Source organism: Paramisgurnus dabryanus, chromosome 5, assembly GCF_030506205.2.
Source record: "Paramisgurnus dabryanus chromosome 5, PD_genome_1.1, whole genome shotgun sequence".
In the NCBI taxonomy this organism is placed as follows: domain Eukaryota; kingdom Metazoa; phylum Chordata; class Actinopteri; order Cypriniformes; family Cobitidae; genus Paramisgurnus; species Paramisgurnus dabryanus.
In genome coordinates, this window is record NC_133341.1 from 33,242,401 (window position 1) to 33,302,038 (window position 59,638).

At 36.1% G+C, this 59,638-nt stretch overlaps 2 protein-coding genes across 4 annotated transcripts; both read right to left on the minus strand.

Moving 5' to 3' along the window:
• Positions 1 to 1,487: 1,487 nt before the first annotated feature.
• Positions 1,488 to 35,553, minus strand: lmx1ba (LIM homeobox transcription factor 1, beta a). Its single transcript, XM_065250072.1, has 8 exons — positions 35,154 to 35,553; positions 33,949 to 34,135; positions 4,153 to 4,385; positions 3,880 to 4,058; positions 3,527 to 3,604; positions 3,344 to 3,410; positions 3,046 to 3,210; positions 1,488 to 2,339 (listed from the first exon to the last, which is right to left on the minus strand). The coding sequence occupies exons 1-8, from the start codon at positions 35,224 to 35,226 to the stop codon at positions 2,182 to 2,184; spliced, it is 1,140 nt and encodes a 379-aa protein (XP_065106144.1). The 5' UTR covers positions 35,227 to 35,553; the 3' UTR covers positions 1,488 to 2,181.
• Positions 35,554 to 41,306: 5,753 nt separating this feature from the next.
• On the minus strand, positions 41,307 to 59,437 carry mvb12ba (multivesicular body subunit 12Ba). Of its 3 annotated transcripts, none has more exons than XM_065251179.2 (10): positions 59,022 to 59,437; positions 54,032 to 54,154; positions 50,536 to 50,643; positions 49,226 to 49,322; positions 48,351 to 48,480; positions 46,841 to 46,996; positions 45,818 to 45,909; positions 44,146 to 44,201; positions 43,964 to 44,023; positions 41,307 to 43,165 (listed from the first exon to the last, which is right to left on the minus strand). In XM_065251179.2, exons 1-10 carry the CDS (start codon positions 59,070 to 59,072, stop codon positions 43,079 to 43,081), a joined length of 960 nt encoding a protein of 319 aa, XP_065107251.1. In that variant the 5' UTR covers positions 59,073 to 59,437; the 3' UTR covers positions 41,307 to 43,078. The 3 variants fall into 3 exon arrangements, with proteins under 3 accessions (XP_065107251.1, XP_065107252.1, XP_065107253.1); XM_065251180.1 differs by having other exon boundaries at positions 59,216 to 59,436; XM_065251181.2 differs by lacking the exon at positions 59,022 to 59,437 and adding an exon at positions 54,676 to 56,102.
• Positions 59,438 to 59,638: the final 201 nt, after the last annotated feature.

Sequence of the window (59,638 nt, forward strand, 5' to 3'; positions counted from 1 at the left end):
CAATCTTTTTATTAGAATTTGATGATTTTAGGACAAATTTAAGTTTTGGTTGATTCTATAATTCTCAATTTTTATTTAAAGTCTTTAATGAATGGAGAAATTTCAATCAATGTATAAATGACACTTGTTCAGTGAATTCTTTTAAATTATACCACGGGTCTGTTGAATGCTGTATTCTGATTGGTTGAGAAATGTTCCCTGTGTATGCATTAATTTCTGATAACCACACCTAACTTGTCAAATGTCTTAAAAATAGACACCAGAGCAATGTTTGTGGTAACCGTGGTATAAGAGGAATAATTGACTCCGGTCCTTTAAATTATTTGAAAATAATGCACACTCCGCTTTGCGTCGTGCCGCATTGCACCTTGGGTGTGCATTATTTTCTTATAATTCAATGGCCCGTTGTCAATTATTTTTTACGTAAACAAAATTAAATAAAATCATAGAAGAAATCTGGAAATGTCCACTTAACTTAAAGCCTAATATAATTTATTTCATTTATTCATATAACTTAGCTCCAAATTTTAATTAAATTCAGAAAAATGAATACGTCAAATGCTACGTACACACCAAATGCAAAGCATTGCATTCCTCACTGTAAATTAGTTGCGGGATTTAACTTTTTCGCAGCAATCGTGCTGGCCAATTTGCGTAATTCGCATTGCATGTGCAAGTTTAGGTCTATTCGCATCTTTGCTTTGACTTTGTATGTAATCTCCTTGTGCAAATCGTTGAATTGGCGTTTGATGTGTATGCCCATAATGCTGCGTACACACCAAACATGCAGCATCGAGTTCCTCGCTGTAGATTACTTGCAGGTTTGAACTTTTAGTTAAATATTTTCAACTTGCACGAAGACGCGTTTGAGGCGAATGGTGCGTGTTTTTGAGGCAATTGTGCCGCCCAATTCACGTCATTTGCATTACCCGTGCGAGTTCACATCTATTTGTGTCTTTACATTGACTTTGTATGTAATCTAAATCATTGGTATTCGCGTTTGGTGCGTACGCCCCATTAGACATGAAGGTCTGAAAGGTTAAACCCACCAAGACAAAGTGTTCACAACTTCACAGGCAGAACTCACAGATCTGTATGAGATCTCTCTCAAAGGTTTAAATGTGAACAGGACAACTGTGGTGCTAAAGGTCCACAGAGGGGTTCAGGGGTCAAAGTTCAACCAATGTTGTTTATTAAAGTCTCTTTGTAACGGCGATCTCTTGAGACGTGTTAGCCTGCTGAAGTCGAAATCAACACCACACTTACATAATGTTTAAGAGAAGAGAAGAGAAATATCTTCCTTTAGTAAAACATTTATGATTGGAAATTTTTCTAAACAACTGAAATGTAAATCATACCATGTTATGATGTGAAAATGAACCTCATGAATATTTCTCATTTTAATTTCTGTAACTTGAAATCAAGTTGAAAAAATTAAGTTTTTTTCTTTTAGGTCTTTATTTGCAGTACCAACAAACTTTGGTCATTTTAGCACATTTGAGACAGAAATGCATTCATGTCAAAGAATGCAAACAAATAAATAGCACAGAGAAAACAAACATATAAAGCTTTAACATCAACAGTAATACTACACTTGGTTTTCCAGGGTCATGAAGATGTTTAAGGTACTTAACTCGAACGCAATTTGTTTTAAATAAAGCTTTACTTGGCACAGGTATGTACTTCAATAAATAACTTGTCATCTTTATCAACATGCAGCGGTTTCAGGTTTTTATTTCCACAAATCCATATTCTGTCCTCGGATTAATAAAACAACTTAAACATTTATTCGCACAGCGCAGTCTTCACATAAACACTTGTAGTTGTGTGTTTTCTGTTTACTGTAGTCTCATCCAGTGGTTCGGCTGTACATCTGCTGTGAAAATATTTGTCTGACTGTCTACCGTACACTTTTTTCTAAGAAGTCTGAAACATCTTCAGTGTCACACATATATTTGGCCAGCACTGCTTTGAACCTGGTTAGATTCAAGAGTCACTCAGCACGACTCCTACAGCAACACCAAAGATCTGCTTTCATTCGCAGTGTTTTTGTTTTTCTTGTCCGTCTGCCTCCAGATTCTTCTACTGGAAGTTCGCTGGCATCCATGAAACTGTCAATGCAGGCTGGCCGTGGTCGTTTGACGGTTTTCGTGGGTTTGTAGTCTCGCTCCAGATTCGCTTTCAGGATGCAAAGTAGGAGCTCTGCATGGAATATAAACGATCGATGGGGTTTCCCACACGGGTCTGAAGGGAGCCGATCTCTGATCCCGTCATGAAGCAATCGCTGAGGCTGGTCAGAGAAGTGTCACTGTCAATGTCATGGAAAATAGAGTCGTTCCCTGTAAAACATAAATTATAATAACAAATTGTAATGTAAGGTCTTGAAAGGTCATGGGTACCATACCATAAACCAGAGAAATATGATGAACCCAAACAAGAACTGAGATGATATACGGCAGTAATCGCATATCAAATGTTATATAAACAGCCCAGTCTCATGAAATTTCGTTATGTAATCACGTTATTTTTTGATTCTTTTTTCGTGATATTTTCACAAACGTCCATGTTTTTTCGTGATCGTATAACGAATTCCTGTTTTCGTGTGTTTATCACGTATTGGTTACTCAACTGTTTTGTCCTATTTTCTTACCATTGTCGCTTACGTTTAGGGTTTGATTTGCATAAAATGACATCCCTACCCAAACCCAACTCTAACCCTAACGCCAGGCAACATATAAAAAAATTAATCCGTAAAAATAGTCTAAACCAATACATAAAGTGACATTCTATTGCATGCACCAAATCTAAAAACCCTAAACCGAAGCGACAATGGTTTAAAAATAGGAAAAAGCAGTTGAGTAACCAATACGTGATAATCACACGAAAACAGAAATTCGTTATACAATCACCAAAAAAAAAAATGCCGAAATTCGTGATAATATCACGAAAAAAAAAAGAATCAAAAAATATGACGTGACTATATCACGAAACCTTGTGAGACTGGTTAGCAAGCATATAAAACAAGTGTTTAGTGCTCATACACACCGTATGGATTCATGTGATCTCCAGGCATCTGTGGAGGGGTCAGACCCTGCTGAAACAGATCTGTGCTGTATCCGTTCGTTTCCATGGAGACTAACTGATGCTGTGGAGGCGGAGCCAAGGGCGTGTAAGAGTTCATCAGATTCTCCATTCTGCTGGATATCACATCTGCACAAACACATCACAATCAAGAACAGTTCATAAAAACCACAACACCCAAGAAACACACAAACACCAACATGATGTCTTCTACACATCATATAAATATAACTAAAGCTTCGTGTATCTTTAAGAGACGCACCTTGTCCGAGCCTCTGAGTGTTCTGTTGGTCTTGTTGTTGCTGTTGTCTGCGTGCCAATTTCTTCATCTGTTCAGACCAAAAGAGAGACAAAAACACACTGAATCCTTCTTAAAATCAATGACGATTTCTCAAACATTTGATCATGTCATGCACAGATTTAGTTCATCTCAGATCATTCTCACCTTTGCTCTTTGGTTCTGAAACCAAACTTGGACGACTCTCACGCTCAGGCCGGTCTCAGCAGCCAGCGTCTCTCTAACCTGAATACAACATCAAACATTATGTTGGCAAGATGAGAAATTGCTTTGCATTGACTTGATTATAATAAATATCTTCTACAAAACTTATTTCTCTAAAATGTTTCTACAAATCCAAAGAATCAGACTGAAGGTTTGTGATATTGAGCATTTGATATTTTGGACACATGCATCAGGTGGCCTATGAAACTAGTTTTTAAGTATCTAACGTTAACTACAGGTAGATCAGTATATCGCATTTAAAATAAAGTTAACACAAACCTAAATGAAGTTCTTACCTTTCGGCAGGGTTTGGATGAAACCTCAAAGGAAGCCTTGAACGCTCGACGCTGTTGGGTGGTAAGAATGGTGCGGGGTCTCTTGGGTCTCCGGGGATCTTTGCCATCATCACTGCCTTTTCCCGCACCTCCTGCACCTTTCTCCATCTTTACATCCAGATCTTCATCTTCACTTTTGTCTGTAAACACAAAATTTTGTTTTAACAAGATTAGATAAGGAGAAGATGAAAGAGGATAAATGAAAAGAGAAGGAGATTAGAGTTGAGTTTTCACCTGAATCCGACATCTCAGGACTGATGGAGTGCAGTAAATCTTTCTCTTTCTCGTAGTCATTTTTGCAGAGCAGTTGTCCATCCTTCAGAACAAACTCGTCTCCTTTACACAGCTGTCTGTCGCACACACAACAGCAGAAACAGGCCAGATGATAGACGCTCTCTAGTGCACGCATCACAAACTCGGTGGCTTCGATCTTCTCCAGACATCCACTGCATTTGGTGGCAAATAACCTGAAGAGAAAAGAAAAAATAATCATGCATGTTAATCCAAATAGAAATGTAAAGAATAAAAAGTTTCCATCTCTGATTTAACCACTGCAAAAAGGTGGATATAAAAAACTGACTAAAGGATCTTAATGTATGTGCAATGGCAGTGCAGAACATACAGTACAAGTGAATCCTCAAACTGCTGATGTTAAATAATCCTAAAGCATTAAACAGAACTCAGACGTGAATCCATAAATATTACAGCACTGATACTGGACACCAGCGCTTTTACCTTATGGCTGCTTAAAGATTTTATTAAGTCACAACATATAAAGGTTTCATGAGGTGAGACAATACAAAAGACACTGACAATTCATTCAAAATACAAAGACTGAAGATAAAACTACTAATACACTGCAAAAAAAAATTTTCAAGAAAAAAAATTCTTAGTATTTTTGTCTTGTTTTCAGTAAAAATATCAAAAAATTCTTAAATTAAGATGCTTTTTCTTGATTAGCAAAACGACCCAAGAAAATAAGTCTAGTTTTGAGACCAAAAATATCAAATTTAAGTGATTTTATGCATTAAACAAGCAAAAAAAAAAAAAAAAAAACGGCAATAGGGTAAGCAAAGTTTTCTTGAATTTTTCTTGAATTTAGTGTTTAAGAAAAATGTTTTGCTCACCCCATTTGCAGATTTTTTGCTTGTTTTATGCACAAAATCACTTAAATTTGATAATTTTGGTCTAAAATCTAGATTTATTTTCTTGGGTCATTTTGCTCATCAAGAAAAAACATCTTAATTTAAGAATTTTTTTGATATTACTGACAACAAGACAAAAATACTAAGAAAATGTTTTCTTGAAAATAATTTTTTGCAGTGATAGTAATTAGATTAAAGACTTCTTTGTACCCTTGAACTCCAACACTTCTCAAAACTAAATGATCTGGACTCTGCTATTCACATTCATACACTGAACAGAAACAATTGTCACCATTTTTTAATGCATTATAAAGACATTTTATATGAGATTTATTGATTCCAGAGATTTAAAGGTAGTGATAAACTGTGAAACCCTTTAAAGTCTCTTTAGCTTTGAAAGAGAAACTTCTAAGCAAACTTTAATCATTTAGACAACAAGACGCAGTTAAAATGGAGACTGAAATTAAAACAAAATGATAATGTAAGTAAGACAAAACAAATAAATCCCTCTTTCTTTCTTTCTGTCTGAGTGAAATGGTTAAATTCAGGCCCTTCATCAAATTCCTAATAAAGTTTAGGATAAACATCTGAGGGAAATCTGATGCTTTGTTAAACTTCAAGTCTGATAAACTATAAATGCGTAAACTTTGAGCTGTAGTCGTTCTATGACACAAAGAATGTGAATCCTCTTAGCCCCGCCCCTCTTCTGCATCGCATCACTTCCTTTCATTCCTCTTTCTTTTATTTTGGATGATCTGTGATAATCACATGCGCTAAAGTTTGTCTGTTTCCTCTGACTGTCACTTCACATTATACTGCCGTCTGTAATTCCCATGAATCTTTGCAGATAATCCTCTCTTCTATTGTGCCAGAGTTTTAATCTCTTCTTCTTCCTCCCGCTCTTTGTTGACGGGACCTCAGCGCCGTCTTTGTTCTCAGTCTGTTAGAACAGCCACGCGTGACTCTTTCATTCTTGTATCAGCGCTATGAGATCCGTGCTAAAGTCACAGTCGTGATGCTGTGGTGATGCAGGAGGTTGCTCTGTGGTTGCTACGGTGATTTTTGTGTGAGGGTCTTCTGATTTGGTTATGATTAATATTCATAGCACAAACGATGCAGGATGACTTACGTGTACTTGAGATCTTTTACTAAAATAAAATATTTAAGAAAGTACATTTCTTTTGCATTATTTTGCAGTAGTGATTTGTTTCTGTTACTTCTATTGTGTGATGTGTAATGTGTTTTGATTGACATTTGAAGAGTGCAGTGGATGAAACTAATCCCTCTTTAAGAGTATTAAGAGGACAGAAAGTCTTCACGCTCAGTCAGTCATGCTCAGAAAAGCTTTGCCGTGTGATCTTCAGTGTGTGGGATATTCTTCTCCGTCTCTTTGTGTTTGTTTGCTAGAGATCTGATATGTAACAAACACAAACAATAATTTATCCTCGGTTTGCTGCCACCAGCGATGTTCTGTGTGACGGGTCTGAGGTGATCTGACAAAACCCCAAACCCCCAGCCTGAGCGATGAGAAAGATTAGTTAACCAAACATCTCTTCATTTCCTTCAGAGAAACATAAAGACAACATATGAGGGGAGAAAATATACATTGATTCCTACAGAATAAATATTATTGCTCAGAAATGACTTTTTTAAGTTTCCTTTTCAGATTCTCATTCGAAACAAATTGTTTCATATATAAGTAAAAGTAAAATCATATAAAAGCTGTAAAATTAATAAAGTCAAAAAAAATTTCAATGCAGCATTAGGTCAAATAAAGGATGAATCTAGCCCGTTGGGTTGTAATTTAACCTATGAGTTAAAAACAACCCAGCATTTTTTAGAGAGTATGTTGGCAAGTCTGAGCACAGTTTATGACATTTCATCGTGAAAGTCTCAGTCTGCTCACTTTATTTTCATGGATATTTGAAATGTACACGCAAAAAAAATCTGGGTTATTTTTTGCACAACATTGGGTTAAAATGGACAAATCCAGCTGGTTAAATTAACCAAGAAAAATCGAAACAACCCATAGCTTAAATTACAAACCAACAGGCTAGATTCATCTTTTTTGGGTTGAAAATAACCCAGCATTTTTAGAAATGAGTCGTCTGTGCAAGCAGATGGATTTAATTGTAGTGGGTACTTCAAAATTTAAGTGTGTGTGCATTCGTGTGTGCGGTGTGTGTGTGTGTGTGTGTGTGTCATCATTCGATCTTTCCAACCGCCCTTCCACATCTCCATACAGCAGATGCATGTGCACTACAAAAGAAGTAAAGATGTTTTCAAACACTGAACTCAGGGCAGAGCGTGGAAAAACCCTGCGGTCCACACACACACACACACACGAGCGGCAGAGTTTACCACATTTAACTACATTCTGACCCTATCAAAGGACAGAAGCCAGATCCATCCACCTCAATAAAACTATAATATGAGCTCTGTGATATATCAGATGCCGGACGTAAGAATCTTGGTTCAGTAGTAACTTTATATGAATTCATCTGACTTTATCACTATTGCTTAAAGTGATAGTAAGAGAAAGATCTCAATATCTTTAATCTTGTAGCATAATAACCAGGCTTGAATTTTATTATAGTAACTCTCTGAATAAGACTGAGGTTAAACAGAAGCGGAGCGGCTGGATGATGTTGAAGCGTGTGTTTACCCAGAGTAAACTTCTGCTGAAAAACAACACATCACTCCCCGTTTAACACATATTACCAGCCCAGATCACCCATAGAGATGCTAAAGTCAAGATTAAGATCAACACGTCATCAGAAAAATAAAAAAAATAATATATTAGTGGACCTTAAGCTCTGGTGAAGGATGACGTATTATAGAAAAAGACTTTCTGTCATCGTAACATAGTACAGTATAATGTTTCAATCCAGAATCAAATCAAAAAGTAAGATAGTTTAATAATAGATTTACTTTACTAGTTGATATTTGACTCAGTCATGTTATTGTGAGAGTCATTTACAGAGATGCTGGAAAATGGTCAAAACAACATGAATGAAACCAAAGTGTGAAATATTTTCCCCTTAAAATAAATAGTAGTTAAGAATTAGAAAATGAGAGACATCTAATCAAAGATGAAAAAGGGGAGAGAGCGCTGTAAAAATGATTATATGCCTTAGTAGATTTAACGAGATAAAATGAGTTAACTATAGTAAAAAATTAGAATTCTTGTTTTTTAAACCAAAATTTAGCCATAAGTAAAAACAAATTGGAGTAATTTGAGTAATTCTAAATGAACACATTATTGAGTAAATTCAATTTAATTGTATCAAGTACACTGAAAAAAATAAAGGCTGGATTTACTTAAAAATATACTGCATTATTTTTGCATCAATTTTTTAAATTATTACATGGAATTTTAAGTAATTTATGCAATTGCTTATAATTTAAAGTAAGACTTAAAAAAAGTGGATGCAAAAATGATGCACTGTATTTTTAAGTAAATCCAGAGTATTATTTTTACAGTGTATAATTCACTTAAAATTGTAATTAATTTAATAATCTTGTGTTGAAATGAAATGAATGATTTTAGTAGATATAAATAACTGGGCAGTGTCCTTGTAGCTTCCAGCATGCTTTACATGGGACTGCATTTGGAGAGTAAAAGCTGAAATTAAACACTGTTTTATGTGTTTTCAACTTAAAGGAAAGACTTGTTAGTGTTTAATGTTCATTTATCTTTGAGATTTAGAAGAGTTTCAGTTTTTTTCTTTGAGTTATCAATGTTCAGAAGAGTAATGCTGTTTAGACTGTAAGTGACAGAATGAAAATCATGATAATGTCAGTACTGAGATCAGTCTCTTCTTACTTGCTCATAATGTGGTATATAATAATAAATATGTAAAGAAAAGAGGGGAATTTACATGATAATGATCCATTAATCCATAAAAATATGATGTAAAATATTATTACCAAAGATATGATTTTTTACAGTGTAATTTTACCTAACTTAGTAAAGTAGATTTACTTAACATATGTGTAAAATTATTTAAAAAAATGTTAATGCAAAAACTTGCAAAATAAAAATTAAGTACATTTTACTTATTGTTCTTTTCAGGTACACAATGTGTGTGTGTGTGTGTGTGTGTGTGTGTGTGTGTGTGTGTGTGTGTTTGAACAGCTGCTATTCCTGACTTTGGCAGCTCTATTCAGTATAGAGTTTACTCAGCTACACCACAACAGCAAACAGAACACACACAAAAGACAACACACACACACACACACACACACACACACACACACACACACACACACACACACACACACACACACACACACACACACACACACACACACACACACACACACACACACACACACACACACACACACACACACACACACACAGGAGTTGATGGTTAATGTTATATTCTATTTTCTATCGTGTGTTACCAGTGTGAAGTCATTCTCCTATGAATAATGTTTTTGAGAATAATGTTTTACAGACCAGATCAGATCTTAGCTTACGGTCTAAAAATGGTCTCTCAGAAGTTGTGTAGGTAGAAGAACTCTGGCCACAGCATCTGTGTAGTTATCAAACCCAGATCTGACCACACGTTTGAATGAAGCTCAATCTCTGTGGGCATCAAAATACAAAAATAACATCTGGGCAACTCACTAGATTTTGAAACAATGCCTTCAATAAAACTAACTATTGCTTATGCTTAAGTACTTGTCATAGTCCTCCATTACTAACCAATCACTCTAGACGCTGACCTAATGCTCATATCCCCACTTTAATGACCCGTCTATTTTCATGTTGGTTTGGTTGATGTAAAGCAGACATCACTGCAGCGTTTTTAAATGAGCCATCATATAACAGACCAAGAGCTGTTGCTGCTGCTGCTGCTGTTACACGCCCTGTAATTCATGGGTACGAGTGAAAGGGACTTGGCTTAAAGAAAAGACCAATCAGATTAAAGCCAGCACATGATTGACAGGAGGATATTACTAATACCACCCTCTCTCGATTGGTCGAGACAAAGAACGGCAGGTTTATTTTACGAGATGAGTGTTTGTGTAAACTAATAAACACTCGTATAATGACCAGCCAGATTTCTCTCAGGATCTATAGTGTTGGATAATCTCTGGATTAACAGAAATGTCAAAGGGCCAACGTGAGCACCCGAGCAGATGTGCACAGCATTGTTGTCCATATGAAGTACTTCTGGAGAGACTTCACACAACATAGAGTTCATTCATTTGATGATTTCTCTCATGCTTTAACTTGGAGACTTCTTTACAAAACCCATAACTTATAACACAATTCTGTACGTCACCAAAACGGCACTCCTCACATCAAAACACACTTGATTTACAACTGGTACGAGTTTAAACTGCACAAAACAAAAATGATGAAGTATTAATCAATTTATTCATTTGTGGGATTGCTTTATGTCAAATTTGTCCAAAAGCAAGCATTTCTAAGGCAGTGTCCTGTAGTCATGAGCACATTGATGATGTCTATATGTAGGTGTTGGCTCACTGAGTCTTGGTGCTGGAGGCTGGATGAGTTTTGAGCTCTCAATGGGGTTTTAAATTACCCCTGACCCTTACGTTCTGCCCCAGAGAGACTAAACAAACAGTAATATGGGGCGTTTTGAAGAGGAGGTCCTTAACTGTGTGAATGAAGGATGTTGAGGGGCTCTGCAATGGAGACTATTTAACATCGGCTCCTTAATCTGCGGGTCAGGGTTTACGCTGGTGACCCAGCTGTGGGATTATAGCAAATCTCAAGTGCTTCACCTCCACCCCCATCAAACCCTCTTAAAAAAGGTTTAACCACATCTGAGAGAGTAAAGGTGGATTAGTGTGTGTGTGTGTGTGTGTGTGTGTGTGTGTGTGTTCCCACCATCCTCTGGACTTTTGGGATGTTTATTTGAGTTTTAATTAGCAGTGGTAATCCTTAGATTATTAGACTTCAGGTCTGGAATGTTTACTTTAAAGTCTTTAATATATCTGCTGATTTAGGCTATGTATTGTTTACATGACAAAAACAGTAAAAAATTGAAAAGTTTTATCTTTGCATTCTTAAAAAAACTTCACATAAACAAAACAATGTACACTCTAAAAACAAACAATGCTAAATAGCACTAAAAGTGGCTCTTGGCTCATAATCATTAGCCCTTTTCGCACAGACATTCCTGAAAATACACGGAAAATGCACCCAGGATTTATCCGGGATCGTTTGATTTTTTTGTTCATTCACATTGCCAATGATTTGCCGGAATCTGTGTGTGCCTTCACGCAAATAAGGTCCCGGAAAGACACGTGACGTGTTTAAAATCCTGCTCTTTCTTCTCCGCAGCGTCTAAAGTTTGCTTATTATTTATTATTTCTCTCTCCAGAAACCATTTTTGTTTATGATAAAGAAGACTATAAAGGAGTGCGTGACGTGCCGTTCTATGCTGGTGAATGATCTCCGCTTCTGAGTGGATATTTGACAAGCTCTCTGAACTCTGCTATAATCCAGTTTTTTAGACATTTCTCATTGTGATAAATGTTAATATGCATTTAAAGGTGTAGTGTGTAATTTTTAAATGGATCTCTTGACCGAAATGCAAAATAATATACAAAACTATATTATCAGGGGTGTATAAAGACCTTTCATAATGAACCATTATGTGTTTATTACCTTAGAATGAGATGTTTTTATCTACATATACCGAGGGTCCCCTTGTATGGAAGCCACCATTTTGTGCCGCCATGTTCCTACGGAAGCCCTTAATGGACAAACTTTTTTTACTAAGTTGTCTCAGACGATGACATGTTTATCCGGTGTGGGCTACCGTAGCTTCTCTATGTGATTAAAAAACGAGGAGTAAGCAGTAGACTGAGCCCCTGGTTGCAATTCACCAGCACCTCTACTAGATGCCGCAAAAATTGACACACTGCACCTTTAAAACCCCGTTTTAAGGAGCTGAACGATATATCTTGTTGGGATGAGCACCGAGAGTTGAAAATATTCAACTTTGGGTGAAAAGCCAATCAGTTCTCACACGGCCTCCAATCACAGTGGAGGAGGGGCGGGACATTACCACAGCGACCAATTGGCTCACGTTTTCAGCCGCGTTTAAAAGTTTTGGTGTGCACAACCCCTTATTGCTATAGACTAGAGCACTGCTAGTTTTTAGAGTGTAGTTAAAACGTTGTATTATGTGTGCCAGGCCAGTAGATGGCGATGTTATTTTGTAAAGAAACACACCACGCCTGTGCACATATATGCATTCTTCTACAGAGCAATAAATACAAACAATTTGTTTTGTAACTGGGAAGACCTTATATCTGTTATAATTGCAATAATCCTGTAGGCCGCTATTGTTGTTTTGGTCATAAAGTACTCACGCATGCCTATAGATGCTCATGCACATCACCTTTTTCACAAATTTGCGCTTTTGTCATTTACACAGAAAGGATATTGCACAGAACTTTTTTCAAAAGTTTGCATTTTCAGGACCCCCAAAACACCACTGATGGTAAATTAACAACCTTAGACTTCAGGACTGGAATGTTTACTCACAAGTTTATTTATTATGTGACTCTTTAAAATATAGTATGTGATTCTGATTGGTTGATTCATTCTGTTCCCACAACATCCTCATTAAAAAACAGCATTAATTGATCACACTAATGGCAAATCCACACATGGTGAAGATTCCTCCGACACAATCTCACGACAACGGCTAATTTATTCATTAATTCGTACGACCACATTCATTGCTTTCACCCCTTTGATGTTGCGGTTAGGGCTGGGGTTGTATTATTGTTTTTTTTAATAATAATCATACGCATCTGCATGATTAGGCTACTTTGTATGAATTAGCCTACTTGTTAAATACATACGAATTGCCGTAAGATCAATCTGAATTCCTGAGCCTAGAACATTCAAGGAGAAAATCGACTCAGCTTTGGCTTTAAAGGGTAAATATTAGAAGAAAGTGAACACACTAACCTTCATTATACAGCCTGACTTTATAACAAAAGAGACAAACTGAGCATGGAGACATCTCCATAGCAGCACAGACAGATTGTGAGATGTTGGATCATGATGAAGGCTGAGCTAAGAAAAGCTGAATCTTGTGAAAAAAAGTTCTCACATAAAGAAACACTACTTTCATGGCGGTTTTTGGTGACACTTGGGGTGGAAATGGGTTTAACCAAACAGAGCAATAAGACATTTATGGTTTATCTGTAGAATTATTTTATACTTAAATAAAAATGAGAATTTACTCTGTACTATCTGTTGTTACTGTATGTTGTTATCTGTTTTGGATAAAAGCATCTGCTAACAAGCTAATCTGAAGACAAGAAATGTATAACTGTGTTTTATATATCAAACTTTGTTACTTTACTACAGTATATTTAGCATGATAAATGTTCATAAGTCACCTAATGCTATAAATAACTCAAATGTAAAGAGTACACAAGTGTTTAAAACCATCCAACAAAACAAACACAAGTCTGAAGATCTGGTTTGACACTGAGTGTGAACAAAACTACAGAAATACATAAGGAATAATTGACAACGGGCCATTGCATTATAAGAAAATAGTGCACACCCAAAATGCAATGCGGCACGACACAGGTTTGTGCATTATTTTCAAAGGACCGGAGTCAATTATTCCTCTTATATCACGGTTACCACAAACATTGCTCTGGTGCCTATTTTTAAGACATTTGACAAGTTAGGTGTGCGGTTATCAGAAATTAATGCATACCCATGAAACATTTCTCAGACAATCAGAATAAAGCATTCAACAGACCCGTGGTATAAAAACACATAAACATCTGCTGTAACCAAAAGATGTCACATTCATGAGGATGCATCTGTAAATAAATGTCTTTCAACACAAACTCCCTGACAATCACTTAAACATTATGATGATATGTTGTATTTTCAGTGGTGTTATTCACAGTAGACGACAGAAACCGCTCTCTTTTCTGCTTAATGTCTTCATTTAACATGTGGAGCTCTGACCGTCCCAAACTGTTAAAAGCTAAACATTAAAAACGGAATATGAATATGGTTTCTATAACAACACTTTTACTAAAGACAATAACATGCAGTGGCTTTGAAACTTTAGATCCGGGACAGACTTGTGGGCTTGGATGACGAATCGTAGAGTAAAACGAATAAAACATGCACTCTTTTGCCCTCTCGCACCCACACATCTAACCTGGCTAGACACAGACGCTATTAAAGAACAAACCCTAAAAAACAGCCATAAAGAAAGAAATAAAAAACATGTTTTAAATGTTCTCTGTGTGTTTGTACAAGCAATGCTCTTAGTTGATTTATCATTGATCTCAGATTTTCAAGATTAGGAACTCAAATATTTCTCAATTAATTATTTTTTACTGATGTTTTGAAGAGTCATAGTTGATTTTTAGGGGACATAACATAAAATAATTTACAAGTACGTAAGAAAAGGTTTGTACTCTAAAAATACTTTATTTGTAACAAACAGGAGATAAAGAATTTACAAACGTGCGGAGAGATGTTTCAGCACCCGGACAGCACCATGAGTTTTTTAAAGAATTACTTAAAAAAGGTTCTCATCTCCTCATATCCACAGGTACAGAGTCATCATATACAATTAATCCGTGGGGTAGCATTTCATTTTTTTAAATAGATGCAATATTTGCATTTGTTTAAAGCAAAACATTTAATTAATTACCAGGCTGCAGGTGAAGCAGCTCTTTACGCCTTCTAACGTCTTATAATTGATCCTCATTTATGTCCAAGGGACTCAATAATAATCTTTTACATTTTAATTCTTTAATCTTTTCATATTATTTAAAAGGGTTGTGTTCTGCTGCGCATGCATGTGTGTGATAAGCAAACGCGCATTGTCATCCGGTATTACGAACGTGCTCATTAAATAACAAAAGCAATATTGCGCCATTGACTTTAGACTTCAGACCAGGTTTTAGCTGGTCAATGGTGTCTATTTTAGTTGTCTTAAAATAGCAACACGCCAACAATGCACCTGAACACACCTCATTTTCAGACCAGAACGCCCATGGGCGCAAAATTGGGCGCAAATGCATTTCCTAAACATGAAAATTATCATTGCGCCGGGTTGAAACTAGCAAAAGACACTTGCCGGGTGTATGATAGGGGCCCAAGGAGTTAAACATAAGGAGTTATATGAAAGTAAAATTCTTTTCTAGGGTACAAACATTAGTCGTATCCAAATGACCTTTACAAAAGACAAACAACACAGATCCATGTTTCATGTTCAGTATGTTTGGTGTTCTGTCATCAATGCAATGAGCAATGAGTTCACAATCATAAAAACATACTGGAGCTGAAAGAGTCCTCCAGAAAAACATCACATTATCCCATCTGCTTCAAAGTGCACACAGTGACTGCAGGTCTCTCTCTCTCTCTCTCTCTCTCTCTCTCTCTCTCTCTCTCTCTCTCTCTCTCTCTCTCTCTCTCTCTCTCTCTCTCTCTCTCTCTCTCTCTCTCTCTCTCTCTCTCTCTCTCTCTCTCTCTCTCTCTCTCTCTCTCTCTCTTTGACAAAATGTTCACCTGCTCTTCTCTCACAATATTCATCTGTTCTCTTGCCAGTACTGAGATTCATTTTTAAATGTTTCTCATAAGCATTTGTGCATTAAAAGGATCGTGCATATATGTTCAAATTTGATACTGTTCTTAAAATATTTCATCTTTATAATTACAGAAACACTACAGAGTCAGTCTTGGTCCTTTAATATATAAACTGCCAATCTTACACCATCAAAGTGCTTTATGGCACGATGGCCATCAATGAAACCAAACACAAGTATGCACGAAACAAATACGCACAAAAACACATTTCAGAGCCATAGAGTAAAAAAGATTTCTGCCTGTCTACATCTCACTCAGATTATCATCCAGCTGGAAAGGATATTTTATCAGCAGGGATGACTAAACCTGAAACACACACACACACATTTATTCTTCAGTTCAGTATTAGGTGTTGGTGAGTGACATGAGATTCAGGACGTCTTTATCTGTGGCCAAGGCTTCTTTTGTATGGATGGGATAAAGGCGGATCTCTGAGGAACGCCTCACAGCTGCTGGTTGAGAGACTGTTGACAGGCAGCTGTCTGATTCAATCATCCACACGCGTCTGGGCTCTTTCTATTTAACACAACACATTTAAACACTGATGGGTGATGATGAGACAGAAATACTTATCAGGTGTATTATCATAGTATTTCTCTATTCATTATAAGATAATAAATCATATGGGCTCTGAAGCACCTGTTGATCTGTCACATCACCTTCAGTGGATTCAATTCAACTTTAGGACCATGAACCTGCTTGTTGACAGGTCAATGCAATGATTTGACTGGCATTCAATAAAAGATCAATATCAACAAAGTGATCAGATATTTTGATCCTGTGAATCTATACTGCATGTTTAACATGCCAACAGTTTCTTGTCTATCACAGTTGATACACATGATGTTAATACACATTAAACATGATAGTAAGCATGTTGTTATCTGACACAAAATGATCATGTCAGATCACGCAAACAAACAAAAAAAATACAAAGAGGGATGTGACATTGACTCCGTTAAAGTTTTGTTTAAGTAAGGAATAATTGACGACGGGCCATTGAATTATAAGAAAATAATGCACACCCAAGGTGGTAATGCGGCACGACGCGAAGCGGAGTGTGCATTATTTTCCAATAATTCAAAGAACCGTAGTCAATTATTCCTCTTATACCACGGTTACCACAAATATTGCTCTGGTGCCTATTTTTAAGACATTTGACAAGTTAGGTGTGTGGTTATCAAAAAATAATGCATACCCATGAAACATTTCTCAGCCAATCAGAATGCAGCATTCAACAGACCCGTGGTATAACTGGCAATAATTTTAACTGTATATTTATTTAATACACCGGATTCTTTCTATATGTTTTAATATTTTCTCTGGGCACATTTAAAATGATCACAATCAATGGAAACCAAAGGGAGCAATAAACATTATTTCCCATGAGAGGAAAGAAATGAAAACATCTCTCTCTCTCTCTCTCTCTCTCTCTCTCTCTCTCTCTCTCTCTCTCTCTCTCTCTCTCTCTCTCTCTCTCTCTCTCTCTCTCAGTTATTTAATTATTGGCAGTGATCACCAGCAGATAATCAGTGATGACCAGCAGGTTACAGCTTTTATTAAACCTCTGTAGCCTTTGACCGTCTCTCACCCTGAGGCTGTGTGACTTTCTGAATAATAATTTTGTAATAAAAAAGAAGAAAGAAGATCTTATGCTATCCTAGCTTTCCAGCTCAACTGATAAAGCGCTAGGCTAGCAATGCCAAGGTCAGGGGTTTAATTCAATGCACATATTGCTAAAATGTAAATTTAACGTCTGCCAAGTTCAATGAATGTAAGAATGATTTATAATTTTTAAGGAATTATAATACACCGAACAACAAAAAGTGCATGCATGTGCATTCTTCTAGGTTATAGGCACATAATAGAAACCTAAAGCACGTGAAGGTTGGTAACAGAGATTGGATGTGAGTATAATTGTGGTGAGGGTTAGAATCCACACTTTGAAAAGCCGGGGAAGGAAAACACACGTCAGGGGCTGAAGAGAACCTCAGGCTCACCGCCGCCTCCGTGCACAATATGGGCTCTCATACAGCAGGGCCCGGGGCCATAAACCACACTGCGCTCTTAACACCCACAACCCTTAATAAAAGATGACTGTCTCTTCTCACACTCCTCTCTTTTTCTCTCTCTCTCTCACTCTGTCTTTCCTCAGTTATTCTTTAGTTCATCTTACTAAGCATGTGCTGTTTAAATCAACCTTACACAGTGTGCTTGTATTGCATGTTTTGTGTTTTGATTTTCTCAAACTGAATCAAATCCTAGCAGGATTCAGGATTGATCTGAATAGAAACCAGATCCAACCTTACACATATCAGAAAAAACTAAACAACAATAAAAACCTCAGCAACCACAAACTGTTCTTATACAAAATACACAAGTCTTATTTTGTATGTAAATGTACTGTAGAAGTGATTTGTGTGGGAAGAGAGAGGCGTTTCATTGGAGCAACTCTATAGAAGTGAAATTCACCTGGCACAGATGCACACACACGCACGCACGCACACACACACACACACACACACACACATACACACGCACGCACAAACACACACACATCTGTTATGTATTTGGTGATGTGAATGGTACCCGGCCGGTCCAGAGAAGCGCCAGTTTCTTTGATTCTTTTTTTCTCTTGACTCACTGTAGTTGTCATAACCTCTTAAATCCCAACAGCAAAACCTTACACACATATTCCTGCGAGTCTCTGAGCACAAGACTACACATAAAATATATAGAAGTATAAAAATATACATGTAAGCTTAGCCTGTAGAATAGCAAAAGACTAAAATATAAACATTGGCTTGTCATAAGCCCTTATTACACAGAGATTACGGAAAATACACGGAAAATGCGTCCGGGGTCGATTGATTTTTGGTTCATTCACACTACCAAGAATTTTCCAAAATTTGTACGTGCATTCCCAAACATGCGATAAAGATCCCTAAAGACATATTTGAAGTCCTGCACTTGGTAGGTTTTATCCAAAGCCTCTGAAGTTTGCTAATTATCCGTGATTCTCTCTCAAGAAACCACGCGTGTGCATTTAAGTTTATAATAAGATCATAAGCAGTGTGTGATGCTCTGTATTGTTTCTGTGTCTTGTTCACACAAGAATGCTTTCCATGAATGTTATGGCAATGTTACTAAATCCTCTTTACGGGAGCGATCCCAGAACATTTACGGGACGTTACAGAAGCCTCTCTGACAATTTTACGGAAATTTTCTGAGACCAAAGTTCTGTTTGAATGAGGTTATAATGTACACACATGCATTGGTGTGTTACAGGCAATCTGATTTCACAAATTTCCGTAGTATAGCCACAGAATATTTTGCTCATTTATCCGTGTCATTGGCATTTTTCTGTGTCCGTAACACAGACTTTTCTTTCCAGTTTCACGTATTGGTTACTCTATTGTTTTTCCTGTTTTTAAACCATTGTTGCTTGGGTTCGGGGTTAGATTTGGGGATTGGGTAAGGATCTCACTTTAACTATTGGTTTAAACTATTTTTTTCTGATTTTTAAACAATTGTCACTTGGCATTAGGGTTAGAGCCGGGTTTGGGTTAGGATGTCTTTTTATGTAACAGAAAGTCGTTCTAACCCCAAACCCAAGTGATAATGGTAAGAAAATAAGAAAAACAATTGAGTAACCAATACGTGAAACACGGAAAAGAAAAGAAAGTCCGTGGTATGCACACAGAAAAATGCGGACTTCCGTGACAACAACTCGGATAAATGCGCAAAATATTCTGTGACTATAACATGGACATTCGTGAGATCAGGTTGGTTACAGGAGAAATTAAAGTGGATATAAATGGAAATAAAATAATTAATGTAAGAACTAGTACTTGATTTCTATTTGGATGTTACAAATTCATGCACCAAAATGCTTTTACATAACATCACATGGTACAGAAGTGAAACTGAACCGCTGTACAGTATGACAGTAACATTAATAAGTGGAAACTCATTTAAGTCCAACAAAAGCAAATCTGCTTGAAAACTAAGCGAGCAAGAGAAACAGCCTGAATTAATTCATGAAGAAAAACTTCTCCATATGTAGAAATGAAAGACTGTAAGTACAGTGATGTGTTGAAATGACACGGCCCTATCTGATACAGACCTTATGGACTGTAATAGCATCACGGGCATGGATGAGGAAAATTGCCAGAGTTGAAAGACGTGGACGATAGCAGTCATTCAGACAAATCTGATAAGACCGTATTCATTCAAATCATTCAAATACTGTCATAAGGAAATGGCTCTCACATACAAATACGTAAACACACACACACATATCAGCACAGGTCTGAAACAAGAGGCTTTTATAAAGAAATAACTCACTTTAATTTTTATAATGAGTTTTCATCAACTGTTGTCAATGTGAATGCATGAAGTGAGTTCTGCTCAAGTTCATACAGGTGTAGTTCAGCGCATGAACTAACCAGCGGTAATGTTTGACAAGCGCAAGTGTCACAATTCATTTTGATTTCTGGCTAGCAGACATAAACTGGGGTGGGGTTGACTTGAGCCCATAAGCAACCATGCAGAAACCACCAGAACACCTCAACAACATCAGAGTAACAACCAGACAACCACACAACTCCATCAATGTGCCACCAAACACTTCATTCTTCTGTTAAACCTAACAAATGGCAAATTCTTCTTCCTTATGATTTGGTGGTGTGTGTTCCTCATACAAAGACCTCAGGGACACACAGGACTCATGCTTAGTCCAGATTATAAAATGCCTGTGTCATGACTGTAATAAACCCAAGAGACTCCGTCCTCCCTCCTCGTGCATGAGGACTGAATCTGAGCCAAAGTGAATCTAATCCTCTGAGTTATGTGTGCTATTCCCCCTCTGTGTCAGGTGCAAACAGGTTAAACTGTGCTCACAGGAGAGAGAAGAGACTCTTTGTGCTTCCACAGCTTTGATGAACCACAAGAACCAGTTTGATTTCCAAGACTCCTCAGGTGTGAACGATATGACACGGATGCCAAGAGCCACATTACTCCTGTAGACTCTTTCATCGGATGCAGGCATGTTTTGTCGTGGTTACGCGTCTGGATGGAGCTTAACTTCCGGTCTCTGTTTGTTTAATGGTTTAGACTGGTGGCTAAACTGAACTCTTGAACAAATACCTCAAATGTTTTGGTTTCGTAAAGACAAGGGGAGATGGCGATCATGGATTAGCGCTATGTGAAGGAAGGTTTGGCAGCCGATCTGTAGTTAACATTATATAGTACACATTTTAGCTATGATTTGAACTAATGTAATCTACTTGTTGTTTATTTTGCTTGTTATCAGAAATAAACTACTTTAAAAGGACTCTGTTGTTATTGATTCTTTGCAGAAGTTTACCGGAAGTTAAGTTTGTTCCACGAAAGCCGTTTTTTTTTTGTTACTGCTAACTGTGGGTTTCCACCAGATGCGAGTTCAACAATTTGCACGAGTAGATTACATACAAAGTCACAGAACGTGTTGTTTTGTTTGTAAACAGCAAAAGCATATTTTGCTAAATTAGCATGGATGAACAAACTAGATTTTACTTGGATCAGAGATTCGCTCAATCTGAAATAGATTTTTCAATATTTACAATTTTACAGTGGTGAATTTAGGGACCGTATTTAAGTTACTCAATAATATACACGTTTCTACTTTTAACAGCATTTAAATGGAATGACTAAAAGTCAACAAACAGTCACAAAACAAACGTGTTTATGTGGTTGTCAGCTATAATGCACACTTTTTTGATTTTTGATATTTATTTAAATAAACTGTTAAATACTATTGATGATAGAAACGTGTACAGTATTACTTTAGCGATGGTCCCTAAACTCACGAACATGAACCATCCAACTTTATTTATTTATTAAGTCTATCGGCTACACATTAGCTACATGTGGTAACGGCGAAGACCCCAACTTATGCATCAGCAGTCCACTTCAAAATACACTAAATATTATGGACAGGAAATTACATTATGACATTTGGATTATCATGTCAGGATAACGAGAAAGGAACTTTTGTTTTCTTGAGATCATGAGAATTTAAGTCGTGATCACAAGAAAACAAGCAAGTAAAAATAATAAAAGTGCACGTCCTCTCTCGACTTCCGTATATTCATATGTCATTTACAAATGATATTTTGCAAATATCAAGATAAAAAAACAGAAAGAAAGATTAAAACTTATTCAAATATAAATAAATAAAGAGAGAGAGAGAGAGGATGATGGATGTCTAGTGATGATCAGCATCAGTATCTCCTGCTGGTGGATTTATGTTAATGAGTCTGTCTGTGTGTTGGGTTATTGCAGATGGAATATCAATAGAGTAATTACAGAGACATGATGGGCCAATGACAATCACTGTCACACACACACACGCGCGCGCGCGCGCAGAGTTAATAAAGACAATCTCTGAAGGTCCCTTAAGGGCCGCAGGCAACTGAAACTGCTAAATGGCTCCTTGGGTTCCTACCAGGGGCCCTTACCACACAGATAAAATAAAGAAAGAGTCATGTGTATTTAGAAAGAAAGAAAGAAAGAAAGAAAGATTGAAAGAAAGAATAATCAACTTGAATTTGAGTCATCCAACTAATTTTTTTATCTTGACTAGTGTTGAGTTACTGTAAGTTGAATTAGTTTAACTTATTTAAATTCAACTTACAGTCACTCTTCACTAGTCAAGAAAAAAAAAATAAAGTTGACTTCACCTAAAAATTTAAGTGCAATGTGTGTGCATGTGTGTGTGCATGCATGCTCGCGCGTGCGTGCGTGTGTGTGTGTGTGTGTGTGTGTGTGTGTGTCTGTGTCTGTGTGTGTGTGTGTGTGTGTGTGTGTGTGTGTGTGTGTGTGTGTGTGTGTGTGTGTGTGTGTGTGTGTGTGTGTGTGTGTGTGTGTGTGTGTGTGTGTGTGTGTGTGTGTGTGTGTGTGTACAGTTCTCTCTGACATATCTTAACTCTGACAGTTTCATGTTCCCTTCGGGCATTGTCAGCCAACCCACCAGCTGATATTACCTCCATCTGCAGTGTCATAGTGTACACAAAACACACACATGCACACACACAAACACACACGTGCATGCACAAACATGCACACACACAATATTAGCTTTTAGAAATAAAGCGTCATGTCTCCCCTGTGCCCTAATTGACACATTTTCCTTGTCAATTCAGGACACCATGAAGTGAAGCATAAATCAAACCCACAGCTGTGATAAATAACACACACACACACACACACAGACACACAATCCTAAATACACACAATCCTAATGGGAGTTACTCTTTGCAGATGTCAGATGTCATAGTTCATGTCAAAAACAGCAACATGATTTTGTTTTGGGAATATCAGGGGAAGAGCAAACTCAAGCCCAAGCTTTGATTTACAATGACATTAAACATTATAATACAGTCATGGTAATGGTAAAAAAGCACAATTTTTTTATGATGTTATTATGATGTTATTATTATGTTATTGTTATGTTGTTATTATGTTATTATTATGTTATTATGATGTTATTATTATGTTATTGTTATGTTATTATGATGTTATTATTATGTTATTATGATGTTATTATTATGTTATTATGATGTTATTATTATGTTATTATGATGTTATTATTATGTTATTGTTATGTTATTATTATGTTATTATTATGTTATTATGATGTTATTATGATGTTATTAATATTAAGAAATCTTTATGTGTGATATTTCTCTTTTTCTTATTTTCCATGACCTGATGTCTGCTTCTCATTTGCCTGCCGGGTGATAAAAGTAATTAATTCAACAAACATTTGTCTCCACAACACGCTGTCTTATAAATCTGTGTTGTAACATCAGACGACTGTTGTTTGTGTCTCCCTCACACATCCTCACAGATGACACTTTGAACCTTTAGCCTTTATGAATCGACCACATAAACGCTTGTTTTTCCCCGACACTTTAAGTGTCATTCTGGCCCGTGGTAGACATAAAGACGGAAGTCTCATCGGGGGGGACGAGTCTGTGAAGTTTAAGCTGTCTGACGCAGAACGGTCAGTGACAGTAGAGGTTTCTGGACCATTGCGTTTCATTCATGCTGAAAGTATCGGATGAACATAAAGTCTATAAAGTGACCACCGGTTCCTTTCATAAACCTGCTCTTTATTCACAATTCACATAACACTCCTATACTTACATTTCCACACGTCCTTTGTGTTTGAAACAGCATGACTTCAGTTTTGGAACAACACACATAAACACACACACAAACAAACACACACATTGTGGTCGGTATGTGGCGTGGTAAGAAAACAACATGTGGTTACACTCACTCTCTATAAGCAAGACTTACTGTGACATAAACCGTGTTCTCACCCGGGTGCTGCCAACTCACATACTGAATATGAACACACGCGCACACACCCATATGAGCACACACACACATGCCCAGACACACACACGTGCACGCGCACACACACACACACACACACACACACACACACACACACACACACACGTAGGAACACACCAGTACCTACATGCACACACAAACACACACACACACACGCATGAACGCACACATATGAGCACAAACACACGGCCAGACACAAACACTTAAGCCTACACATGCACACACACACACACACACCCACACACAAACATGTACGAACACACCAGTACCTGCATGCACACACAAACAAACACACACACACATGCACGAACGCACACATCCATATGAGCACACACACACGCCCAGACACAAACACACACACACACACACACATGCACATGCACGAACGCACACATCCATAAGAGCACACACACCAGCCCAGACACAAACACACACGCCTACACATGCATACACACACGTGCATGCACACACACACACACGCGCGCGCACGGACGAACACACCAATACCGCATGCACACACAAGCATGCAAAATTTTACAGTTAATCAATGAGTTTCACAATTGAGAATTTTTTTTTAACACAATACAATAAAGATAATTTAACAAATGTACTTTAATGACCAAATGCCAAAACTTATTTTTTTCTTATTTGATGGAGAATTATGTTCTTAAAAAAGTTTCACTCGAAAGAGCTTCAGAACCAACCATCATCACAGATTTAGCATTTATATAGAGAACGACATCATAAATCTGGACTAACATGACTACCAACAGTGACTATAAACTAAAATGAGGTCAAAAGAAAATATTTGTGAAACATAAAAGACAAGTAAGCAACTGGATCCTGTATCAGCATATAAACAATAACAAAAGGAAAGTGAATTATTTATCTAAGAGAGTGAAGTTCAAGCGTACTGTCAAAGCCTTAAATAATGAATACATGAATCAACAACGTGACAGATGATGAAAAATCAGCATGAAACAGCTCGAGATGTCTTTAACTGACCACCAAACATCTGAACACTGAGAGACGGATGAAGCACCTTAGATTTGTGTGTATATCAGTATGAATAGCAAGCAATTAAATGAGAATTAAGATTAAAAGCAGCACATATTATGAGAAGACACATTGTAAAGTTTTGAACGGAATGTTGGGAATGTCACAGGAAGAGCAAACTCAAGCCCAAGCTTTGATCTGTAAGCTGCTGGTTGGGACAGTGGGAAGGAATTGACCTAAACCATGTGCTCGCTCGCCCCTCGCGTGACGTCTCACCGCACGGACCCGAGATTTGCCCTCGGGCATCACAGAGGCGCCACGCACAGTGGCAGGTCTCCGCACATCTCCCCCAAAGCTCCTCCATCCAGCACCGTACTAAAGACCCCGCTGAGAGCAGAAGGTTAAAGAGAAGCTCGGGTTACACGCCGCAGCCCGGGGAAGAAGACTGTAAGACTTTCTTCTCACAGACCTCCAGCCTGGAACCTCTACAGAGACGAATCCAAGCACGACCCGTGGCCGACCGAGAGCCCGCCTGACCTCTGCCAGCAGGGCGTGGTGACGGACAGCCAACACCACCACTGTGATCGACCTCCGACAGGTTAAGATAGAGTTAAGATAGACAAACTGCCACAGGTCGTGAAAACTTTACGAGCTGTGAAGTAAAGACGTGAGGCCTTAAGTCTCTCTTCTAGATCAGTTTCTTCTTTAAACTAACTACTACAGTATAAGTGAAATACAGAATCAAGTAAAACTTCTGTGAGGATGAGGGAGCGAAAAAAAATTAATGCACAGGAACCAAACGAAATAGTTTTCTGTACATAAACCATTTGAATTAACAATTGCATTAAACAAAAACCTGGCCAACAAAAATCTAAATCAATGAGACTAGATTTTATTACAGTGTTCAAAACTCTGTATTCGCTTTTATATTTTTGTGAATGGAAAAAAATATTTTAAACATCATTATTATAATGAAGAGTTAAAACATGCAGTCCAACACACACTGCAAAAAATGATTTTCAAGAAAAAATTCTTAGTATTTCTGTCTTGTTTTCAGTAAAAATATCAAAGAATTCTTAAATTAAGATTCCTACTCTTGATGAGCAAAACGGGGTAAGCAAGTCTTTCTTATATTTTTCTTGAATTTAGTGTTTATGCAGATTTTTTTTGCTTGTTTTATGCACAAAATCACTTAAATTTGATATTTTTGGTCTAAAAACTAGACTTTTTGTCTTGGGTCATTTTGCTCATCAAGAAAAAGCATCTTAATTTAAGAATTTGTAAAAAAAAAAATACTGAAAACAAGACAAAAATACTAAGAATGTTTTGCTTGAAAATCTTTTTTTGCAGTGCAACGCTAACAAATAAATGAACAAATACTGTTTATCATTTAAATGTAAAGTCATATAAAAACATGCATGCGTGTTTGTGTGTGTGTGTGTGTGTGTGTGCGTGCGTGCGTGCGTGCGTGCGTGCGTGCGTGCGTGCGTACAAGCGTGCGTGTGTGTGTGTGTGCACGTGTCTGTGTGCATGTGTGTGTGTTTTAGATCTGTTATACAGGGTAAAGTTTCTGTCTTGGTGTCAGAAAAGAAAAAAACGAAGTCGACTGGCTTTCAAATGCATGTATGAGTTTTGACGCACAACCTTCACATTTAGCAGAGGAAAGTTAGAGGCTATTTCTGGGGTTGTGATGAGGGCGATGTATTTTGTCCTGCTCTGAACTGATCATTGGTACCCGGCAATCCTCTCTCACACTGTGTGGAGGTCACGGAGTGCCACATGTCACTAAATCAACAAGATTTACCTGGCTCATGGAAACCCCGATTTGTCCAACATGAGTCACAGAATATAATGATGAAACAAAGAACATATAAAGTGCAAATCTTTAGCAGTATTTAGTCTTGGACAAAGACAGATAAGTTAATTCAAAAGAAAACCTTTCAAGTGCCTCACCAAGGCCACAACATCTACACCGCATCTAAAAAAATATTTTGAGTTTACTTATCACCATATATATATATAAAAAAATTCCATATAGCCTAATTCTTTCATGTTCAATATTTTTACTCAAAATGAACATGAAATAATTATTTGTTCAGACAGTACTGTATAAAAGATTTACCCATCAGAAAGAAATAAAAGCTGATTTTCATGTCTAGGAAAACTTTTTAGATCCTAAAGAGATCCTTTTGTGCCTTTTAAAGTAAAATTAGAGCGATTACAGAGAGATGTAGATGATGATTCTTGCACTAACAATAAAGTCATGACCCAAAACTGACACTCACATCTCCAACACAACCACTTGTGTGTGAAGCTCCTTCAGGTTCTGACAACCCAGTTCACAAATCACAAAATCAGCATTGGTGTGAGAGAAACGAGTGCTGCGTGGGTCGAGACACGGGAGGCTAGAAACACGATACACAAAACAGTTTTTACTGATGGTTGTTTTTGTAACGGGGAGGGCGAACGCGGTTTCTTTAGTGTTTAAATGCTCCCTAACCTCCACCCGTCTCCAGGAGCTCAGAGGAGTTGAAGCGTGTTTAGATGTCGTGACGGCCCGCTGGGCCCGGGATCGAGGATTTACACCCGGACACACGCCCCTGGACGGCCTGATCCCTTTGATAGACAGAAAACACAGTAGATCTTGTGGTTTCTAATAAATCTGACCGCTCGGTTTTTACAATGTGACGCCCCTGCCTGCCTTCACATTTACTGGAGAGCTATAAAGAGTTTGATGGTGGGTAAAAGATGTGGATAACAGAAAGATTCAGGACTTTCCCACAGATAAAAAACTTTTTATCAGAATATTAGGATCAGATTAAAGCAAAGCAAAGCGTCAATGCTGAAATATCCATGTCTCACGTTTAAAGGGTGTGGTAGCAGATTGAAAATATTACAGCTAATCTTCACAACTGTGGTCAACAACGTGCAAAAAATGTTTTGTATTGAAGTGTATAAAAAGTGTCCACCTAACAACCATCACAATGCCCTGGCAACAAACAACTTCATATAGACACAAAAGTATCTTGTTAACACTACATATGATTGGACACAGGCCTGGAGTCGAGGAAGATCTGGGATCTTCTGGAATGTGGAAGAGATTTGGGACGGAGAGGTCTTTCTCCTGCAAGCCACCTGTCATGAGTGCATTAGTTCTGCACTACTGGAGGTCAATGTGAGGAGAAACTGATGTTCACCTGAGCTTCATCACGCTTCATCTGCTCAACAGACTTCATATAACAGATGACTGAGTAAAGAAAAGACATGGAAGCTCTCAGATCAATAAAGAATATTTCATCCATGAAGCTTTGTTTGTGTTTACATCGGGTGTGCCTCATACATCTTGAAAAGTGATGGTGGCTGTCATAAACCCCGCTCTCTCTATGCAAACGAATGGGACTCGGGTCAAAATAAAAATAAATTACACTTCCAATAAAATTTTCTGAAAGATTGGTTTGGTCCTTAAAAGGTGCAGTGTGTAAATTTTAGAAGCATCTAGTGGTGAGATTGCGAATTGCAACCAACGGCTCAGCCCACTGCTCACCTCTCGCTTTTAAAACGCATAGAGAAACTACATTAGCTGCCACTGGAAAAACATGTAATCGTCTGAGACAAAAATGTTTGTCTGTTCAAGGTGCAGTGTGTAATTTTTAGGAGGATCTCTTGCCAGAAATGCAAAATATTATACAAAACTATATTATCAGGGGTGTATAAAGACCTTTCATAATGAACCGTTATGTGTTTATTATCTTAGAATGAGACGTTTTTTCTACATACACAGAGGGTCCCCTTACATGGAAGTCGCCATTTTGTGGCGCCATGTTTCTACAGAAGCCCTTAACGGACTTTTTTTACTAAGTTGTCTCCGACGGTGACCTGTTTGTCCAGTGATGGTTACAGTAGCTTCTCTACGTGTTTCAAAAGCGAGGGGTTAGCAGTGGACCGAGCCGTTGGTTGCAATTCACAACCTCACCACTAGATGCCCTTAAAATTTACACACTGCACCTTTAAGGGCTTCTGTAGAAACGTGGTGGCACAAAATGGTCACTTCCATGTAAGGGGACCCTCGTGCATGTATATAAAAACATCTCATTCCAAGGTAATGAAAACACCCATGATAATGTAGTTTTGTATATTATATTGCATTTCTGTCAAGAGATCCTCCTAAAAATTACACATTGCACCTTTAAGGTAGTTGTTATCACGCTGATATATGTTCAATTATTCATTTTTATGATACGTTTAATTGGAGCTAGTAATTTGATGCTATAGAAACAGGGCATGGCATTATGATTGACATTTGTGATTGACAGCATCTCTAAGCGGACTCTAGAATCTTCGAAGGAAGACTGAAGACTTAACTAACTATTAATTTTCAATTTCTGCAATTTCTGTGTTATTTCACACCAACAAATGAGCTGTATTTAACTTACTTATTTTAGCAAGCCAGTCAAATGAGACTTTCAAGTGGCTAGGTTAAATTGGGCGCGCGAGCGTTTGGGCCAAAGTTTGATACCGTAGCTCTGTGCTTATCGTCGATTTTTGTTTACGTTCAGTTTATTACAATGGAAGGAAGCGGCGTTGGGTCTTTTTTACTGTATATGTGTGTGTACTGTGTGTAATTATTATCAGTATATATAAAGACACACACACACATTCATGTATGTTTTTAAGATGTATAATGGTTTATATAATGATAATATATATTTAAAAAATGTTTACCTAACATTTTTCTTAAATGTATACATGTATGTGTGTGTATTTATTTGTACATAATACATACACACACACACACACACACACACATATATTATGCAAACACAAACTTTTATTTTGTATGTGATTAATCGTGATTAATTAATCGTGATTAATCGTTTGACAGCCCTAGCACAGAAGTCTAATGAGAGTGTAAAGCAGGGATGAGCAACTTTGGTCCTGGAGGGCCGGTGTCCTGCAGAGTTTAGCTCCAACTTGCATCAGCACACCTGCCTAAAAGTTTCTAGTGTGCCTAGTAAGACCTTAATTGGCTGCTTCAGGTGTGTTTAATTATGGTTGGAGATAAACTCTGCAGGACACTGGCCCTCCAGGACCGAAGTTGCCCTTCCCTGGTGTAAAGGATTAAATAATTATCTTTAAAGAATCATAATTATGAGTCTTATACCTCATATCAACCTCATGTTCTCTTGTTTGGTTACGGATGAGAGATTCAGGGGAGCTTTACCAAAAATCCTCCCCTTCACTTCTACATTGTTCTGTCGTCTCTTTCTTACTCCTCATTCTTCACGTGAATAAGTGGATTAAGGATGGAGCTTCCGGTGGCACAAAGCGTCAGGAGCTCGGTGTCACAGTCAGTGATAAAAGTGTGGGGCGGTAACACAGAGGAAAGCATTAATCTCATTACAGAGAGGAGCGAGCGACTCAAGCTATTCAACAAGACCTAAATATCTTCATGCTTACTCAAAGCGTCTCATTCATTTTTCCTTTAAGTGCCTTGTTATTATTACACACATTTCAAGACATAGCTTGTTGGTTTAACTTAATAAAATTATTTCCACACAATTGAATTGATTTATCTGAACATAAGCCATGAAAATTGTACTTACAAGTAAAAGTTAAGTTCACTCAAATTTGTGTTGAGCCAACTAACTTAAATTAGCTTTTGTTTGACAATTTAAAAAATATATATTTCTTTTTTAACCATACACTGTAAAAAATACTTTGCTGCCTTAAAATTTTTGGTTGAATCAACTTGGATTTACAAGTCATTTCAACTTACTATTATTTATATTGATTAGAGATGAGTTGTTATAACTGCAGGTAAGTTGTAATAACTTATAAACTTAAGTTGACTTTTCTCAACTATATTTTATAAGTTGTGACAACTCATCTCTGTTGAAATGACTTGTAAATCTGAGTTGATTTAACAAAAATATGTATTTTTTACAGTGTACTGAATGCTGCATGCTGGGAACTCAAATCTCTGCATATTTCAGTTAGTCAATGAAAATGATTGATGTTGTCCAAACACAAATGAATAAAGTCAATTAAGTAACTCATCTTATTTAAGTAAACTGAGCAAGAAGTTACACTTCTTAACTGAGTTGAGTACTTGTAAAATAATAGTTGAATGTTAGTATTATGCATTGCAAATTGGAAAAAAAAACTCAAACAAATGTGTAGCATTAAACTAAACTGCTTAAGCAAAACCAATAAAAATCTTTAACAAGATATGACATCCACTATAAGATAAATGTGAATTGTTTTTGAGTTTCTCTATGCGTGGTGGCATCATGTGCATTGACTTGCTGCTGAGATGTGATGTGTTTCTGCATGCACACAAACTCTCACTCACATCTACACGAGATAATGATTCTCCTCTCCAGTGCACCGTACACAACTCAACACATGTAGGGTCAGAATGTGAGATGAACGTGTGAGAGCAGGTCTGCAGGTACACAGCACTTCACACGCTCATGACATCCTCTCCTCACAGCTGGGTGACAAGAGATGATGTTTAACTTTCCAAACCAGAAAAGAGAGAGAAAGTGAGAACGAGAGATTTTAAGAGAGAAAGAAACTAGTGGAGCTGGGAGACACAGGCATGCATCAACCTCACAAATCAATCCATACTTTCAATAGTTTAGTTCATTTCACTGCATTTAAATTTTCTGATATGTTGTATTATTATAAAGGGTCACAGGAATGTTACACAAATACTTCTGTTACACAAAACTGACAGCAAATAATTCAAGTGGGCCAAAATGAAGCAGAATTCATTGATATTATATAAAATCCAACGCAAAACCACACAAAGAACTTCAACAAATTTAAAGCAAACAGATATAACAGAGAGAGAGAGAGAGAGAGAGAGAGAGAGAGAGAGAGAGAGAGAGAGAGAGAGAGAGAGAGAGAGAGAGAGAGAGAGACCCTTAACTTCTGTCTGCTCTGTGTTAAATCTGTTATCCTCACATTCATTTACAATAAATATCCATCCGTACAATTTCCAGGCATTCCTAAAATCTTTCTCCTGTGCTGTGCTGACTGTTTGCTTATGATGATAATACAAATAAAATTTGATTGAATTTGAAGTTTTAGTTTAAACTTCTCTAATATGAAGAGAACACTGTAGTATTTATTGATCTTTTTCAAAGTTGTGAAGTTTTCTCATTGTTTGGGGTTTAAAGAGATATGCACTGCCACGTCAGAGCTTATAGAAGTTGAATTTACAGCAAGTTTTGCATGCAGAATATAAGAAAAATTGTTTATTTTTAAAGCAAGACATATATACTGTATATACTGTATGTACCTATCTGGCACCAAATTTAAAACAATCAAACAGTTATTGTATATCTACACAAGACAAATAAAGTATATTGAAATAATTTGTAGTAACTAATAAACAATCCAATATTGTTGATCAATGTAATAAATGTACTGCTGGTAAGACCGAATAAAACACAACTGATCAACACATATTTCTTTTCTCTCAATAACACAAAGCACTTTAAACTTTAAAAGTCCTCTAACATTCCCAGTGTGCTGTTCAGTGTCTATGGTGATATTCAGAGGACTAAACGGATGTTTCTTTTATTCTGTTGAAGGTTATTACATCACTATCTACTCTCTTACCAATAAAGCCAAAATATACCAGCAACCCACTGGACAAACACCCAAAAACACACATCAGCCAATGAATGATACCTTTAAAAAACAATTCAACTTTAAATACCATATAAGGACATTATTTTCAACATGTGTGTGTGTGTGTGTGCGTGTGTGCGTGCATGCGTGTGTGTTTTAATCTTAGTTTCATGACTGAGCACTGGTTGGTGTGTATTCTGTATCTCAGTCTTGCGGTTGTGATGGGTTTGTTAATCTTTGTTTAATAAAAGAGGCCGGGTGTAAATTAAGCCCCTCATCAGTAAATAAATGCTGCTTTAAATGGGATTTACAAATAACAAGCTGTTAAAGTCACTTTACACAGTTGAGTGAAAATGTGGTTTGCTGAAATGAACTTGTGTGAGGCAGTGAGTTTTTAAAAGTGTTAGGCTTTGCAATGGTGTAATTTAGTGTAATGTTAAAGGATAAACAAATATAGGCTAATGCATATCTCTGTGTACTGTAGGCCTATGTATTCATGTTTTAGTATATTATATTTCTTCATGACAATGACAACTTAAAACTAATCACTTAAAATCAGATTTTAATATTAAAACACACAAAACATGAAAAAGGTTCAACTGTCTCTAAAACAATAATGGAACGCTTAGCTTTTCATTTAATTTATAAATATAATATTTTATTATTTAGTTGCTGTAAATATAACACAAATCATTACTATGCATATGCTGCATCATTATTTGCATTTATTTTTAGTTCACATTTTGTATTGTTATAGATCACAGTTGTGATATATAATGTTCCTAATTGTTTTTGGTCAATTACCAGATATTTTTTTATTTTAATATATAGAATATAATAGCCTATATATCATATAATTTAATATATTATTATATTATTAATTACGTTTAATTGGTTTTAATATAATATAGCCTAATATAACAAATGCGTTTTAACGTAGCCTATACGTACTGTAATAAAACGCTTTTAACGAAATCATATTTCTGTTTGCGCAGGGTTTTTTTACGATATGCACAAATGCTTATAATAATAGCCTAATAATAATAATAATAATAATAATAATAATAATAAACCGATACTATTAATACTATTATTTAATATATACCCTTTACACACACGCACAGTCTCAGTATAAACTCTGAATGGATTTTCGTTGTTTTGCGCACAGATGTGAAACACACAGATGTAATAAAGTGAAATGACTCTTACTGTTGATAATCGTGTTTACAGTAAAATTTACTGTCTCTGCTGTAACAGCTCGTGCTGAGATGCTGCTGACACACGGCGCACTGTACACACTCCTCGTGCCATGAAGACTCGTTCACGCGCAGCAGGAATCGATCAGATATTGGTCTCTGACATCCTTCACACACATTCTGATGAGAGCAACCAGAACCTGACAAACACAAGCACTACAATCAAGACCATATTTGAACATTTATAACACATACATATCAAACGATTTTTAAAACTACACGGAACTGTAAGGCAGACACTTCCTGAATTAGGCCTATTTATTAATATATACATATTTAAAATGCTGTTTTTTATTTTTTTTATTGACATTTGTCTAGCGAGATTGATTTTGTAATAATAAATTAGATTTTTTTATCGAATTTTGTACAATTCATCTGATTTAACTAAAATTACAGCTAGTTTGGATTCCTATTTCAGGTGGCTAACGTGATATTAGCATGTTTACTACTTATTGGGCTGCACATCATTTATACTACAACAACAACAACTACTACTACTACTACTAATAATAATAATAGTTTTAACTCGTTTACAAAAACTATATTACTTTACTGTGTTTACCAGGCAATAGGCCAACGGATTGAAAGAAGCGCCTTCTGTGATTTAAAGTTTGATATTTGTTTAAAAAATCGTTAAGGTGCAACAGTGACCTGAACTGCATGCAATATTAATTTTTTTTTATCATCGACATTTTACAGTGTGAATACTTACTATTAAAAATGTCTGTAGAAATTACACTATTACTGCCAGCTGTTTGCCAGTATCTTAGTGTAGATTTACATTTATGTTACTGCCAATGGTTTGTCTTAAATTAAATAAACATTAAACATGAACAAGTCATTATATTTACAGAATAAAACTATAAAATAACAGCCTCATGCAACGCATTCTGGGAAGCATCCCAGAATCCTCACCAACCTTTTTCTCTTTTTTCCTTCAGATTTTGTTTCCCAGAATGCTTTGCATGAGGCTGTTATTTTATAGTTTATTCTGTAAAGATAAAGACTTGTTAATGTTTAATGTTCATTTAACTTTGAACAAACTGTTTCCAGTAAATAACATCAATTTAAACCTACAGTAACTTACTGGCAAACAGCTGCATAACTACAGCAAATTGTTTACAGTGCTGTACATTTTCGTGAGATTGTCAAACTTACTAAGCATCAGTCCTAGAGATGTTGGTCCTGATCTTAACTGATCTTCAATCTTGATTCCGTCCAACATCTTCATGCAGAAACTGTGATATCTGTACAGTGAATCGTACGACAACCCTTGAAAGCTGACGTTTCGCTGTGGTTCACGTGGAGCAGGTTTGAAATCTGTCAAGAAAACATCGTATTTTGTAATCGTAATAAAAGAGCGCGAAGTGTTCGTGGATCACGCAGCAGATCTGTGAAGAAGTTTCTTTAGTTTCTGGATCTTTGGAGAACCCGTCCAGCTTCCTCTTCTTCTTCACTTCTGGACCCGCTGATGAAATGACAGACTGTCATGTAGAGAAAAGCTGTAATATATCCGAAGTGCACGAGAGGAGGACAATTGATCTCAGTGAGGTCTCGGTGAGTTTGTCATGAGTCCTGTTTGTGTTCCTCACGTCACGCATCCTCAGCTCTGTGTGATTCTATTGGTGCTGAATCACAGGAGAACCGCCTACATCATCACACCCACCTACATCACATTTGATCAGAAACATTAAAGAAATTAAGATTCGTATTTTGTTGTTTTGGACGCAGTCGGGTGTAGGCTATATATTTTTTAGTCGGGACAGGTAATATGACCATCTATACATTAGTTAAAAAAAATAAATTGAATACTTTTTAAATCAGGTCAGTTTATGTGAGAATGAATTACTTCAAGTTACACGTTTTTAGGTTTAAAACCGCGAGATTTAAAGATAGTTTTTATAGATTTAATTTCAATAATATCGTTTTAAACATATTAATGTATTATAAAACAAGATATTATTAGTTTTTTCTTGTAAAAGAATACAAGTTATTTTTAACATTATTTTTAAATTATATTACAGGATACGTTATAAACCTATAACTTAATATTAATTTATATATAATTATATTCTGTTCTATATTTACATTACATGATATATTAAACATTTATATTAAAATTCCCTTTAATATTTGTTTTTTCTTGATAGTAATCGAATGTGTTGTATTTATTTTGTCTTTTTAAAGAAGGACGATATTCCGTTTTTTTCTCCGTTAACAAAGCTTTATTTCATTTCTCTCTCATGCACCTGCACATAAACTGAGCTCTTCGGTTATCTTTATGAAATGAAGCTTTATCTGCATGATTAATAAAGAGTGAGATAAAGGCAGATTTAAGGCCGCCAGTCTAATATCCAGTGTGCATGTAAAATTCATAAGCAGACGAATCTTTTCTGTTTCAAATGGGAGCAAATTCATTTCACAGATAGATATCTCGGGGCAATAATGGCGAGAGGAATAAGAAAGGAAGACAGAAGTAAGGGGGAGTTTGTGTCTTTATTACTTTACTCATTAATATTCATCTCTGTTTTAATTATGACAGAATGATTTACACACTCTGCTGTATATTAAATATGCCTTTCTCTAAACCTGGTTAAAAATGAATCGAATTTGTATAAACATTATAATCATTTATTGTCCCGTTAAATTATTAAAAATATCTAAAGAAATGATGTGGTATTCCCCGTCGCTATTTATTAAACTCCAAGATGTTATGTGCTGTTAGAGAGATTTCACGATTTCATTTTTATTTGCGTTAATATAAATCATAAACATAATCTAAGCAACAATTATAGGCATATAAAGATTTAAAAAAATCTATAATGCGGTCAAAAACATTCGTCATGAGGTAAAAAATGTGTTATGCAAATTTTGTACTAAGATACAAAAAAATAGTAATATAGATCTATCCTGATTTATTGTTGTTGTTTTTTATTTTATTGGCTTATTAATCACTTGTAATTATCACGTAGTGGTAAATTCGTGTTATATAGAAACTGTGAAGTAATAAAGACTTAAAGTTCGTCTTTCCTGACGCACTGAGGTTATCAACAAAGAAAATTTCTCTGTAATCTTTGCAAACTAAATTTAATAAACCTCAACTAACTAAATCAAGTAAACAAAATGAATAGCAAACCCTCTTATTCTGTTAAATTTAACCTTTAATTCCTATAGCCTACTTCATGATAAGGAGGAAATAAATCCAGTATTTGTCCATTTGTTCCGCGTTTACATATTGCAGCATAAGCAGAAAGTGTTTTCCTGACAAACAAACATTATACTAATAAGAGACTGTACAAGTATAAAGTCACTTCATAACTCTTATCAATAAAAATTACAGAATCAGGCAGAAGTCACGGTCAGTTTTCAGAAGTCTGATAAGAATGACTCTCTCTTTAGTTTCATCTTCATGATGTTTTTCATAGAGAGTTCTTGCGCCCTCTCGCGTCCAGTAAGAAGAAGTGTAGCTTCCTTATGTGTTGACGATCTGTGGACCTAAAAGATCCTAAAATCTCTAAATCAGCAGGAATGGTAGCATACAGGTATACAACTAAACACATGCACAAAAAATAAAACTCTGTGACCCTGTCCAGAATAAAGTGTTATAATCTAATGATGAGGAGTTTGATTTCAATCATCTTTGTCATGATCTTACTCAGTCAGTATTACGTTATATTTTCACATAACGTTCTTTATTTTAGATAGGATGATTTTATGTAGAAAACAGTAAATCACAAAAATCACTTGAGTATTACAAATAAATGGTAAACACTGTGATTATGTTTCCCACAAAATAATATTCTATATTAACGAAAGCATCTTGGGTATCATTTAAATCTGAATCATAATCCTTCATGCAGATATGATTGTGAACTAATGGAGACTTCTGCAGATGTCTCTTGTGCTCAGAAAAACATAATTAAAATCAATGTTTTTTATTGATTGTACCAAGGTTAAATTATTTAAAGTGTTCATTCTATTATGTTAAAAGTTGAATCTTTTGTATTTCGTCACTTTGTCAATTCCAGTAGAAACATATTAGACCAAATTAAAAGCTAGGACCACTAGTAAATGTCCTAAATTATGAACTTCTGAGCTATATCTTAAAAAAAAAAAACATAAAAGATGAAATGTTTAAACTATTTTGCCATCATGAAGTGTATCACATATTAACTGAAAGGCTCTTTGTGCTCATCTGTTTATGCTTTGTGATTTTCACTGGTTCGATTTGACCTGTCAGTGTGTTACAAGAAGAAACCAGTGGATGTGGAGTATTAAGTTGTGGATGTTTTGTGTGAGAGTTAATTTAGGAAAACCTCCCACAATGAGATCTCTTAAAATCCGTCCTCATCAAAGCTCTGATCAAATGACTTTTACAATATCAAAGCAAATTTGTATAATCTCTGTTTAGGTGACACTTTTTTAAATGGAAAATATGGCATGTAAATAAATTTAACAAGTGAGGAAAATCTCTGAAGGTCTTTCAAAGCAAGCTGTTAAAGTGTTTCGTGTGGTTAGATGTAATGTGATTGGAGTGTGTGATCTGTACCACAACACAATCTAAACTTCATTCAGTTTTCTCTTGTTAACCTTCATCAGGAGCCACAACTAATTTGCAATGGATGTTTGTCAGTATGATGGGGAACAGAATGATAAAATCATCATGAATTGACTTATTAATACTGTGAAATATAACAAGATGAGATGAATCAGAGAAGCCCAGGATGACCTTTCAGACGCCTCTCTTGGACTAAAGGTTTCTTGGGTTTCTTCTTTCGTTATTTATGTTGTTCATACTTGTTTAATTGTATTGTGGTTTAAGGTTCTTGTGAAGCTCATGGAAACATACAGGCATCAAAAGACTTTATCACAAACTTCAGAGAAAGATTTTGACTGGGAGGTCTCCGTTATAAACGTCTGGTCGGAAGCCCAACTTTCGTTCCATGACGACAAAACTAAAACACAGAAGTGTCAAAAGAGAAACATTAGTTTATTGAAACAAGCAACTCGTTTTTTCATTTTTGATAAACCGAAGGTCAATATTTCTTAGATCAAGCTCCTATACTTTATAAAGTCACACACATAATTCTTTACATTATGGCACTTTCCTGAATGACATCCAGTCAATGTGTGGGTGAATATTCTTATCCTGAAAATAAAATGTCATGTGGATCTTCACAATTCATAGTGAGCACACCTGTCAAACTTCAAAAGGGAAAAAGGACATAAAACTACATGTGAAGCCTTAAAAATTGTGAAGATCCAAATGTGTCATTATTCACTGATAATGAAACAGTTTAGGGTACAAAAATAATGAAGATTTAAGATCTACAATAGATTACATTTTCAGTGAAGGTGAGACCCGTAAGAACCACAAAAACATGGCTCCGGTCTAAGTCATAAGACCCAATGTCCTGGTCTCGACTCAATGCAATCAAAAACTAAATAATAACTGGAATCTTTAAGCATTCTCAAAATTAATCTCAGACGGACAAATTGTGGCCAAAATTTAACTGTGCGTATCCAGATTTAAAGAGTGCACATGTATACATGCATAAGCAGGCAGTTTAAAGGGGCCATGGCATGAAAATCTGTCTTTTTCCATTATTGGGTCTATGGTGCTTCTATCAACATAGAAAATGTGAAAAAGATCAAAACCCAGTAACTTAGTTTTGGTAAACCATTCTCTGCAAGCACGTTAAAAAAATACTCATTGAAATTTGTCTCTCCTTATGATGTCATAAGGAGATCTTATTATAATAATATACCACCCCTTAATTTGCACTATCCAACCACAGCACTGCCATTTAGTCCAGAAAGAGAGAAAATAATTGACAGCACAATTGAGTTTCAATTGCAACAAACCACAATCACTGCGATCAGTGTTTGAATTTTATCAGCTCATTTGCATTTTAAAGGACACACCCAAAACGGCACACTTTTGCTCACACCTACAAAGTTTGAGTTTAACATGTTATAATAAATTATGTGGGGTATTTTGAGCTAAATATGTGCTCTGAGGACACCAAAGATTTATTATACATCTTAAAAAAGTCTTGTGACACATCCCATTTAAAATGCACAATTTTGTCAAATCAATATATATTTTTATGTTACTTTAACTTAACAAATTACACCAATCAGCCATAACTTAATGACCACCTGCCTTATATTGTGTAGGACCCCTTTTGCCACCGAAAAAGCCCTGACCCATGGAGGCATGGACTCCACTAGACCTTTTTATCAGAAGTTCAGAACCAGCATTCACTTTTTCAGCAATTTCAGCTATAAAAAGTTAACTTACCACAGGTCAAAACTTTAGTTGAAAACCAAGTTGTTTTAACTTCATGCGTTTTTACAGTGTGTGGGTATTGCCTTTCAAATATTTCTGATCATACATTAATATCACATCTGCTGTACATACAGTAGGGCATAAACAACAGAAACAGTCATGCAGAAGAAAGGCACTCACAAAAAAAAACATCAGGCGGATTAAGAGAAAATGAAATAATGATTGACTATAAACATGTTTCACTTCTGTAACCGCTTCTGTAGCATCTGAATAAGTTTAATCCTTGAAGTCTTAAATGTGTCTCTGTGGTTTGTGTGCGTTTATTTAAATAAAGTCAGCTGTCAAAAGACCACAGGAAGCTCAACACAGAAACATCCAGTAAACATTTCTTACTTTACACTCTTAAAAATAAAGCTGTTAAAGATTTTAAACAGTGACGCCTGCAGAAGAACCAGTTTTGGTTAATCACAGACCCATTTATTCAGTCAAAGGTTCTTCTAATAACTTTTCTTTTTTCCATTTTTATAAACATAAAATCCTTTATTTCACTATAAAGAATATGTTGTGAAGTATTCAACCGAAAATGGTTCTTCTCCTTTATTCATAAGAGTGTATGATGGTACCATGACAGCTGTAAAGGTGGTAAAAAGCTATCAGATTCATCTAAGAACTGATTTTAATCGTATGAAAATATTCATATGCCGTTCACATTAAATCTTTACAAACCATAAATGATGTGAGAGAAGTCATGGATTGTTCAAATCCAGTAGTAATGCTGTAAATCATAATGGCCATTAAGAAACTAAAAGAAGACATGCTGATAAAGAATATAATGAAGGATATTTACCTCTGAAGATTTTAACTTCACCTTGAAAAAGTGAACAAAAATTAAACTATTATTAAAAATAATTTTTAACAAAAAAGTAAATGAATTCTGATGGAAATCCATTTTTCAATAACTGTAAAAGCTGCGCAAACAGGCATCAAGTTACTTTATAATGAAGCACAAAACCAAAGCATTAGTCAACAAACACATTCACATTTATAGAAGAAATGAAATTCAGTTGACAAACACAGCAGGTTCATCTAGCAGTAAAACAATGATCTTAAACTGGATGAGATCTACATTAAACTGTTTAGCAAACCATGAAGAGAAGTTAAACTCATTTACACAGTGAAATAACTAAACAACATCTTACAATGGATTTGTTCATGTGACTGAAAAGGATGGTGAAAAACTGGCTATAACATTTAAATTAGACTTCATATATCATTAAATAAAGAATACTAAAACATTAAAATCTCTCGTTAAGAAGAAATAAAAACTGCTGCATGCTTGTTGAGTTAAATTAATAGCCCAGATTTTATAACAAAATCAATTTTACTCTGAAAAACTAACTGTAATGTACTAACCTTACTTTGTCATGAGAGATGTTAGTTTCATTTTTTACCTCGTTGTTTTAGTTCAATCTAAATATCTATGGCTGTTTCCAGACACAAATCAATTTTCTGGATGCAAAATAACACTCGACAGGATTTAAATCATCCAAAAATAAGTTTGACTGATGCCTGATCTACACATGAACAACAGAAGAAAGAGGATTATCATCTGTGTTAAATGAGCATCTGTTTAGTGGTTAGATTACAAAAACACTTTCACCTGAGATGACTGTCAAAATAACACTGAACATCATCATCATCATCATCATCATCATGACAATCTGGATCTTATCCCAAAATCAAATCTAAAACATTTTGTATTTTGCATAAAGCACTTAAGAAGTTTTGCATTGAAATTTTTTTAATCTCAGCCTCCTGTAATACTGTAACACAAAAACATTTGTTAGTTTGACCGTAGTACTTGATGATTTTCTTCAGATAGGACCTTTCAGTTTGTTGTTGGAAAGCATTTAATGTCATTTTGACATGATGCAAAAATCCTCAGTGGTCTTTATGCAACATGTTTTGATTTTGGGCTAAAAATGATCCCAGATAGATATTCACTCATTCATAAAAATAAACTAGCATATATCACCATGAATTTTAAAAGAAACAAGTGTACTGATAAAACTATCCTGCTTGAGCACCATTAACATAACGACAGAAGAACGAATATTAGTCAGTGGTGATGAAACAAAATCAATCAGGAGCGACGCTACAAAAACAAAAAGGGACACTTTTAAAAGCATCGCATTCCTGATTCATCATCGCTGTTTATATACAAAGTCTGTTAGTTACTGAGCTGGAGTGTTTTTGTTTCTCAAGCAGATAAAAAAAACTAAAATGCTTTAAAAGTCTCGTAACAGTGCAGAGAATTGGGCTTCATTTCCAAACCCAAGAAACAAACAAACAATTTCTGTCATGCAGTCGCTGCAATCTAAATAAAATCTCAAGCAAGCAAACAAACAAACAAAGAGTAGACGAACCAAATATGATCTGATTTCATGCACATTGACTCAACGCTGAATATTTAAGAGTTCAGAAAGTCAGTAAAGTAACAGCATCCGAGTCCAGAGATCAGAAACATTAAACACAGGACAGAAGTTTTCACAGGCGCTCCATTCATCTCAGTTCTGATACTGTAGTGGTTTTAATAAAGATGACAACAGCGACGGAGCTCCACTTCATCTTTAAACTCTTCAGAGAGACTGAACTTGACCACAGGTTAGGAGATCTGTTTTTCATTCTGTAAAACTTTCCATAGCTTTCCTTCCAGCGATTGTTCACATTAGTTTAGTAGATATATGTTTTGAGGGAAGTCAATATCTTCTCTTCTTCTCCTCCTTGAACTTTAGGCTTCAGAGCCCAGAGATGTTCTGGTGGGACTGGGGGGCAGACGGGCGGCGGCGCTGTGCTCCGTCCTGAAACTGTATTCATACTGACACACAGAGAAACAAACTCAAGTAAGTGAACCGTCTGCGGGTACATTTCAAAGCTAACACTGACCTCTAGTGGCTCAATCTAAAACTAACCCATCTACTGACAACTTGCATTAACTTTAACATTTAAAAAGAAATTAAAAAGGGATTGCATATTAAAAAATGCAGGTGGTTGGTTTAAATGAACCTATGCATTGGTCAAATGTAAACACTTTCGCTAACACTTTACAATAAGGTTGTATGTTAACATTACTAAATGCTTTAGCTAACAAACTACCATTAAGCAATATAGTTTTTCATCATTTATTAATCTTTGTTAATTAACATCAATTGGTCATGAATTATAAGTTCATTGTGCACTAACTAATGTTAAAAGAAACAACCTTTTAATTTTAAACATGTTTTAGTGAATGATAAAACTAACATAAACTGAGATTAATAAGTGATGTAGTAATGTTAGCATTGAAATGCATTAACTAGTGTTGACTAATATAACCTTTTGTAAAGTGCTAACACATTTTCTGGGCTTTTGCCTTTTTTACCCAACCACGCATTGAAAATATAATTGCACATGCTGTAATATAATAATTATATAATAAACACAGCAATGTTTAACAGATAACTGCATCCCATCACAATATTCAACTCATCTGCCAATCAAACTACAGTACGGTTAGTACATCAGCTTGTGTAGGTGGTTTATGGTTAACAAACAACACGGTCACTTTATTCCTCATGCAATCAGATTTTAAAGCATAGATGTGTTTAATAAATCAAATGTTTCAGCAGATTCTCACCTCCTTCTCAATCTCTGCTAGTGATTTAATTCTGATGCCCATGAGATCCACCTGCTCCAGCTACACAATAGACAGAAACACACAACAGTGTCTTTATAGAAGATAACAGCACATCATCATCATCACATCTGTACAGACCGTCATGGCCTAAAGATCTCAGTATGTGATGTTAACAGACTCACGTCACTGGAGGCACAAGCAAACTTCTCAGAGATCATGAAAGGCACTCCATCCATAGCTGTGAAAATAAAGCAAACAGTCAGCGTTAACCAGAGTTATATAACCGTTAACTGCAATATTAACACGTCTAACTGTTACTCATGGCAACATTAAGTGCGACACGTGAAAATCGTGCTGCAAGTAGAAGAGATGCTGTGATTCATCACTGAACACCATCTGGAAGATTTCAAGCGAGACGAGTTTACGATGAGAAGATTCAAACCCTTTTGATCTACTGTAGCTCATGATCTGGACACATCTGTCATCAGAATCATACTGGGTTGCAAAAGGCTGGGAATTTTCAAGGCTGGAAACTTTGCATGGGAATTAACGGGAATATATAGGAATTAACTGGGAATTTGAAAAAATTGCAGAGATGTCTATAACTTAAATGTAGTTTGAAATCTTGAAGCATAATTTTGTTTAATACAAGATGATTTAATGCAACTTCATTTGAATTTCTCCCCTGCACATACTTAAGTCACATGAACATAGCACCCTTTTGAAGTGAGGCCACACCGCCTGCATGTACAGCCATAACATGCACAGATCATAATGTCAAAATGTTCATCTTTGCATGTATTCACGTAAATTACATAAATTTGTTTAAAACTTTCTTGTGCTGTGTGTTCATATCAGAATGATTTCTAAAGGATTTTTGATCAAATAAATCCACGGCTTGATGTGCTTAAGTATCTGTGCCCGGTTGCATAAAAACTCCTTAAGTGAGGGTTTCCCTGCGGTAAGGGATTTATTTAAGAGCGTTGCAACAAACATCTTAACTGTCACCCTTAAATAAGTGTTTATCCTCAGTATTTTATGGTAGTCCCTGCCAAAACACAGCAGTGGAGAAGCGCTTACTATAGTTAACAAAATCACAGAGTGTAAACAAATCAACGCACGCAGCTCAACAGACGGCAGATTTGTGTTCAATGACAAATAAACAGACTGTAAAGTGCCGCATGTATAAAACCTCAAAGTAATTCAAACTTGAAGCACTGACCATCAAACCGCTATTCTCCTAAAAAATGCGCATCAATTTTCTCTAAGGGATTATTTCAATCGTTGGTACTTCATTTTCTTAAATAACCATAAAATCAGACCTGTTGTAGTCCCTTAAGTTTTTAAGGGAAAATGGGACTGAAGGACTTTGTAGCACTGATAGCAGACTTATGTTTCCCTAAGTGAACACTTAAGGATTTTCCTTGCAACCCATTTTTTTAGTAAGGGTACCCTTAACCTCATATTTAAGGGATTTCTTAGCTGAAGGACTTTCATGCAACCAGGCACAGAATTCTTCAAAATTTGTATTACCTTGCAAGCATGTCTGCTTATGACCAAACATTTATGTTTGTATATGATATACTTTATATAATGTTCCAAAATCTCCAAATAATTCCCATAAATTCCCGTTAAGTTTCCAATTTGGAAAATCTCCCATGGAAAGTTTACAGAAATTTACCAGAAACTTTGCAACCCGATATGTCACAGATCAGATTCTGATTGGTCAATCACAGCCTTTTGTGATCATATATTCCTGTGTAAAGATTGTTGTCTTAGACTCCTCCTGTCCTCCTCTCTCTCTCTCGTTTATGAAATAAACGGTTAAGGTTGGATCAGATGTAAAGTAAGTACCAGAGATGGCATAGAGATTGGAGTTCTGATGTTCAAAGTCTGGTCGGGTTGTGCTTTTCCTGAAACACGCTGGCAGTGTCATGGAAATGTGCCTGTGAAGAAAATTAAAGTTTGGTTATTAAACAAACATCACATCCAGCTGTATCTTTATAAAAGACTAAATCATCTAGTGTCTAGAAATCATAACGGTTTAGCTTTATAGACGGTTTCATTGGATGCACGTGCAGTGATGCAATTATGCGTCTGGTCAGAACTTTAATTCCTAGTTGCTAAACGGAACTCTTAAACAAATAACACATCAGAAATAACGAATGTTTTGGTTTCCTAGGTAATCTTCGTGTTGTTTATTTTGCTTGTTATATAAATAAACTACTTTTAAAGGACTCTGTTGTTATTTATTCCTAGCAGAGTTTACCGGAAGTTACGTTTGTTCCATGAAATCCACTTTTTATGTTGTAACTGCTGAAAGCGTCTATAGGAGAAGTGTTTTTGACTTTCACAAATCATATTATTTTTAACAATGCCAGAATCTCTCTACTCATTGTTTCTCTCGTTTCATTTAAGTCTTCAGTAATATAATGGCAATAATTGTTAAGAGTACAGACATCAGGGAGACAGAGGTCACAAATTAAGCTGCACTTTCTGTTATGTTTTATATAAAGCCATGACGTCACAGCTGTGTTGAGAGCTGACAGACAGGAAAGAGGAAATCATGAGGAGGAAACAGCTGGAAATTTCCCAAGACTGAGAGCCTGAGGACTTAAGACACAAACACGCCAGGAAACTTCACACACAAACTTAAAATAAAAGAGTCGGTGATACAGTAGATACAGTAAACTGCAAAAAACTACTCTTCATCAAAAACACACGGGTGAAAAAAATCTTCCTCATTTCTCTTTCTTCTCTCATTCTGTCAGTTTCTTTTCTGCAGCTGTGATGAAACATTCACTACACACACTACACACAGTACACTTCCTCCAGACTCACACACACAAACAAAGACACAAACACATACAGACGCACTTGGGTAAGACAGGAGCTGGGGTTGAGTTGGAGTTATTTGTGACCGTCTGGATGTTGTTGGTGTTTGTGTTGCTGCCGTTGTTCTGGACCGGTGAGGAGTCTTGGGTTCGTGGCACTTTTCCCATACGATACCAGATGCCCATATTGTTCAGCTCTCTGAGAAAATCAAGAATTAAAATCAAACACTATGAGCCCTAACGGACATACAGAAATAGGGTTATTTAAAAGATTAGTCCATTTTCTTAAAAAAAATCCAGATAATTTTACAAAATGTTGATGTCTTTCTTTGTTCAGTCGAGAAGAAATTATGTTTTTTGAGAAAAACATTCCAGGATTTTTCTCATTTCAATAGACTTTAATAGAGCCCAACACTTAACTCAACACTTAACAGTTTTTTCAACTGAGTTTCAAAAGATTTTAAACGATCTCAAACGAGGCATAAGGGTCTTATCTAGCGAAACGATTGTCATTTTTGACACGAAAAATAAAAAGTAAAGACTTTTAAACCACAACTTCTCGTCTATCTCCGGTCCTGTGATGCGCCAGTGCGACCTCACGCAATACATCATCACGTCAAGAGGTCACAGATGACGAATGCGAAACTACGCCCCAGTGTTTACCAGTGTGAAGAAAGAGGACCATTCCGACGTTGTTGTACGCCGAATAATACAAATTAATGTCTTTGTGTCAGTTTTTTGTTTAAAATTGTCCGCAAATGTGGGTTTCATATATGTAACACGTGACCTTTCCACGTCATTACACAATTACGTGAGGTCACGCTGGCTCGTCACACAGCCGGAGGAAGAAGAGAAGTTGTGGTTTAAAAGTGGATTTTTTTTTTCTTGCCAAAAATGGCAATCGTTTTCCTAGATAAGACCCTTATGCCTCATTTGGGATCGTTTAGAGCAGGGGTGGGCAACTCCTGGTCCTGAGGGCCACATCCCTGCAGAGTTTCGCTCCAACCCTAATCAAACACAGCTGAAAAATCTAATTGAAATCTTCAGGACTGTTTGGAAATGACATTCAGGTGTGTTCGATTAAGGTTGAAGCTAAACTCTGCAGGACTGTGGCCCTCGATGCCCATCCCTGGTTTAGAGTCTTTTGAAACTGCAATTTTAAACTGCATTAAAACTGTTAAATGTTGGTGTCCATTAAAGTCCATTAAAATGAGAAAAATCCTGGACCGTTTTCCTCAAAAAACATAATTTCTTCTCAACTGAACAAAGAAAGACATCAACATCTTGGATGACATGGTGGTGAGTAAATTATCTGGATTTTTTTTAAGAAAATGGACTAATCCTTTAATAGAACCTAAGAACCATCATTTAGCTTAAACAGCATCAGTACTGAGTACTCAGTAAATGATTGCCGATGAAATCACGGTCAATAAAATGTAAATGACAAAAAGTGCCAAAGTGATAGATAGATAGATATCATCTCTATCAGAATATTGTTCTAGTTGATATCCACTAACTGTGTATTTAACTAGTATCAGTTTATGATTACTGACCCTATGAATGTATACTGTGGTGGTGCCTGTTTGGAGCGTCCCAAGATTCGGATGTCACAGATGGCCGCTTCAGTGGAGTCTCGTGGGATGAATTTGATACATAACCTCCTCTTCCTAAATGCTGGCTCCTCTGAAGAGTCAAGAGCAAAAGAGGATGATGATGATGAAGAAGAAAGTGAAAGGGAGATAAAACCAAGAGAATGAAGTGAATGCTGGATCTGACAGAATGAAAGAGGATCATTTCACACAATCAATTCATTATTTATCATCAGAACGAAACTAAATCCACAAGAGACGTAGTTTCATTCATGACTGATATCAGGCTGCCTGTCTGAAAGCACAGCGTGAAAGTTTCAATGGTTTATTTATGATCTTATAATTGTGTCTGAAGAGCGTATACAGTTTATGCCATTTTAAAAAGATGAACAAACTCATTACATTTTAAAATTAAAGTACAGAAGCAAATGCTTGTAAGAGATACACAAACACTATTTTGCTTTAAAATGTGTCTGAATGGATTTAATGTTGGTGGTCATGAGCAGATTAGCAGATATCTTACTGATCAGATGTCAACATATTAACCACTGGTTAAATGAATAACAACTCATCTTGTTAGCCGGCACAAATACTTTAATGTGATTGTCCCATAAGTAGTAATGGTAACGCACAACATGTATAAACAGGACATGCAATTCTGTTCTGAGCATCACTGGGATTTTAAAGTCAAATTTACTTCATTCACTTGCCAATAGACTACACAAACTTTCCAAGAAAATATGAGGATAAAAGAGAAAATCTCTCCATATGTCAGCAGGACGATGTAATGAAGCATTGAGATGAAAGATAAGAGAGAGGATAAAGAGTAAAGGACTTACGAGTGTCCACTGTTTCCTGAATAGGGATGAATCCCACAGGCAGCGTGTCTTTAATGTCAATCAGCTTCATGTCTACAAGCACGTTTCCTAAATGACTCTGGTGGAGGAAAAACATGACAATTACTGACTGGAACACTTCAAATCACCTGACATCCAGGTCCTGGGAGTCTTTCTTCAAACCTCAAATATGATCATATCACTTCACATATACAATATTAAAGAGCTCATCTTCTACACCATCAATCATAAACCAATGACTGAAACAATTATTATTCTTTTAATAAAACTGCTCCATCTTATCAAGATTATAATATATGATAAAGAGCAGTGATGTTTGTTGAATAGATGATTAAAGAGTGACTGATGGTTTTTGCAGTGCAGCAGTTTAATAGCGGACGTCCTGTGGGTTTCATTTAGATGCTTGGTAAAAAACACACACACATCGATTGCATTCAAGTTCAGAGTGATTTACTTAGTTAACCTTAACTAGTACTTTGTAACTCAATTGATTTATTCAGGACACATCACACATAATGTAGATTGAAGTTCTTTCTGTCTAAAGTTTAAAAGCCACCGAGTTCACAAACAATGAAGAGATTTCAGCAAACATCAGAGGGGTAATAATGAGAGGAAGTGGTTTACTTATCATCAACAAAGAGATATATTGTTTAAAGAAAACAAATACATGAGATTACAGACAGCAACACATCTAAACAACAAACAAACTCAACGTCTATTTTGCGCTGTTCTGTCTACATGCTGTACATTATACAGGCAGAAGGCCAAACTGATGTGATTTATAATACAGAATATAGATGTTAACTCAGTGAACAGAAACAAAATGGTCATAATATGAACAACAGCCATCACAGTAAAAAGGTCCTAATGTGTTTCACACGGTACAGCTAAGTATACTTGTGGTACCAATATGTACCTTTGAGATACTAATATGTATGCTTGAGGTACTAATATGAAGTCTTTAGGTTCAAAGCTGTACTTTCTTAAAGGGTACAGTCCCAGGGTACGGAGGTACATACAGTATTAGGGCTGCTCAATTATGAACAAAATCATAATCACAATTAGTTTACACGATTATGATGACTTTGAAAACATTTATTTCACATTTTTCTTAAGTAAGTGTTGCAATACAAACACATCGGTCAAGCAGCACACAATTGATATTTTAATCACATAAGTGATTACTTCAGTTACCTTGTTTTTGTATTGTTTAGAATCAAAACTGAAAATAGAAAATTAAAAACAATTAATTGTACAGCACTAGTAGATATTTTGATAAAGAAATGACTCACGTTCTCTTTAGAGAAAGCTCTGGTGAAACACAGATAGCGAGTGACTTTAGATTTGAACAAACCATCCTTCCACAAATCTGCATCAATCCCATCTGTAGTTTGTGCGACCTATAAAAACACAATGCACAACAATAAACAAATTAATATAATACAAACATACTACGGAAATACAGATTTTTTTTACTTATACATTTCAATACAACATTCAACATAACTCAGACATATCATTTATTGCAAACCTTTTCATTACAAATGAGATTTTTGGACTTATAGTATAAACAGACTAAAGAAAAGACTTAGGGGGCGTGCACACCAAAGCGTTTAAACGCGGCTGAAAGCGGCAGGCGGACTGCGACTAAAGGCCCTTGGCAGCTTTTTTTAGCTGAGCGCTTTGGTTATGATGATTCTTCTGCTGCTTTGTTTATCAGTTGCTGAACGATGTGCCGGTTGGTTGTTGTGACATTTGTCCTGCCCCTTCTCCACTGTGATTGGATGACGTTTCACCCAAAAGTTGAAAAACTCTTGGCGCTCAGCGCAGAAAAAACACAGAGTGCCGGCGTTCAATGCGACATAACCCACCAGCTGCTGTTGTTTTTAAAATCACTTTCAGCTCCATCAGAAACGAACACAGAGGTCAAACGTAAGCTTTCAAACCAGCTCGCATGTTCTCCAGCAGTATCTTTTATAACATGGAGGAAAACCCTGTATTTAAATTACATTTTCATTATACACTGGCAAAAACTTAGGAGCATCCATTGAAAATTATAGGAGCACCACAACTTGAGCAATCAAACTTAAATACTCAAATAAAAATAAAACAATTAATTAACATAAAAATAGAGCATTTTGCAAGTGTTGCATAACAAAACTTTGTTTAAATTAAACATTTAAGTACAAATCTTTTGAGGGTCATTCTATTTAGGAAATAAAAATCAATATTTGTATTACTTTTAAAGTAGATTTAACTATACAATAGTAATATATTTATGTGTGAACTCTGACAGCAGCTTAGCCTCTGAATATAAACTTTATGTATTTGTGTGCTAAAACAGTATAAAACCAAGTCATCCGTGTAAAGTTTAATTGATCACCAATTAATCCACAGTATATGTAAATGTTTCATAAAGAAATTAAAACAGGTCGCACCACAACAATCATTTGCACTAACACAAATGCTCCCAAATATATTTTGAGGTCGCGCAAATTAAATTTCAGAAGCATATGGACCAAATGGATGCGAATTCAAGCCCTGAAAGTGATTTGGTTGTTAAGGTGATCACATTGAGTTTTGGTTGTTATACAGTTCAGGTTGGGGTGAACTGAATGGACATCCAAACCCAATACTCTCTACATAATGAATTATAAACACCAAATGAATGTGCCAGCAAGTAAACAACACAAAGTCAGGATGTTTGACAATATAACTCAAGTTAAACCGATAACTACGGTAAAGAGATCCTCAGACGTCTGCGGTTTGATGTTGAACAGAGTGAAAGACACAAATCTCTTACTGTTTGAGCTGAAAACAACAGATCTGATTCATACTCGCTTAGCGTGTCGACTACAGTCAATCTGCTGTTTGAGATATCGAGGGAATGGGAGGGACACAGCTTTTATACCCGCCAGTGATTCACACAGAAAGCTTTGTTGCTGGGCTGACAACAGCGACTGTGACGGCCAAAGGAAACAACAATCCCACTGTGACTTCTGAAGCCAAACTGCATTCACATCATCGGTTAATCCAACAGGTTCAAAATACAAATAATGCAAATAACATTTAAAAAGGAGAAACATTTTTTAATTCATCTAACACTTTTATCCAATGCAACCAGGGCATAAACTATTGCAAAAACATTCAACGAATAATTCAGCCCTAAGTGAAATAAATGTCAATTTACTAGTTCAGAAATACAGCTGGTAAACACTCAATAAATAAGATTTGAGCCCAGTCTTGTCGATCTTATCTCAGTGACGTCCCTGTTGGTTTGCTTTGGTTGTGTAGATGCCTGTATAGCTTGAAGCATTTAAGAGTCAGGTGGTGGGAAACAACTCCAAAACACACAGATCGTATTTCTCTCGGCCTGTTAACAGTGAATGTCTTTGAACGGTGCCCGCCCGGTCAGGGATTTTCTGAAACTGAATGCTTGAACACAGTGTGTGTGTGTGTGTGTGTGTGTGTGTAGATCTATACAACACAACACTTCTTATTACATATATTAACAAGAGCATCACCTACAAAAGAGACTTCACTTAACGTCTTTACAGAGGCAACGAAATACATCCCATAATGCACAGTGGATGACTTCATATAAGAAAAACAGAAAAGCTTTTACTTTGCATTCATGAAAAATTTCATATATACATGACAACAGCGTCACAAAAATCCGCGTTTGCACGGATCTAAATCTGCTTTATGTGGCAGGCCAGTAGATGGCGATGTTACCTCGTAAAGAAATACTACACGCCTGCGCACATATGTGTTCACAGAGCAATAAATACAAACAATCAAGACAGCAAAAGCATCAGGCAGTTTTGTTCAAATTGACAATGAAGTTGACAATGTACTTCAACTGACTCCAAAGTGTAATTTTTTTTAAAGTTTGTTGGAGAAGCGTAAATAAACTCAAACAAAGTCCTGTGGGTCCAGGGTTGCAAAATGCTGAGAATTTTCGATGCTGGAAACTTTCCATGGGAATTAACAAGAATATATGGGAATTAACAGGAATTTATAGTAAATAAACTATAAAATAATTTTGTTTAACACAACAAGATTTAATGCAATTTCTGTTGAATTTCTCTCCTGCACATTCATCAGTCACATGCACACTGCTTACTGAAGGAACATTGAGGCCAAAATCCCTGCATGTACTTGCATTCTTCCATAACATGCACAGATCATTTCTTAAAGCCAATAAATCAGATATCTAAAAAATGATTTTTGATCAAATTATCCATGGCTTGATGAGCGTAAGTATCAGGATTCTTCAAATATTATATAACCTTGCATGCATGTCTCCTTATGACCAAACTAAATGTTTATTTATGTCTGTGTATGATAGAGTTTATATAAATTTTCAAATAATTCTCATAAATTCCTGTAAATTTCCATTAAGTTTCCAATTTGGAATATTTCCAAAATTCCTCAGAATAAGTTCCTGTGGAAAGTTTCCGGAAATTTACTAGAAACTTTCCACCCATTTGCAACCCTATTTAGGTGCCCATTGTTGTTTTGCTTTATACTCATAGACTGAAAACATGCAAACCATCCCATCATTACCATTTACATGCAGACAACAAGACACCGTTGTCATGTAAATGAACAGCCAAACCCGGGACAAAATCGTTGTCATGTAAAAAAAACGTACAGTGAATAAACACGATTTGATGGTTTCAACATAATTTTCAACATAAGTCACTTATAAGATTTAATAGTAACAGGACTTAAGATAGCAAAGCAGCTCATTGGGTTTGTATCTGCATGAGATCTGACTCTTACCACATCATAGCCGGTAGGAGCTCGGTTTCGTGAAGCCACAACCCCTACACCAGTGATGGGATCCATTGGCATCTCTGGCAGGGCATCTGAAAGATCTCGTACCTCAGGCATCATGGAGGAATTCTGAGGAGACAAGAAGATTAAAAGCTTTATTTGTTAAACTTCAAAGATTTATACACAAAAGCCAGACCATACAAGCACACTTAGACTGTAGTGTTTATACTGTCTGATATTAAAAAAGCATTCAATTATTTCTATAACTACTATATGCACAGCTATAAAAACTTGACAGGTTTACATGCAAATATTTTCACAGAAAATCTGCAGTTGGTTACTAAGTAAACAATGTTTGTTCTCTTTAATTTAATACAGAAATGAATGAGCAATTTAAAACATTGTTGTGTTAAATATAAAACAATGTCAAATATGATTTGTAGTGTTTGTTTGCTATTTAAAAGCAGCTGGGACGTCACTGCACTACGCACATTGACACAAGCCAAACACATCCTAGTGGGGAAAAAACACACAATAACAGAATAAAACATGACTATTACGCAAATGAAAGCAACTCACTGTATGACAAGAGACATGTTTGAACAGAAAAACACAAAAGATAAGAGAACCCAAAATTCCCGTTTACTCACATCGCTCCAAACCCGACTCTCTTTACTCTGTGAAACACAAATAAAGATCAAAATATCTCCCAAAAATTATATTAAACCTGGATGGACAGTCAAGCTCTAAAAATGACACAGAAAATAATAGTCGTCTGAAGCCATTATGATCTATTTAAAGTTTATTTAAAGATAACCATGACTGTCAAATTTCTTTTACATTTGTATATATTAAAATTTGGCGTGTGAAGACAGTACCGTAGCCAATCTCCATTTGTTTTCATGTCTCGCTAGTAATCACAATGTTTCAAACGTACACAAACACAAAAGACATTGAGAGCTGCTACGAGAGGAAGATTTCATCAAACGATGACATAAAGATTTTCCACAGAGAGATTTCTAAACACACAACAGCTTTTAATGATAACAGAATCGTGTTTGGTAAACTAACCCTTTAACAAATCATCCTGGTAATATAAATACAGAAATCTTGATACCAAAACATTACAATTGTAAGGATTCTAATAAATAAAGTCTGCTTTATTTACTCTGAAGTCCGCAAACGCAATTCAAAGCGATACCAAACAAGAACATGCATGTTATGACAAACGTCATCTGTTGGTAAAACAGGAAACTTGCACGACAACCACAGATCAACAGATTCAACACAGAGTTCAGGGGAAAACTGCGCAGAATGGGCGTGATAACCACAAAAGAAAAATATGCTGGATTTGTGGAGATATCTGTGGAGATATCCTAGTATGATTTTTGTCATTTCAACAGGGTTTGTTATGTCTGTGTGTATAAGGAGTTATGTAGTTGCATACAAATGAAAGCAGTCTTTGCATGGAGCTTAAAGCTTTTGAGGAACCTTGGAAACCAGAATCACTTCAGCACTCAATGTAATGCAATGAAGCCAACATCAGACGAGGGGGTGAGATGGAGGAAGAGCGTGTGAGATCAAACTAAACCATGACAGATCTGCTCTGGAGCAAAGAGAGAGCGTTTAAAAAAGGTGTGACATGATGATAGTCCCTAAAGTCAACAGTGAGAAAAGCAAACAGGAATAGACTGCATTTGTTAAAAAGAAAAGACTGAAAGTGAAATCACATTGTTATTCTATTAAGTAAACAAACACACCACTGGATGAACCACAAACTATTGACCACAGTAAAATATTATCCTTAAATAGAAATCCTTTGAAATGCATATTAAACTCTTTATTACGAAGTACAAAACCGTGTCTAAAGCAGTGAGGTTCAGGTTACACCTGTATTAAGATGAATTTTGGTTGATTGGATCATAATAGGATGAGAGAGACACATACCCGTTCACACTTGGGTGATTCTTGCGAAAATTAGACTTATGGGATTTTGATAAAAAAGTAAATGCTATCAAAATAAGAAGCATACAGTTACAAACATCTCTTCATGTACTATTTTGAACATGATTTCAAATGAAAAGCGATTTTCTTTTTTTCCACATTTAAAGGGAAAATTTTCATTACGGCAACGTGTCCATGACTGGATTTGGGTTCTTTGACATGGAAATATTTATAATTAAATAATCAAAAAAATAAAAAGCTTCAGTGCATGTTATACTTTTAACATTTACAATGTGGTATTTGATGACAATTGGTAAATGTATAGAGACAATAATAAGTAATATCAATTCAATTTTATTTTTTATTTATTTATATAGAGCTTTTCACAATTGTTAATTGTTTCAAAGCAGCTTTACATGAATAGATGTAGGGGAAAACACAGAATAATCGATAGATTATTAAGAACTATATTATATAATGTGTCCAGGAAAACATTGCTCATCCTCTGCAACAATTTTCAATCATTGTTTATAGTAAGTTCAGACCTTAATCTCATATGTGCAAAAAATTGGCTTCAATGGCTTTTTTAAAAAATGTTTGATGCTGGTCACCTTTTAAGTCTGCAGTCGTTAAAACACAAGCGGTAGAAATTATGGGGTTAAATTAATGCACACTAATATTATGTCAGAGTCTGCTGCTTAGTAAACATTCTCTATTATTTCAAAGCAATTCAGGTGAAAATTCAGGAGGACCGATGTAAAAACGTTGTGCTAAATACATAACATTAGTTCAATAGGTGGAGAGTTGGTGGTCTTTTGTGGCTGCTTGAACATATGAGAGTCTACACCCCAAAAGCACTCTGGTCGAATGCCTCTTCTTGATGTGGTCGTATGTGGAGGAGTTCAAAACATTTTACACCCAGTTTACACCTGTTCCCACTAGTGATATGATCAACCAAAAAGCATCTTAATAAACACCTCCTGAGATTCCCCTGTCTTCAGACATCACTACAGAAGAGCAGAACAAAAGGTTCTTCTGTCCATGAAACATCTGGAACCATGATGGAGGTCATCTGTTAGTTTAACTAGCTTGTTCAACATTACTTCAGCTCTCTAAGAAAACATGTTTGTTTGCACAGGTGACAACAGTAAATGCTGTCAAGGGAAATCATCATGAACTGCTTGTTAAATTTAACATAAACTGACCCCATATAGACCGTTTCATCGGGCGCACGTGCGGTGACGCTATATGCATCTGGTCAGAACTTTACTTCCGGTTTCTGTTTGTTTAATTTTCTGACTAGTTGCTTAAACTGAACTCTTAAACAAATACCTCGTTGAAAATAACAAATGTTTTGGGTTCCTATGTAATCTACGTGTTGTTTATTTTGCTTGTTATATAAATAAACGACTTTGAAAGGACTTTGTTGTTATTTATTCTTCGCAGAGTTTGCCGGAAGTTACGTGATTACCACGAAAGCCGCGTGTTTATGTTGTTACTGCTATAACCCTCAATACTTTATCTATACTTTCCGGGTCTGTGCACAAATTATTGTTTCTTGTTATTCCAAAAAAAGAGAAATGTTTTGTGATCTTTAATCGAAATCTATAACTTACTCTGCTTAATTATGGAAAGATTTTCACTTTCAGCTAGCGATACACCTGTATATTGGCATATAATCAGATTTTATCCGATCAATCAAAGGGGCAGAAACACATCAAAACTCATATTGTGTGATTGTTTTAAATTGAATGACAGTGACAACAGTGTTGTAGTTTGTACCCTCTGCACTTGACATAATAATTTAAAAATGTAAAAAAGTAAAATTGTCGGTACCTGTAGATTACATTCAAAGTAATCGAAGATCGTTATCGGCAAACAAATTTAACATCTGTGTATCCCTCCTTTCAGCTAATATTGCCAAGCATTCCCTTAACCTCAATCCAGCGCACTGTCATTAACAACAATCAACGAATCCCACCGTACGTATCATTTGTTGAATATCCTGTTTCATTACATCAAAGAGAAAAGCAATAACAAACTGTGAAGTTTTCTGTCCCTTCTTTCCATAAACACAGATGCTTTCTGTTATTGTATGAGACAGTCCCTTCTCAACATCATTACTAAAGCAACCAATACAGATCCAGCAGATATTGACTATAATGTCTAAAGAAACAGATCAGATTTCACTATTTGCTCGGTTTTGAGAGTCAGATCTCAAAATCAAATGATTCAAGTGCCGTGTGAACACAGCCAAATTGGTTCAGGGTCATGATGGCATAAGAAAACTGAATTGGCAGACATTTGCATTAAAAATGCTATGACAACAAACCCAAATCCCGTGGGATGCATTCACATCCATCATCCAAAGACTCAAATTCACATTTAAAATATAAATCACCACTGTCAATTGAATAATAGAAAAACTAAAATTATTGTTAACATCACAATGGTCCAATATTATTGATATGCATTTACAATTCACTTGCTTTAACAAATAACCTGCAACAGTAAAACAGTCAAATAATGAAATTAAAACAATGTCTGCCTTTTCTAAATCAGAAAACTTAACATAAGACAAGCACTATTCACAATAATACAGAAAACACCACTGTCAATTATATTCCCTATATATAATGTTATATTCTCTGTTGTTCCTGAACACTTTGCATGTAATATATAATGAGATGATAAACATCTATTACATACAGTAAGCTTTACACAACGTTAAGAATCGACCGCTACACCAATGATGATCCTGCTAAAGCCAATCAAACGCCTTAAACCTTTATTTTATGCGATTAAAATGTGTTGGTTATAAAAGTCGATACTAAATCCTGAGTATTGACATATTTAATCGTGTTTAATCACACATACAGTCGCTGTTAGCATTGACATTAGCCTGCTGGTTGCTAGGAGACTCCATAGAGATTCACTGCTTAGCCTAAATTATCCTAGCATGCTAACACGATACAACACTTCTTCAAAAATTCCAATCTCTTTCTCCAAACCTTTGCGAAAACAAAACAAGTAAAGCGCAAATTCACTTAACTGTTAAATGCGGTGATAGGTTCTTCCTTTTCAAACAGAAGCAGCTTTTCATGACCCGCAGCGGGGAGCGATAAGACAGCGCGGGGTGAGGGGAGGGAAAGCGGCGGAATGAGAGGCGAAAGCCCGGCGGAGCGGAGAGGAGAGAGTGAAACAGCGGCGGAGCTAATCGAGCTAATGCTAATGAACGGCTCTTACCACAGACAGACGGACCGACAAACAGACGCTGTTTACAGATATAATGTCGTTAAATCCTCTTCTGTGTGTCGTTACAGCTCACGGCTGGACTCTTAATATTGCCTTTAATGATTTAATCCATTTTAAACGGCGCATTTCTTCTTTATCTGTGCGAGCGATTTAACTGTCCTGAAAAGCTGCTGCCATTATTGACAACCAACCACTGACTAAACTGAGAGAGAGGGAGAGTTACCCATCAGATACATTATACACCCTCCACCCTCCTACATACATACACCCTCCCTCCATCTGCACATACAGAATATTTTCTATTTATATATTTTATTATTTTTCATCGAGAGATTTGTATTTAGTAGCAACACAATACTGGGTTTAAAGTGGGCAGAGTTTGTGTTTCGCTGAGTAAAATCCTAACACAGAAGG

Coding starts and splice junctions, on each gene's coding strand:
- lmx1ba (XM_065250072.1), bottom strand. CDS start 35,226: ATGAAGATGTTGGACGGAATCAAGATTGAAGATCAGTTAAGATCAGGA. Junction 34,136..35,153: donor ATCTCTAGGACTGATGCTTA/GTAAGTTTGACA, acceptor TGTGTTTGTCAG/GTTCTGGTTGCTCTCATCAG. Junction 3,211..3,343: donor CACTCAGAGGCTCGGACAAG/GTGCGTCTCTTA, acceptor GTGTTTGTGCAG/ATGTGATATCCAGCAGAATG.
- mvb12ba (XM_065251179.2), bottom strand. CDS start 59,072: ATGAAAAGCTGCTTCTGTTTGAAAAGGAAGAACCTATCACCGCATTTA. Junction 54,155..59,021: donor ACCTATCACCGCATTTAACA/GTTAAGTGAATT, acceptor TTGTCTCCTCAG/AATTCCTCCATGATGCCTGA. Junction 50,644..54,031: donor CTCCTACCGGCTATGATGTG/GTAAGAGTCAGA, acceptor GTGTTTTTATAG/GTCGCACAAACTACAGATGG.